The following is a 72,089-nucleotide window of genomic DNA, read 5'->3' on the forward strand; positions in this document are numbered from 1 at the left end:
AGTTGCACAATCTCATGGTCTAAGGAAATGATACTTGACATTTGGAAAAGCTCTAGCAAACGAACTACACGATCTTGTGCTATGCTTAGGATTGGGTCTTGTCCATCACATCATTCTCCTAATGATGTGATCCCGTTATCAATGACATCCAATGTCCATAGTCAGGAAACCATGACTATCTGTTGATCAACGAGCTAGTCAACTAGAGGCTCACTAGGGACATGTTGTGGTCTATGTATTCACACATGTATTACGGTTTCCAGTTAATACAATTATAGCATGAACAACAGACAATTATCATGAACAAGGAAATACAATAATAACCATTTTATTATTGCCTCTAGTGCATATTTCCAACAGTTATAATACTTGCTTGATACCTGAAATCCAAAGGTAATCAGAGTTGTGCTCTCATGAAATTATCATATTGGCTTGGTAGCCGAATTATCAAGGTAATCAGAGCTGTGCTCTTATGAATTTATCATATTAGCTTGGTAGCCGAATTACCAAGATAACCAGAGCTGTGCTCTTATGAAATTATCATATTGGCTTGGTAGCCGAATTACCAAGATAACCAGAGTTGTGCTCTTATGACATTACCATATTGGCTTGATAGCCGAATTACCAAGATCAAGTGGGTAGTAACGCTATGTTCTCTTTGGTGAATACACCTATGTTTGAACAGGAAGCCCCCAAGTGACATATTCGGTCAAGAGGGTAGTGACGCTATGATTCGAATAGGATCAGGAAGCCCCCAAGTGGCCATAATTGTGGCATTCCACTGGATCAAAAGGGTAGTAACGCTATGTTCTCTTTGGTGAATACACCTATGTTTGAACAGGAAGCCCCCAAGTGATCAATAAGATAAGCCAATAAGGCAGGATACCCATGTTTGAACTGCGCATCATAGCAGCAAGTTCTCTTTGGTAACCTTTAATTTTTCTTGAGAACTCGAACCTGCAAGAGATGGATTCTTTTTGAACCGGAGTTTTAAACCGGATATTGAGAGCTTCAAAGCTTTGCGAGAAAATGGATTTCCCTTGAACCGGATTTTAAACCGGAATTCTTCATTTTGAGCCGAAAATGCTCTGACGGCTGCTACCTCTTGAGCACTGCGTTGGTTTTCCCTTGAAGAGGAAAGGGTGATGCAGTAAAGTAGCGTAAGTATTTCCCTCAGTTTTTGAGAACCAAGGTATCAATCTAGTAGGAGACCACGCTCGAGTCCCACGCACCTACACAAACAAATAAGAACCTCGCAACCAACGCGATAAAGGGGTTGTCAATCCCTTCACGGTCACTTATGAGAGTGAGATCTGATAGATATGATAAGATAATATTTTTGGTATTTTTATGATAAAGAGAAATAAAGATGCAAAGTAAAATAAACGGCGACAGAAATAGCTTGTTGTCGGGAGATTAATATGATGGAAAATAGACCCGGGGGCCATAGGTTTCACTAGTGGCTTCTCTCAAGATAGCATGAGTATTACGGTGGGTAAACGAATTACTGTCAAGCAATTGATAGAATTGAGCATAGTTATGAGAATATCTAGGTATGATCATGTATATAGGCATCACGTCTGTGACAAGTAGACCGAAAAGATTCTGCATCTACTACTATTACTCCACATATCGACCGTTATCCAGCATGCATCTAGAGTATTAAGTTCATAAGAATAGAGTAATGCTTTAAGCAAGATGACATGATGTAGAGGGATAAACTCATGCAATATGATATAAACCTCATCTTTTTATCCTCGATGGAACAATACAATACGTGCCTTGCTGCCCCAGCTGTCACTGGGAAAGGACACCGCAAGATTGAACCCAAAGCTAAGCACTTCTCCCATTGCAAGAAAGATCAATCTAGTAGGCCAAACCAAACTGATAATTCGAAGAGACTTGCAAAGATAACCAATCATACATAAAAGAATTCAGAGGATATTCAAATATTGTTCATAGATAAACTTGATCATAAACCCACAATTCATCGGATCTCGACAAACACACCGCAAAAGAAGATTACATCGAATAGATCTCCACGAAGATCGAGGAGAACTTTGTATTGAGATCCAAAGAGAGAAAACAAGCCATCTAGCTAATAACTATGGACCCGAAGGTCTGTGGTAAACTACTCACACATCATCAGAGAGGCTATGGTGTTGACGTAGAAGCCCTCCGTGATCAATGCCCCCTCCGGCGGAGTGCCGAAAAAGGCCCCAAGATGGGATCTCACGGGTACAGAAGGTTGCGGCGGTGGAAATAGGGTTTTGGCTCTGTATATGATGTTTGCAGGGTATATGGGTATATATAGGAGGAAGAAGTACGTCGGTGGAGCAACGAGGGGCCCATGAGGGTGGAGGGCGCCCTGGTGGGGGTGGGCGCACCCCCCTACCTCGTGGCTTCCTCGTTTGTTGCTTGACGTCCACTCCAAGTCCTCTGGATCACGTTTCTTTCGAAAATCACGTTCCCGAAGGTTTCATTCTGTTTGGACTCCGTTTGATATTCTTTTCTGCGAAACACTGAAATAGGCAAAAAACAACAAATTGGGCTGGGCCTCCGGTTAATAGGTTAGTCCCAAAAATAATATAAAAGTGTATAATAAATCCCATTAATCATCCAAAACAGAATATAATATAGCATGGAACAGTCAAAATTATAGATACGTTGGAGACGTATCAACGGCCTTTAAATTTTCATCAATGTGGCAGTAGCCTCCGGGACCGGGTTATTTTCGATCCAATGACCCGGGCTTCTCACAATATTTGCTAAGTCATGTCATCTAAGCCCCCGAGTCTCAAGATGACTCGAGGAGTTGGCTTGAGATTCTTCATACTTGGCCGTGATATAGACCGACATATAGTTGAACAGCGGATTGCTAAAATATGTTGAATCTCGGCGGGTTATAATGACCCTGTCCATTGATCCATCCGGTGTAAGCAAGGGCCATAGCTTGATGGTCTCCTTTGTAATGATGAATTCTGCATAAGAACTGATACGTTAGGCCAGAAATTATCCACCACGGAGTTGATGATCACCACGGTGAAGCTGAAATTAATCATGGCCAAGTCGGCCGCGAGAGCAGACTGATGAGTCCGCCGCGGCATTGCAAACGGTGCAGACGGAAGAATCAATCACAAGCACGTAAGCCGCACGGATGGCGAGTCAACCGCGAGCATGGTCCCGGCTAGTTGATGTAAACCGGGTCACAGGGACAGCGACTTGCACACGTTCGTTCACCGGGTAGTATGGCACTGACGAAAGGCCGGTGCAAAAACATTGCCAGCACGCTCCATACCCATTGTATAACGCCTCATCTGAGGTGAACAATTGTCCTGCATAAAAAAGTATCGCAAGCCGGAGTATTTGTTCTTTGACAAAAACAAGAGGTGCTAATAAAGTAGACTTTTAGATGGATATCACCTGATTTTGTTCGGACGACTGATGATCCGTAAGTTGCACCTGTAGATAACTTTTTCAACCCAACTATTGAATAGTCATTTGATCCTTATATGCACGGTAAGGATATTTGTGTTTTATCTCCCCGAGGACTTTGCTAAATACTGGGGTTTTTTTCAACCGGCTCACACTCCAACCAGCCCCTTTTCCTTTATTTCTTTCCCCGCATAAGCACATGGCCACAACAGAGTTTTATCCATTTTCATACAGCAGGGTGCTGGAGCAATCAGAGAGCCAGTGCGCGGAGGCCAGTGGAGCGGAACTGCAAGGCAGGGCTGCGGCGGCGACTCGCAGTGGTAGCAGAGGCGGTTGGTCCAAGAGGCGATGGTGAGGCGATGGAGCAGCTGAGGCGGCTGGCGACTCGTGACCGCACCTACGCTCACAGCGGCAAAAGCAGGCCGGCCCAGGGTAAGGCCGAGGCGAAGCAAGGCCATGGCTGCGGCAGAAGCGAGCCGCTGACTCAATGGGAGGTCCAGATCCTAGCAACTTGAAGACCCGGCTGCGCATCTTAACGGCAGCGGCAACAGGTGCTCAAGGCGGACACGCCGCAGGAGCAGAGTTGAGGATGGCAGGCCATTTGAGGCAAGTACGTCGTGGCCGCAGAGTTGAGGCGGAAGGCAGCTTGGACAGCGGTTGAAGCGACTGGACGACACCAGCTCAAGGCGGAGGCGTACTGGCCATGGCCGAGGCGGCGACTCGAGAGTGGAGCGGAAAAATGGCTCGGACAGCAGCGGCTGCGGCTTGCCGCCCGGCAGAACAACTGAGGAGGAGGCGGCTCGGCGCGTCATCCACAACAGCGGCGAAGGTCGCAGGCGAGGCAGGCCGCGCGACGGTGGCGGCCGAAGAAGACCGCAAGGGCGGCTCGATCGTTGAAACCGAGCTCGTGTCAGATCTGTTTCCGGGTCGTGTGCTGTTTTTCCTTATTTTCACCTGTCCGAGTCCAACTTGCAGGCGGCAATGACGAGGTCTGACCAAGTCCTCCTCTTGTCGGTCTACCCCACGTACGTCCCCATCTCAAGTTGTTCCAAAAGAGTCTGGATATCACGTGGAGTAGCAATCAATTCTTGATCTCTCTGCTGGTCATGTAGTAGCACTACGGTGCTTCACGTATTAGTAGCTGATACTTCTCCAACGTATCTATAATTTTTGATTGTTCCATGCTATTATATTATCCATCTAGGATGTTTTATATGCATTTATATGCTATTTTACATGATTTTTGGGACTAACCTATTCACCTAGAGCCCAGTGCCAGTTTCTGTTTTTTTCCTTGTTTTTGAGTATCGCAGAAAAGGAAAACCAAACGGAGTCCAATTGACCTGAAATTTCATGGAGATCGTTTTTGGACCAGAAGAAGCCCACGGAGCACCGGAGATGGGCCAGAAGAGTCCCGAGGCACCCACGAGGGTGAGGGGCACGCCCTACCCCCTTGGGCGCTCCCCCTACCTCGTGGCCGCCTCGGAGACCCCCCCTGACTTGTTCCCGACGCCAAAACCTCTTATATATACAGAAACCCCCAGCACATAACCTAGATCGGGAGTTCCACTGCCGCAAGCCTCTGTAGCCACCGAAAACCAATCTAGACCCGTTCCGGCACCCTGCCGGAGGGGGGAATCCCTCTCCGGTGGCCATCTTCATCATCCTCGCGCTCTCCATGATGATGAGGGAGTAGTTCACCCTCGGGGCTGAGGGTATGTACCAGTAGCTATGTGTTTGATCTCCCTCTCTCTCTCTCTCGTGATCTTGAGGTGGTATGATCTTGATGTATCGTGAGCTTTGCTATTATAGTTGGATCTTATGATGTTTCTCCCCCTCTATTCTCTTGTAATGGATTGAGTTTTCCCTTTGAAGTTATCTTATCAGATTGAGTCTTTAAGGATTTGAGAACACTTGATGTATGTCTTGCATGTGCTTATCTATGGTGACAATGGGATATCACGTGATCTACTTGATGTATGTTTTGGTGATCAACTTGCGGGTTCCGTGACCTCGTGAACTTATGCATAGGGGTTGGCACACGTTTTCGTCTTGACTCTCTGGTAGAAACTTTGGGGCACTCTTTGAAGTACTTTGTGTTGGTTTGAATAGATGAATCTGAGATTGTGTGATGCATATCGTATAATCATACCCATGGATACTTGAGGTGAAATTGGAGTATCTAGGTGAAATTAGGGTTTTGGTTGATTTGTGTCTTAAGGTGTTATTCTAGTACGAACTCTATGATAGATGAAATGGAAAGAATAGCTTCATGTTATTTCACTACGGACTCTTGAATAGATCGATCAGAAAGGATAACTTTGAGGTGGTTTCGTACCCTACCATAATCTCTTCGTTTGTTCTCCGCTATTTGTAACTTTGGAGTGACTCTTTGTTGCATGTTGAGGGATAGTTATATGATCCAATTCTGTTATTATTCTTGAGAAAACTTGCCCTAGTGAAAGTATGAACCCTAGGCCTTGTTTCAACGCATTGCAATACCATTTTGTTCACTTTTATCATTAGTTACCTTGCTGATTTTATATTTTCAGATTACAAAAACCTTTATCTACCATCCATATTGCACTTGTATCACCATCTCTTCGCCGAAATAGTGCACCTATACAATTTACCATTGTATTGGGTGTGTTGGGGACACAAGAGACTCTTTGTTATTTGGTTGTAGGGTTGTTTGAGAGAGATCATGTTCATCCTATGCCTCCCACGGACTGATAAACCTTAGGTCATCCACTTGAGGGAAATTTGCTACTGTCCTACAAACCTCTGCACTTGGAGGCCCAACAACATCTACAAGAAGAAGGTTGTGTAGTAGACATCAAGCAGTTTCTGGCGCCGTTGCCGGGGAGGTGAGGCCTTGAAGGTATATCTTTAGATCTTGCAATTGAATCTTTTAGTTTCTTGTTTTATCACTAGTTTAGTTTATAAAAGAAAACTACAAAAAAATGGAGTTGAGGGTGCCTCATATGCTTCATCTTTTTAATATCTTTCATGAAAATAAGGATTCCGATAATTGAGCTCAATTGCTAGAGGAAGAATGCATTAGAATGTTTGGCACAAAATCTTTGAATGATGAGCATGATTGCAATGTTGTTAGTATGAACTCTTTGAATATCCATAGTACTAATGATGATTGCACTAGTCATGATGAAAATGTCTCTTATAAGCATGTCAATTTTTGTGGAGTGCATAGAGTTTGCAAGTACACACCAAATAGGGAAGATAGATTTTGCAAGAGGCATAAGTATTTAGAAACTAAATGGTTGCAAGAGAGGCTAGATGCTTGTGCTGAAAATTTAAAATTTCTTTGCCATCCTTGTGAACTTTGCAATGAACGGATCATTTAAATCCCCAATGAAAATTGTTTCATGATCGTATCGTGTCCAAAAATTGTGATGACTTGATTTCCCTTGCACATCATAATGAACTTAGTTTGCTTGTGGGTTACGAAGAAATGAAACGTATAACTAAGGATCTTCCAGAATTTGTCCTTGATAAAGTTCTTGATTTTGAACTAGAGGTAATTTATGTGTATTGTGCGATGAATTGCATTGAAAATCCTTATATTGCCAATTACATAAAGACAAGAAAACAAATAGAAGATGAAGAGAATACTAATGAAAGGGAAGAGATTTCCCAACATCCTCCTATTCTTTCTTATGATGAATCAGGTAACGAGGAGGAGCTTTCTATTCAACCAATCTCATTAATAAGGAGCTCCAAAAAGAGGGTTAAACCCACACATGATGTGAAGAAGAAAAAGAAAAGACGGAGAAGCAAAGGTAGAAAGGTATCCCTCCCAAATGATGTTGCTCCTATTACTCATTGTGATGATGATAATTGCTATACTATTGGTGTTATCCATACTATTAATGATGAGAGTGATTATGCTTATGATAGGAAAAGACCCAAGATTGGGGATGCTATGTTTGATGAGAATGACATGTTTGAGAATATATTTACTGCAATTAATGTTTGTCCCAAGCTTGGGGATGCTATGTTTAATGAAGAAGATATTTTTAGCCTCCCAAGTTTTGATGAGCAAATTTATTATGATGATAGCATGCCTCCTATTTATGATGATTATATTGATGAAAGTGGGTTTGGAAGAGTGTCAACTTTAGGAATTAATGATCCCACTATTTTGGAGTATATTGAATCTTATTGTGATAATTATAGAAGTGGACTTGGAGAGGTCATGACTTTATTTAGTGATGATTCCACTATTTCGGAAGAGGTTCCAATTGATTATGAGAATAAAGTTGCTATTTATGATGATTATTGTGATGACATGTATGCTATAAATATTAATGATAACCATGAAACTTGTCATCATGATTTTTAGTTTTCAATTGGATTATGCCTCACATGATAATTATTTTGTTGAGTTTTCTCCCACTATTATTCATGAGAAGGAATTTGCTTATGTGGGGAGTAATAAAAATTCTATGCTTGTAGATCATGAAAAGAATGCTTTATGTGATGGTTATATTGTTGAATTCATTCATGATGCTACTGAAAATTATTATGAGGGAGGAACATATGCTTGTAGGAATTGCAATAATATCAAGTTTCCTCTCTATGTGCTTAAAGTTTTGAAGTTACGCTTGTTTTGCCTTCCTATGCTAGTTGATTATTGTTCCCATAAGTTGCTCACAAAATCCCTATGCATAGGAAGTGGTTTAGACTTAAATGTGCTAGTCATATTATTCATGATGCTCACTTTATGTTTCAATTCTTATCTTTTATGTGAGCATCATTGAAATCATCATGCCTAGCTAGGGGCGTTAAACGTTAGCGCTTGTTGGGAGGCAACCCAATTTTATTTTTGTTCTTTGCCTTTTGCTCCAGTTTAGTAATAAATAATTAATATAGCCACTTTTTAGATGTCGTTTTATTGTTTTAATTAGTGTTTGTGCCAAGTAGAACCTTTGGGAACACTTGGGTGAAGTCTTTGTGATCTTGCTGTAAAAAACAGAAACTTTTGCGCTCACGAGATTAGCTGCCATTTTTTTCTGGAGAGTGATTTTAGGTTGATTCTTTTTGCAGATGATTAATAGATAAATTACTCAGGTCCACCAATTTATTTCAGAATTTTTGGAGTTACAGAAGTATTCGAATGATACAGATTACTACAGACTGTTCTGTTTTTGACAGATTCTGTTTTCTATGTGTTGTTTACTTATTTTGATGAATCTATGAGTAGTATCGGAGGGTATGAACCATAGAGAAGTTGGAATACAGTATATATTACACCAATATGAATTTATAATGAGTTCACAACAGTACCTAAGTGGTGATTTATTTTTCTTATACTAACGGAGCATACGAGTTTTCTGTTAAGTTTTGTGTTGTGAAGTTTTCAAGTTTTGGGTAAAGATTCGATGGACTATGGAATAAGGAGTGGCAAGAGCATAAGCTTGGGGATGCCCAAGGTACCCCAAGGTAATATTCAAGGACAACCAAGAGCCTAAGCTTGGGGATGTATATATTACACCAATATGAATTTAGAATGAGTTCACAACAGTACCTAAGTGGTGATTTATTTTCTTATACTAACGGAGCATACGAGTTTTCTGTTAAGTTTTGTGTTGTGAAGTTTTCAAGTTTTGGGTAAAGATTCGATGGACTATGGAATAAGGAGTGGCAAGAGCATAAGCTTGGGGATGCCCAAGGCACCCCAAGGTAATATTCAAGGACAACCAAGAGCCTAAGCTTGGGGATGCCCCGGATGGCATCCCCTCTTTCGTCTTCGTTCATCGGTAACTTTACTTGGAGCTATATTTTTATTCACCACATGATATGTGTTTTGCTTGGAGTGTCATTTTATTTTCTTTTTTTTTGCTTGATGTTTGAATAAAATACCAAGATCTGAAATTCTTAAATGTTAGAGAGTCTTCACATAGTTACATAATTATTCGACTACTCATTGATCTTCACTTATATCTTTCGGAGTAGTTTGTCGTTTTCTCTAGTGCTTCACTTATATCTTTTTAGAGCACGACGGTGGTTTTATTTTGAAGAAATATATGAACTCTCATGCTTTACTTATATTATTTTGAGAGTCCTAAACAGCATGGTAATTTTCTTTGGTTATGAAACTAGTCCTAATATGATGGGCATCCAAGATGGGTATAATAAAAACTTCCATATAGAGTGCATTGAATACTATGAGAAGTTTGATACTTGATAATTTTTTTTGAGATATAAAGATGGTGATATTAGAGTCATGCTAGTTGAGTAATTGTGAGATTGAGAAATACTTGTGTTGAGGTTTGCAAGTCCCGTAGCATGCACGTATGGTAAATGTTGTGTGACAAATTTGAAGCATGAGGTGTTTCTTTGATTGTCCTCCTTATGAGTGGCAGTCGGGGACGAGCGATGGTCTTTTCCTACCAATCTATCCCCCTAGGAGCATGCGCATAGTGCTTGGTTTTGATGACTTGTAGATTTTTGCAATAAGTATGTGAGTTCTTTATGACTAATGTTGAGTCCATGGATTATACGCACTCTCACCCTTCCATCATTGCTAGCCTCTTCGGTACCGTGCATTGCCCTTTCTCACCTCGAGAGTTGGTGCAAACTTCGCCGGTGCATCCAAACCTCATGATATGATATGCTCTATCACACATAAACCTCCTTATATCTTCCTCAAAACAGCCACCATACCTACCTATTATGGCATTTCCATAGCCATTCCGAGATATATTGCCATGCAACTTTCCACCATTCCGTTTATTATGACACGCTTCATCATTGTCATATTGCCTTGCATGATCATGTAGTTGACATCGTATTTGTGGCAAGGCCACCATGCATAATTTTTCATACATGTCACTCTTGTTTCATTGCCCATCCCGGTACACCGCCGGAGGCACTCATATAGAGTCATACTTTGTTCTAGTATCGAGTTGTAATCCTTGAGTTGTAAATAAATAGAAGTGTGATGATCATCATTATTAGAGCATTGTCCCGAAAAAAAAAGAAGAAGAAAAAAGAGAAAGGCCAAAAAAAGAAAGGCCAAATAAAAAAAAAGAAGAAAGGCCAAAAAGGTCAAATAAAAAAAGGAAGAAAAAAAGGGACAATGCTACTATCCTTTTTCCACACTTGTGCTTCAAAGTAGCACCATGATCTTCATGATAGAGAGTCTCTTATATTGTCACTTTCATATACTAGTGGGAATTTTTCATTATAGAACTTGGCTTGTATATTCCAACAATGGGCTTCCTCAAATGCCCTAGGTCTTCATGAGCAAGCAAGTTGGATGCACACCCACTTAGTTTCTTTTGTTGAGCTTTCATACATTTATAGCTCTAGTGCATCCATTGCATGGCATCCCCTACTCCTTGCATTGACATCAATTGATGGGCATCTCCCTAGCCCGTTGATTAGCCGCGTCAATGTGAGACTTTATCCTTTTTTGTCTTCTCCACACAACCCCCATCATCATATTCTATTCCACCCATAGTGCTATCTCCATGGCTCATGCTCATGTATTGCGTGAAAGTTGAAAAAAGTTTGAGAATACTAAAGTATGAAACAATTGCTTGGCTTATCATCGGGGTTGTGCATGATGGGAGCATTTTGTGTGACGAAAATGAAGCATGGCCAAACTATATAATTTTGTAGGGATGAGCTTTCTTTGGCCATGTTATTTTGATAAGACATAATTTCTTGGTTAGTATGCTTGAAGTATTATTATTTTTATGTCAATATTAAACTTTTGTCATGAATATTATGGATCTGAATATTCTTGCCACAATAAAGAAGATTACATTGCTAAATATGTTAGGTAGCATTCCAGATCAAAAATTATATTTTTTTTCATTTACCTACTCGAGGACGAATAGGAATTAAGCTTGGGGATGCTTGATACGTCTCCAACGTATCTATAATTTTTGATTGTTCCATGCTATTATATTATCCATCTAGGATGTTTTATATGCATTTATATGCTATTTTATATGATCTTTGGGACTAACCTATTAACCTAGAGCCCAGTGCCAGTTTATGTTTTTCCTTGTTTTTGAGTATCGCAGAAAAGGAAAACCAAACGGAGTCCAATTGACCTGAAATTTCACGGAGATCGTTTTTGGACCAGAAGAAGCCCACGGAGCACCGGAGATGGGCCAGAACAGTCCCGAGGCACCCACGAGGGTGAGGGGCGCGCCCCCTACCTCGTGGCCGCCTCGGAGACCCCCCTGACTTGTTCCCGACGCCAAAACCTCTTATATATACAGAAACCCCCAGAACATAACCTAGATCGGGAGTTCCGCCGCCGCAAGCCTTTGTAGCCACCGAAAACCAATCTAGACCCGTTCCGGCACCCTGACGAAGGGGGAATCCCTCTCCGGTGGCCATCTTCATCATCCCGGCGCTCTCCATGACGAGGAGGGAGTAGTTCACCCTCGGGGCTGAGGGTATGTACCAGTAGCTATGTGTTTTATCTCTCTCTCTCGTGTTCTTGAGGTGGTATGATCTTGATGTATCGCGAGCTTTGCTATTATAGTTGGATCTTATGATGTTTCTCCCCCTCTATTCTCTTGTAACGGATCGAGTTTTCCCTTTGAAGTTATCTTATCGGATTGAGTCTTTAAGGATTTGAGAACACTTGATGTATGTCTTGCATGTGCTTATTTGTGGTGACAATGGGATATCACGTGATCTACTTGATGTATGTTTTGGTGATCAACTTGCGGGTTCCGTGACATCGTGAACTTATGCATAGGGGTTGGCACACGTTTTCGTCTTGACTCTCCGATAGAAACTTTGGGGCACTCTTTGAAGTACTTTGTGTTGGTTTGAATAGATGAATCTGAGATTGTGTGATGCATATCGTATAATCATACACATGGATACTTGAGGTGACATTGGAGTATCTAGGTGACATTAGGGTTTTGGTTGATTTGTGTCTTAAGGTGTTATTCTGGTACGAACTCTATGATAGATCGAACGGAAAGAATAGCTTCATGTTATTTTACTACGGACTCTTGAATAGATCGATCAAAAAGGATAACTTTGAGGTGGTTTCGTACCCTACCATAATCTGTTCGTTTGCTCTCCGCTATTAGTAACTTTGGAGTGACTCTTTGTTGCATGTTGAGGGATAGTTATATGATCCAATTATGTTATTAATGTTGAGAAAACTTGCACTAGTGGAAGTATGAACCCTAGGCCTTGTTTCAACGCATTGCAATACCGTTTTCGTTCACTTTTATCATTAGTTACCTTGCTGTTTTATATTTTAAGATTACAAAAACCTTTATCTACCATCCATATTTCACTTGTATCACCATCTCTTCACCGAACTAGTGCACCTATACAATTTACCATTGTATTGGGTGTGTTGGGGACACAAGAGACTCTTTGTTATTTGGTTGCAGGGTTGTTTGAGAGAGACCATCTTCATCCTACGCCTCCCACGGATTGATAAACCTTAGGTCATCCACTTGAGGGAAATTTGCTACTGTCCTACAAACCTCTGCACTTGGAGGCCCAACAATGTCTACAAGAAGAAGTTCGTGTAGTAGACATCAGTAGCTGCCATCGGTGGACATGTCCATTGAACAAAAAGAGTAAAAAAACTGATTTGGATGCTTTAGCACTTGATTCTTCCCTTAAATAATTCCTTGATCTCTGTCTTGAATACTCCATGTGGGACAACTTCTGCGACGACTCCCCACGTGATGTCTTCACCTGGTTCAGCAGGTATGCCATGTTTCCAAGTGCCGACTTGGCGACATAGTTGATTAAATTCATGTTGGTCTCGGCGGATCGTCGGACGACGGACGGCAGAAAAACTACAAACCGAGGTTGTCACGCGCCGGATTACCCTGTACGCTTCTGTGCTGGCGCTTTTTCATCTAACATATCACGAGATTCTCGATCCCTGAAGAAGATCCCTCCAAGAACTCAACACCACCGTGCGCAGGGCCCACGGTGGGCGCCAACTGTCGTGGAAGTGTCACGACAGATGTCCTCATGGAAGGACTTAGTTGTGGAGCCATTGCGACGGGGTTAGCTTAAAGGGGTTAAACAGGACAAAGGACACGAGGAGTTTATACAGGTTCAGCCCCTTGCGGTGAAGGTAAAGGCCTAATCCAGTTTGAGGTGGTATTGCTAGGGTTTCGATGACCAGGAAGCGAATACGCTTTTCCTGGCTCTCGATTTGTTGTTTCTTGCCCTAAGCCGCTGCCGGTTCGTCCCCTTATATACATGGGTTGACGCCTTGCGGCCTACAGAGTCTTGGCCGGCTCATACAACATGTCCGGCTCGGGGACTTACCTTACATGCCTTACATTACAAGTCTACACATATATGGCAGTTTACACTTATGGGCCTTAAGCCGCCTTTAGGTTTGGGCCTTTTAACAAGCCTGTCTATGAACCGCCATCTTTAATATACTCTTGGGCTTCATTTAGATGAACTGCCATAGGGATGACCCAGCCCCTTCTGGGCGGGTCATATCTGATAGTCATATCCCCAACGACAACTGTTGTTGTCGATAAACCGCTTGGCCAATAGATTGAACCATCATAAATATCGCACGAGAGGGACCATAGAGCCAGCACCTCTTGCATGCGGCCCAAAATGATGTACGTTGGGAAGGGGTGATGTGTGTTTTCAAGATAGAGTAACGTACAATTTAGATGTGGTGCCTACCTCTCGATACAGACAACAACCATGAAGGCGAGGTATTTAAGGATGAGATACGCATGGTATGATGTAGGTCGAACCCAGCAATCCGAGCATGTGGGAGGGAATCCTAACAACGCACGAGCTCGAGCTTTGTTTGAGCGACATGTGACGGTGACCGGCCCTAACACGAACTAGGAGGAATCCATTCATGGCCAACACATACCCCTTGTTATCAGTCAAAGGGATGATATATATACACTCGGGGAGCCCACAGATATGCGTGTCATCACAAAAAACTGCACAAGGGAGACATGGTCGATCAGAAAACCCCGTATACCTACATGCGGCCCGAAAATATGTATGGGTACGGTGGTGTGTGATGTTTTTAAATCCCGAATGCACAACTTCGATGGGCCACCAACTACATTACAAAACGAACATCGTACCCGACTCCAAGTCTGGTTCAATACACACGATGTCAGTTTCCCAACTTCGAGGCGGCGGCGGGGGGGGGGGGGGGAGGGGTCGTCCCACGCATGCGCTCAAACTTTATTTGGTCTAGCATGGGACACATCTATATCTATACCCCTATATAGTGTGCGAATAACTTTGAAAGTTGGTCGTTGGATGAAGCCAATCCGACGGTACAGAGATGGCAAATCCGAGCACTACTGGTCGTTGGATATCATCTACATTCCACCAGATTCTGCCACATGTACAATCTAGAAGACTCCATGGTTGAACTTAAGCATAATGCACAAACCTCAAAACACAAGCACTTCTCCTTTGTTCTAGAATCCTCCATATTTTAATTGCCCAAACTTTTTTTTCCTAAATGAATTGTCACTTTTTGTTTTTACTTTATGCTTTACAATGCACAATTCCATGAATCTTAAAATAGATTTTTTTTATAAAACTAATTGATTTTGGATGAGATGAACTATAAGAATTAAACAAACATCTACATCATGCATATATGACTCAAAGCTTACATGCTATACTGTGGTATTTATTCATAATTTGGTTACCAAATCTCATGCGTGCAACACACGTGTACCTTACTAGTATCAACAGGAAACCATCATGGTCAAACCCTTCTTGTTGTTGGGTCAAAGGGATAGATTGTGTGGGCCCCCTAATTGTCGGTATAGGATAGTTATATACCTCGGGGAGCCCACAGATATGTGTCGCGTCTATAAGCTGCACAAGGGAGACATGCTCGATAAGAACACCCTACCCCCTATACCCTGCATGCGACCTGAAAAAGGTTTATATAATCGCCATGACAGGTCAAGTTAATAATTCTTTATTTTTTTAGAGCAAAAAATAATCTATAAAAACATAGTCTACAAATTAGCAAAACAAGGATTCCAAGGTTTATATAATTGCCATGATAGGTCACTATAGAGATATATTATATCTCTATAATGACCGTGTCATGGCATTTAAATGAACCTTGAGATATGCAACTTCCGACCGGGTCACCCATCCTTGGACTACTCCAGCCCAAGCACGCTTAACTTCTGTGTTCTATTCGACTAGGCTAGCCGATGGGAAGCCACCCCTTGCTGATAGGAATTGCCTCCTTGCCATTAAGGCGTTTCACGCTGATCACCCTATGGGATCTACTCCCTCCTATCACACACATTTGTGCTTTTAGAAACTGTGTGGGATATTTACATGGCCGGTGTGTCGCCGCTAGCCTTCAATGAGCACTGACACTGGTAGCGGGAAAACGATGGGAGAAGAGGCGGGAAACCGATGAGAGGAGCGGCGAGAAACGGTAGCCTATTTAGAAAAAGTAGTAGAGAAGGAAGCGTGAGCTAGCACGACGCATGCGCACAGTGCTTACCCATGTACTGCATGTGTTGTCGGAAGGGCTTAGGGTTGTCGTTCGATCTGGGAGCATCCAACGGTGCACACGTACGATCCGTGGGGTTTGGGTTCTGGCCAATCAGAACGCACGACTCAGATCGCGCGCACAACAGGGGGGGCATCAGCCATGGTTTGGTAGGTACATGGCTTTCGTGAGTGAACGTGTGCTATTTGAAAACATTTCATGAGAAGAATCTCAGTTTTTAAATCCCTGTAAATCCAAAACTCACCCGAAAATCGTGAAACCTGGCATGGTGTCACGACATGGCACATATATGTCGAGGAATTTTTTCGTCCATTTTGGCACAAGTTTTGTTACAAGCCTCTTACAAACTGGAGCTTCTCTCAAAGAAGCCTCATGGTTCCGATAGGGAAACGTGTCCCCCTTGTGGGCGAAACGTAATCACTGCCTCTTTTCGCCTTGTATTTTCTTCTATGGGCAACATGGAACGATAGGATATCCGTGCTAAAATTTGAACTTATTCAGGGTTTGTTTGTCCTTTTTATACACTAATTGAGTTTCCTAGGCATTTAATGTCCATAATTCAAATCTGAACTACAAATACATGCTCCAGTTCACCAAAATGGCTAGAAAAATTATACATGTGTCCTTGGGTGCATGTTTAGGTCCCATGCCGAGAATGGGAACGAATTACAACCATACCGACGTCCTGGCTCGTCCTCAAACATTTCGAATCTCGGTTTTTAAATCCCCATAAATCCAAAACTCACCAGAAAGTCATCAAAGGTGGCATGGTGTCACATCATGGCACACATATGTCATGGTAAAAACATTGCCAATTTGGGCCAAGCTTTATTACAAACCTCTTACAAACCGGAGCTTCTCTCAAAGAGGCCTCGTGGTTCCGATAGGGAAACGTGTTCCCCTTGTGGGCGAAACGTAATCACTGCCTCTTTTCGCCTTGTATTTTCTTCTACGGGCAACATGGAACGACAGGATATTCGTGCTGAAATTTAAACTTATTCATGGTTCGGTTGGCCTCTTTATACACTAATTGAGTTTCTTAGGCATTTAATGTCCATAATTTAAATCTGAACTACAAATACATGCTCGATGGATCCAAAATGGCTAGAAAAATTACACATGTGTCCTTGGGTGCATGTTTAGGTCCCATGCCAAGAATGGGAACGAATTACAACCGTACATTCGTCCTGGCTCGTCCTCAAATGTTTCAAATCTCGGTTTTTAAATCCCCATAAATCCAAAAGTCATCAAAGGTGGCATGGTGTCACGTCATGGCACACATATGTCGTGGTAAAAACATCGCCAATTTGGGCCAAGCTTTATTACAAACCTCTTACAAACCGGAGCTTCTCTCAAAGAAGCCTTGTGGTTCCGATAGGGAAACGTGTTCCCCTTGCGGGCGAAACATAATCACTGCCTCTTTTCGCCTTGTATTTTCTTCTACGGGCAACATGGAACGACATGATATCCGTGCTGAAATTTAAACTTATTCATGGTTCTTTTGGCCTCTTTATACACTAATTGAGTTTCTTAGGCATTTAATGTCCATAATTCAAATCTGAACTACAAATACATGCTCGATGGAGCCAAAATGGCTAGAAAAATTATACATGTGTCCTTGGGTGCATGTTTAGGTCTCATGCCAGGAATGGGAATGAATTGCAACCGTACCGGCGTCCTGGCTCGTCCTCAAAAATTTCGAATCTCGGTTCTTAAATCCCCATAAATCCAAAACTCACCAGAAAGTCATCAAAGGTGGCATGATGTCACGTCATGGCACATATATGTCGTGGTAAAAACATTTCCAATTTGGGCCAAGCTTTATTACAAACCTCTTACAAACCGGAGCCTGTCGCAAGAACCTTCGTGGTTTCGATAGGGAAACGTGTCCCCTTGTGGGCCAAATGATAATTGCTCCCTCTTCTAGCCTCGTATTTTCTTCTACACGCAACACAGAACAACGGGAGATTCGCGCTGAACTTTGAAATTATTCAGGGTTCGTTTGACCTTTTTATTCATTAATTGAGTTTTCTAGGCATGTAATGTCCAGAATTCAAATCCGAACTACAAATACATGCTCCAGTGCACCAAAATGGCTAGAAAAAACGTACATGTTTCCTTGAGGTGCATGTTTAGGTCCCATGGAACGAATGGGAATGAATTCAACCGTCTCGCTGTCCTGGCTTGTCCACAAACATTGCGAATCTCGATTTTTAAATCTCTGTAAATCCAAAACTCACCAGGAAATCATGAAACTTGGCATGGTGTCACTACATGGTACATATAATTGTCCAATTTGGGCGAAGCTATATTACAAGCCTCTAACAAACTAGAGCCTGTCGCAACCCTCGTGGTTCCGTTAGGGAAACATGCCCCTCTTGTGGGAGAAACGATAATCACTGCCTCTTCTCGCCTTAAACTTTGTTTTCTACAGACAACATAGAATAACAGGTGTGTCGTGCAGAAATTTGAAACTATTCATGGTTCGTTTGGCCATTGTATATATTAATTAAGTTTTCTAGGCATTTAATGTAGTGCATAATTCAAATTTGAACTACAAGCACATGCTCCGGTGAAGCAAAATGGGTGGGAAATTGTACATGTGTCATTGGGTGCATGTTTAGGTCCGATTTAAGGAATGGGAATGAATTACAAACTTCTCGTCGTCCTGAAACATTGAGAATCTTGGTTTTTAAATCCCAGTAAATCAAAAACTCACCCAGAAAATATGAAACTTGGCACGGTTTCATGACATGGCACATATATGTCGTGGTAAAAAAAATCATCCAGTTTGAGACAAGGTGCGCACATTAATTGCCAAGGAAGGCCTTTTTGAAACAAATAGCTGACACATTAATATCGCAAACGGTTGTATTATATGAACCGTGTCAAAATTTAACCATACTCGGTGGCGTGCGTGCAACTGTTTGATTAGATGGGACGAGTGTGAGAAGTCCGCCGTGCAGGCTCGACGGGACGTGCGTGAGCAGTCCACCGCGCAGGCTCGACGAGACGCGTGCATCCTGTCTACCTCGCAAGCTCGACGGGACACATGCAAGCAGCAAGGCCGCCCATGCTCACCGGGAAGCGAGCTCTTTGACCTCCATGCACCAGCCGCCGCCTGCCTCGCTCACAGCTTCTTCATTAATGGGTTAATTAAAGCACCTGGACGGAGGGTGTTTGCTTGTGATCCCATGGCAGCATTTGCTTTGTTCGTGTTTTCAACTCGTTTTCCAGCCTAATTTAAATTGCCACATAGGGCAACGGATAATATGACCACAAATAAAATGGCAACGGATAATACAACGACAAATTTACAATGGCGCAGATAATAATTGTCTTACATATTCTGGATAATTTAAAATGCCACATGCGGCAAAGCCCGGAAGACACAGGGGCAAGAGAAGATGGAAATCATAGACAACGATCTGGATCGCTACTGTCTCTACTCGTTGATGGATCGTCGGGTGACGATATCCTCCAGCTACTTCTTTAATTCCTCATAACTTTGCTTGAAAGCAGCCACGAATTCCTCCACCTCCTGCTTGTGCTTGATCAGGAGCTTCCTCAAGTCACCCATCAGTTCCTCGACGATCGCTGTCAGCGTCATCCCCGAGGCACTGCTCCGCTCATGCAACATCTTCCAGCCGGCGGCCTCCTCCTCCTTCTCGGTGAGCGCCTTGAGGAGCTTCGCATTGTCACCCATGAGTTGCTCAACGAGGTCAGTCGCCTTGTCAACCGAGGCATCGCTGATCTTGAGCAGCTTCATCAAGCCGTCGACCAACTCCTGCTGCTTAATGACGCCAGCGAGAATGTTGTCGTCGCCGGCCAAGGACTCCAGGAACGCCAGCTCATCGCAATGGCCAACGTCGCGAGTGCGCTTGTGAGAGCCCTCGCATGCCTGTGAGAGCTTGTTCGAGGGCTCCGCGGCGCGCCGGGACATCTCTGCTGCGGCTGCGGCTTCGCGGCAGGACCTCTCTAGTGCTTCCGCGGCCTTCGTCATTGCTGCCTGGTTATATGCCCACCCGAAACTCCTCCTACTAGTCATGGCGGAACAACTTGATAGGAAAGACCAGTTTTGTGGGTGATGAGGAGAGGAACTGTGAAGTAATTTTCGAGTGGGTAGTTTTTATAGCCCGGTGCTAAGTGTGAACACATATTAGTTTGATAGGTGTGAATAGATTTGCAATTACTTATTGCATTTTAATCTGCAATGTGACGAGAAACAAGGTCAAAATTTATTGATGGCAGAAGGTTGACCAAGTGGTTGCTCGCCGTTGAGGCGGCCGCGGCGCGCTCCGCTTTGGCGTCCCTGCGCGCGCTCTACTCGCCGTTGAGGCAAAGTTACAATGGCAACGGTTAATAATTCTTAATAATTGTCTTACATATTCAGGACAATTTAAAATGCCACATACAGCAAGGCCCAGAACACTCACGACCTACATATGCATACAATTATAATAAAATATAGGCTAAAAGGCTGAGCTGGCGGCCTTCCGACGACGGTCTTCTCGGACTCCATGATCAGCATAGCACCCTTGCGGCCATTCACTCCAAGTGTCCCGACCCGCCTCCGCCTACGGAGCTGCTGGCGCTGGGAGGCTCTTGGGGCTGTTAGGCCTCTTCTAGAAGAGCTTGGTAGCGTGCAATCGCGCGCATGATATCTTCGCGGAACCGCTCCATTTCCATGTCTCTGGCCTGGCAGCAAATCCCATCCACCACCTGCATCCTCAAGATATCACGTTGGTGATGTTCTACTTCGTTGGGGACGTCAACTCCGCCAAGGAAGCGCTCGAGCCTGGCCACCACATCATCGGGATCGAGGTTGACACGGTCACCGCGGGCAATGATGAAGTCGCGGGCTTCCTGTCTCTTGACTGAATCACAGAGGTCCTCTGCCATTCCTTGCGAGGCATCAGGCTCTCGATGAGCACTGGTGACGGCGGCTCTTCGGGTGGGTCGTCGATCATGCCGCCGAGCAGCTCTGGATCTTTTGCACGATGGATGACAAACTGCTCATCACACCTCCTCTGCAATATGTCGATTGTGCGTCCAAGGGCTGTCACGCCGATATCGCCGCCGATGGGCCATGGTGCCTGCACCGGTCGATGCAGCTCTTGCTCCCCGACCTGCTCCGGCTCGCTCTCCTCGCCAAAGATGTAACGCAGGTAGGCATCGACGTCGAAGCTTTGGTCGTTGCCTGGCATGCTTGGAATAACTAATGGTAGATGGGTGAGGACTAGATCTGCACAGAGTGTCGCGACGGTGCGTTGCCGCCTGGGTTATATGCAGCAAGACATTAGCTGGTGGCGGGATACCGATGAGAGAAAAGGTGTGGATTTTACAATTCGCCCATGTGGAGCGCGGGAAGACTAAGTGGAGCACACACACAACCCGAATACCCCATCCGGTGCCACGTGTTATTTATCACACAAGTGTTAACATAAGGAAATGTATGTGTAACTTACTAATCATCGCACAGAGTACCCGCAGACGCATCGTGTGCGATACTCCTAGCCACCGCAAGCAACTAGTTTGCATTTTTCAAAGTTTTTTGTACACACAGAATCTCACACGAACTAACTGTATTAACCGCCTGTGTTGTAATTTCTCATGGCAAACAGTTCATCCGAGTGGGTTGTTTGCTATGTATCACACACATCTTGTTAAGTTGAACCGTTTCTGTTGTATTCCCTAATCGAAAACAGTTCGTCCGAGTGCATCGTATGCCGTATATCACACACACCTTGATTTGGCTAACCGTTTCTGTTGCACTCCGTAATAGCAAACAATTCATCGGAGCGAACTGTATGCCGTATATCGCACACACATTGATATGGCTGCCCATTTATGTTGTTATGCCTCATCGCAAGTAGTTCGAATGGATTAATCGTGTGCCCTGCATCGCACACGCAACTAAAATCTGAATCGTGTTTGATGGCTCCGCCATCGCAAACGTTTTGCACCCTTTTTGACGGGTTTTTACATCCCCGTTTGCGATTAATGCATGGCACACAGTTTCGTCAAAGGGTCTCTAATCGTAGTGTCACGTTAGCAGCATCCTGTAGTAGTGATGTATGGCTTCAATGTAGCAATGCTCTCGCGACAAATTTGGATGATTGTCCAAAACCCAGACACGCTATGTGCTAAGCTGCTGAAAGCAAGATATTTCCCCGACACACATATCCTTGAAGCAATTCCAAAGGGTGGTATCTCTTATGCTTGGCGCAGCGTGCTGCATGGGCTAGAGCTATTCAAGGAGGGCTACATCTGGCGTATTGGGGATGGGGCGGATGTCAACATCTGGTCTGATCGGTGGATCCCGCGCCCGTGGTCTCGACGTGTTATCACTCCGAGGGGGCTCATCTCCTGGAGCGAGTTAGTGACTTGATAGACCCAGCAACGGGAACTTGGGATGAACGGCTGGTTAGAGAAACTTTTTGGGCAGATGATGCACGACATATCCTCCAAATTCCTCCGAGGGAAGGAGTCCAAGATTTCATAGCTTGGCAATATGATAAAAGGGTATGCATTCGGTCAGTAGTGCATATAAACTTCACGCGCATCTTACTAGTCGCCAGTAGAATGGGGGTATGGGTCAGAGTACAGTGCAGGCCAGCAATCTGGATAACACTAGTGATGATGCATGGAAAAGAATATGGAAACTGCCATGTCCAAAAAACATTCAGATGTTTCCCTGGAGAATGAAGCATGAGTCTCTCGCTCTACGGACCAACATCGAGCACAGAGGGATCCCTATATCTGACACTAAGTGTTTGTTTTGCGGACGGGTGGATGAGGACGGTGCACACCTCTTCATTAAGTGCAAGGTGGTCAAGCATGGCTGGAGGGAGCTGGCTTGTGAGAAGGAGAGGATGGACTTGGAAGGCATTACGTCGTGCATGCAATGTTTGATTATCTATGGGGGGCTGGACGAGAAGAGGCTTCTTGTATTCACTTTTTGGTGGCTATGGTGGTCTAATAGGAACAAACTAAGGGAGGGCGAGTTACCTCTTGAAGCAGCAGTTGTGGCATGGAAAGCAAGATGTTATGTGCTTGAATATCAAGAGATCTTCATGACCCCGCCCAAAGAGACTAATCCGGAGAGATGGAGGCCGCCGGATAGAGACATGATCAAGATTAACCTTGATGGGTCTTTTGTGCCTGGAGAAGACTTCACTGGCTAGGGTGTGGTCGCGAGAACTGTAGATGGCAATATTGTGGGAACCCGGATGGGAAGACAGTAGAATATTCGAGATGCATTTGCTGCGGAAACTTATGCTCTATCCCGTGCAGTTTCATTCGTTGACCCGGGCATCGTGAGGGTGATCCTAGAAACAGATTCACAACTTCTCATGGAGGCCATGGACCTGCGCAAATCTGACTCCTCGACGTATGCAACAGTTATTGAGGATACTAAGTACCAGCTAAAGATGTGGTTCTCGCATCATGTAATTCTAGTGTGTCGCCGCTCGACAAATTCTGTAACCCATGAACTAGCTAGTATGGGGCGAATGTGTGACCTGCACCACTGTATGCAGTGGGAGTCTGATGTTCCAGCCATTGTGGCTGTATGTGCTTGGCTGATGTTGAACATCACAGTTAAGTTATAAAGCTCATGCTTTCCTAAAAAAATCTAAAAAATAGAGAAGGGTAATTTTGTCCTAACTAGTGCATAATTATGTGCCTTGGTCACCGTGCTGAAAATAATACACCTTATATAAAGGAATGGAGCGAGTATAAAATAAGGCCAATATCTCAAGTATATATAGGTTAGGAGGGGAGGAGGGGGGCCACACAAGGGGAAAGCCCTCCCCCTTGCATCGGCCATGAGGAGGGGGAATCCCTCCCTAATTTGCCCATCCTCCCTCCTTCCGAATAGGAGAAGGGGCACCTCGCCCACTTGGGCCTTGGTGGCCCAAGTTGCCTTACCACTTGGCCTTTTTAGGCCCATTGCAATTAAATTAATTATAAAGGCCAACTTTTAATTACTAGAGCATATTATATATAATTTAACACCACCAGAAACATTTTCCACCTATATATTAATTTTCGGTAATACCTGGTATTGCCCGATAAACTCTGAAACCCTTCCGGTGACCCCGAAACGCTTCCGTTTCCTCTTGGAACTATTCCAAATATTAATGAAACATATCCAAAAATAAATCCTACTCTCGTCCTACTAACACTCAGCAGATCATGATTACCTTAAGCTTGTGACCCCGTAGGTTCGGTAAATCATAGACATGAACGAAACCCATTCGTTCAATGACAGATGGCGGAACCGTGGACGTCCATATCGATCCCTGTGATTACACGAATGACATTCAAGTGAACCTTTGGTTATCATGCGATGTTCCATTTGCTTCGCAATACTTTACAAAACCCGGTGTGCATCGGTATCCTCTTGAGTCATGCACATGCTCACTATACCGTTGATCCCGTTGCCGTTTTTGTTCTTCTTTCTCGCTAAAGTGTTCCGGCATCCCCATGACGTAGTCACCTATGTCTGGCCAGACGATGATGGATGCCGACACACCGAGAGGGCCCTAAGATTGGGTCGATTCAATATGACCGTTCTTCTAACATCATATTCTCAATGTTGTTTTAGGACTATCATTACACTTAACGATATCCTAATATTCAGAAAACATGATCACCAGTAACACTTGAGCCGGTCTTAGAGGCAAGACCAGGGACCTATGCTTTACTGTTCATCATTCCACACGTGCATATGAGTTTTCCACCGAATCACATATTCCAGTACCATAACAGTTATAACATGAAATATGAACTTTTAATTATGAAATGGAAATATAATAATACAATATTATTGCCGCTAGGGCATATTTCCAACATGCACTACTTCCTCGGGGTCAAGGTGATGCGTCGTACGGATGGCTTTTTCCTTCACCACCAAAAGTATGCTCCTGAGCTTCTTAATCGTACTGGAATGCTTAATAGAAAACCCGCACCCACGTCCGCCGACACGAAGGCTAAGCTCATTGCCACTGATGGGTCCCCCGCTCCGGATGCTTCATTTTATCGGTGTATCGTTGGTGCTCTTCAGTACCTTACTCTTACACGCCTGGAGCTGCAGTATGTTGTTCATCAGGTGTGTCTTCATATGCATGCTCCACGAGATGCTCACTGGACTTCGATGAAGCGGATTCTTCGGTATATCTGTGACACCATGGATCTCGGCATCATGCTACATGCCTCCACCGCCATCGACATCACCGCCTAATCCACGCTGACTGGTCGGCTGCCCTGATACACGATGTTCCACTTCGGGATATTGTGTCTTCCTTGGTCCATCACTTATTTCGTGGTCGTCCAAGCAGCAGCCAACAGTCTCTCGCTCCAATGATGAGGTTGAGTATCGTGTAGTGGCTAATGTTGTCGCTGGGTGTTCCCGGCTCCGCTAGCTCCTCCTTGAGCTTTCGTGTCATGTCGACAAGGCCACGGTGGTGTACTGCGATAACGTTTCCGCCGTCTACCTCTCCGCCAACCCGGTCGATCATCGTCGTACCAAGCACATCGAGCTTGATATTCATTTTGTTCGGGAACAGGTGGCTCTCGGTCATATACGTGTTCTATACGTACCACCTCCCAACAAGTTGCAGACATCATGACCAAGGGCTTGCCTACGACGTCATTCGAGGACTTCGATCCAATCTTTGCGTCAACAATGGCCCACTTCGACTGCATGCGCGCGCGGGGGGGGGGGGGGGGGGTGTCTTGTGCCACATGCCTTCCTCCTTTGCATCTATAGTAGAGGATATGACTACCCCTTGTACTACATATGCATGTGCATATGCATCTAATGAATATTGAGAGTTGCATCCTAATTGTCTGCATTTGATTGCCAAAAGTTCATTGGAGGAAAACGCCGCAAAAGGCAGTGCAAAAAAAAGAGAAAGAAGAAGACCGTGTCGGCACCACTTTAAACCCAAGTCCCGCCATCAATCATGCACGCTGTGGGAATCCATCGGCGGGATCTCCAAGATGACGCCTCCAAAAGGAAAAACGATGTTGAGGACACTGTGGTCACCCGATTTGGCATAGCATGATTTTAGATTTTCATTCGGACATTTCATGGCATGAGGTACAGAGAGCAAATAAACTTCACAACGGTAACTCCAAGGAGGAAGACGCCATCCCTGAACGCTGTATGTTGTGATGGCACCCGAAAAAAGCAGTGCTGCAGCGAGTGAAAAGATGAGGATGAATGGTCACTGAATGAAAGCTGAAGGCTGGAAAAGGCAGAACGTAAGAACAAGAAAAGGCAGAACGTAGGAAGAAGAAAGGAGTATCTTCTTTCCCAAAGCTCACAGTGTCAACCTATAAAACCTCAAAAAACCTTGGCACTAACTAGAGGAGCAGCTTCCCACCCAAACAACGGCCAACGGAATCATCCCATCAATTCCATCCACCCGCCGCCCGCGCCCGCGCCTGGAGCGGCGGGCCGCGGCCACCCACCCGCCCGCCGTCTCACGCCACCGCGGAAGCCGGCACTCACCTCGCGCCCGCCCCCACGTGTCCCTCCCTGCCGCCCGAGGGCCCCGCCTGTCACCCACCTCCGCCCCTGGTGGGCAGGCGAAAGCGACGCGTGAAGGGAGCGCTGCGCACGGCCCCCTACCACCCCCCGATGGGTGCCCCTCCCCATCGATAGCCGCGCCGCTGTCTGCTGCCCCCGCCCTGCGTCCCCGTTCCCCATTCGCACCCCTCCCCACTGCCCGCATCTATTCCACCGCCGCCGCCGCCGCCCCGCTCCGCTCGGTTCCGGCTCTCCCTCCGCGCTGCTGTGCTCTGTGGGGCGCCGGGCCGCGTGATCCGCCGCTGCCTCCGTCGATTCGGCTCCAGTTTCGGGGCGCTGCGGCGACCCCCCGAGGTGAAGCCGCTCCCGGTACTGCGGTTCAGCGCCTAATTGGGTGGGTCTACGGGATTTTTTGTCAAGAATTTTGCTGTGTAGTGGTTTGACTGTCGGACGGGGTGCGGGGTTAGGGCGGAGATTCGGATTTGTGTTTGGGTGCCGGTTTGGGCGTTTTGGGGTGCGAGGTTTGTTAGCAGCTGGTGAGCTTGTGTAAGAAACGGTAATGCTTCTGTTTGTCACATATGATTCATAGCTGGTTCTAGCTGCCTGTGCGCTGTTTCTACACCACTGTCCGGCAGAGAGTAGCAGCAGGGAAAATCCGGATACGCGTTGGCAATGGGCATACGAGGCGAACCATCTGGAGTGTAAACTATAGTATTTGCTAGTCGTGGCCGAATTTTAGCACTATGTCACATCGTGTGTTTGACTGCTTATGCTAGACTCGTTAAGTGGATTTAAAAGCAATATATCACAGGGAATTTGTGGTAGATTTTCAAGCGATGTACCACAGAGATCGGTAACACAATCCAGTTGTATATTAATGACTGAAGCAAAGAAGTAGTGTGAGGTTCCTAGTGGGATTTGGCTATGTATTTCATGCCTAGGTTATACGTGAAGTTATTTTGAGTATCAGTTCATTATTAGCAACTAGTCCTGACAAGCGACAACAATGCTATGTTCTGGTTATCCTTGTTTTCTGCCGTTTGCTTTCTTAAAGGGGTCATGCTTGGAAAATGTTCTGCTTTGTTTCTTTGTTGCATATCATTAATTTCGCTTTGTCATGTTCTATACATGAATTCCTTCTTTTTGGGATACATTGGCACAAAGCAAAAGGAACATTCAGCGAACAATAATTCAAATGCTGTCATTTATCTGTTAATATGGGACTGATCATCAGCTAATGCTTTGTATTTGTATGAGAACACTATACAAGTAATCTCTGAGTAAATCCATGCACCTCAAGTCCTCGGTTGTTCTAGTACTTGTCTCTTGAGCTACTTTTAATCTCGCTTTAGATTAGTATTGTAATGCATACAATACTACATGACTACACAGGGAGCTTAGTATATTCAATTAGTGGTTGTCTACTTTTATATTTTGAGTTACTAATAAAGAAATGCATTCTTCTGTTGCTAGCAGCATGTGACGTCCTCCAACGATGAAGGAGAGGAGCTCTTTATGTGATAGTGCAGCAGATGGAAATTGGGTTTCAAAATTCAAAAGAAAGCGAAGCAAGTTAACAGCTAGCTCGTCAAATGAGCATGAGGCTACATCACCAACATCGGACTCTATAATGAACAATGGTTCCATAAAAAAGAGGTCCAAGCATGACACTAGCATTTCTACATCAGCCAAGAAGATAAGAGGACACGATGGGGTGAATTCCTTCTCTTTTTATCAGTTTATTACTTGTCAGTTATCTTGTGGATATTGTCTGTGATTTACTCTCCATCCATCCATATTTGTAAGACCTATTTTGACCAGGTTCGTAGATTAAAAAAGCTCTATGATTGAGGAAGTCGCCAACACGAATGCTTATCAGTAGTTTAACATGGTCTCTCTTACCTCCTCTTTTCACATGAGAGGTAAGAGTATATAATAGATCTGAGCCGTTGATTTCATTAGGTAGTGGGTCTGAGTAACTCTTACCTTCTTACCTCCCATGGGAAAAGAGGATGTAAGAGGGACCATGTTAAAATTTGCCAATGCCTATACCATTCTAATAGTTCTCTGGAAATGCGAGACAATACTTTGTGTGCTTAGGCCTCCTTTGGTTCATAGGGTAGGAAAATCGTAGGAATAGGAAAGTTATAGGAAATGAGATGACATGTATCTCAAATCCTATGAGTAGGAATAGGAAAGGAGATGCCCTTTGATTCACATCATAGGATTTTTTCCATTGAGTCTAGGCTAATGTTTATTTTCCTATGAAATGTGGAGGATAGGAAGAATTCCTCCATAGGAATAGGATTCCATTCCTACAAACCAAAGGGCTCTAAAGGATTTTTTTCCTATAGAAATCCTATCCTATGAAATTCCTACAAGATTCCTCTAAACCAAAGGAGGCCTAAGTATGCATGCATTAACTATGGATGCATGCCTTCCAACTTTTGTGAATATCACAAAACAAATAAGCATATAAAAATTGATCAATGGAAGTACTTCATTTGTTGCTCTTCCATGAATAAATGCTAAACGATGATTTAATCACATTTTCTGTTTAACCATGGGCGTAACACCTTTCCTCATCGGCCACATATTGTATAGCTTTGATGAAACGACTAGATGGTAACAGTTCTGGAAATCTCTCATCACACAAATACTTCAAGTGATGCTTTTCAGTAGGAGCTTACATGTTCTATTAACATGTGAACTCTCTGATGCTCGCAACAGTTCGTCATATCTGTCAGTGTGTGCTCATTGGTTAGGGGAAACCTATGAACTGTTTTGGTGTCGTCGCGTTCAGGATGCAAACTAAAATTGAGTGACAGATCTTATTAAGGGCCCGTTCGGACTCCCTCCGCTCTGCGGCTCCGTGCCTGAGCGGAGTGGCGATCCAGTTATAAATCGGGGAGCTGGTAAAAGGGCGCTCCGCCCGCTCCGCTCCGCGGAGAGCCGCCGAACAGGCGCTAAATCATCATGAGACATTCTAAGCAACTATATCTGCCAAAAGTAAAATCAATACTACGTTTTAACTGAGCATTTACATCTTCTCCAGTTATTCACTTGTCAATTACAAATTATTACCACTTTAAGGCTTCATGTACTGTTATTTTTCTTTGCAATACTTTTGTATGTCACCTCTATTGCTGTTCAACTTATCTTATACACACATTCTCTTTGTTTCTTCAGTATTTCTATGAGTGTGTAGAATGTGACCTTGGTGGCAATTTGTTGTGTTGCGATAGCTGTCCACGGACATACCACTTGGAATGTCTTAACCCCCCCCTTAAGGTTTGAAGCGTTTCTACTGTTTGATTGCACATCTCTCTTTTTTTGGTGTACTTTTCTGTCTTAATCTCTTTGCACCGTTACATTTCAAATATAGCGTGCACCGCCTGGGAACTGGCAATGCCCAAGATGTCGTACGAAACAAGTTAGCTTGAAGTTGTTAGGAAATGCGGATGCTGACACTTCCAAACGTGAAAGAACAAGGAGAATGCGTACAAGCACCATAGCAGATAGCCCATCTCCCCATAACAAAGTCTCTCTGAATACCCGGAGTCCCATACAAGAGAAAAGTGAATCAAACGAACAAGTAAAACTATCATGCCCTGGTGCATTGAAGGAAGGTGATCTCAGTGTGAAGGACAATGAAGTTCAGAAAAAGAAGCCATTGATAGTACATTTGAAGAGGCGCTCGACCAAAGAATTATCTGCAATTACGAAGCCCTTGAAGTCAGGATTCATTGGCCAGTCTTCAGAAGAGAAACGGGAGAAACATGGAGGTGCTTTGAAAATGAAGAAACATCTGCGCTCCATGGACTTGTCTCCAAAGAAATATAAAACCAAGAGGCAGCATAGTCACAAAGACTCTAAGCGATCTGAAACAAAAAGGCTCAGATATTTGGCAACTGATGTTGGCAGTGATTCGTCAATGGGGGCATCTACATCTCCTGAGCACTGCGAATCACCACCAAAAAGGAGATCTCTGGATGGCAGAACACCTACATCTAGTGCCAAGAAAGGGAAAAAGAAAGTGAAATTTGTTGATAAACAACATTCAGAGGTATTCAAACACGCTATGTTTTATTCTATTCCCTCCGTTCGGAATTACTTGTCACAAAAATGGATAAAAGTGGATGTATCTACAACTAAAATACATCTAGATACATTCATTTCTTGGACGAGTAATTCCGAACGGAGGGAGTAATATTCAAAACCATAGACATTTTCTATACAGTTTACCTTACCAGAAATGGCGCTGAGCCATTTTCTGGTTGATGTACCTACTTGAACTTATTTAGTATGTTAGATGTTCAGTTAAGAATATTTTTTCATTTACTTTCTACCTCTGCCATGTCATTTTTCTACCTTTTCATTCTCTGCACTTCTGCAGCTTCCTTTGCTTTTGTTAGCACTCTTTCTGTTATAATCTTCATAAGCTCATTTTGTTTCTATTACAACCATACTTTATGAACACACTAAATAGTATTTCAGCAAACTTGCCACAGTTATTCTTGTTTGAACGGATTAATAATTTTTCAATAATACATCTTACCATGGTTTCTGATTTAACCTGGGAGATACATGGTAGCTTTGGTAAAATCTTATGGTTCATCTTGTCAGTTTTGATATTAGTGGTATTTGTAATCCCCTAACACTAAACTGGCTTGATTATTATTTTCTACTTCTATTTTTGGGTCTAATTTTGTCTATGCATTTTCGGATCATTTGTCTTTGGTTGCTACCATGACCAGCCTTCACTGCTTTTCTAATGTTTGTCTAGTTTGATGATTCATTCTTATCTTAAATATTTTTCCTTGAACATATCTATTCAGAATGCCGTTAATATATCTGGTAAAATGGTGCAGGTGCTACCTGTGGCGGGGGATATGATAATAACTCCTCAGGAGGATCTGCAGGTTCGGTCTGGAAAATACCTACACCATCAATTACCTGTGTTGCATCTTCATCCATTCATTTTTTTTTGCCTTTTTTCTACGTTCTCTGATTTATTGCAAACATTGATTTGCTTAGGTTGACCGCATCCTAGGCTGTCGGCTTCAGACAAGCCAAATCATTTCGCAGCCCCATGCTTTATCAGAGCAGATTGAATTAACTAATTTGCAGCTGGAAGGTGGGGTTCCTTCTAGTTCTTCCAGTGTGCCAACACAGCCGTTAAGAAACGATACTGACACCACTCCAGAGGATGTATGCGCTGATGAATCAGCACATGATCCCTGTGAAGATCATTTGGATGGTGGTGAAATGCAAAAGGAGAATAATGGAAAATACCATGAAAAGGAGTCAGTGAACCCAGAGGAAGCCACAAAGACACTGTCAGATTGTTGCACCGACCAAATCATCACAGTAAAGGATGCTGGAGTAGTAGGAGAGAACATACCTTCAGTAAATGGTGACTTTGAGGCAGTATCTGATGTTCCAGTTGAAGGAACATCGGAAAAGGGTGATATCAAACTTTCAGTTTCCGAAGTTGATGCAACTGTGCAGACCAAACAAGAGTTGACACCTGAAAGTAAAGTCCATGGAAACATAAACGAAATTGCAGGAAATGGCCATGATGATACTGCATATGAATTTTTGGTCAAATGGGCTGGAAAATCAAACATCCATAATAGCTGGATTTCTGAATCTGAACTAAGAACATTAGCAAAACGGAAACTAGAAAATTACAAAGCAAAGTATGGAATGGGTTTGATAAACATTTGCAAGGACCAATGGTGCCAACCACAACGCGTTATTTCTCTGCGTGTTTCCTTAGATGAAGTAGAAGAGGCTTTAATCAAATGGTGTGGCCTTCCTTATGATGAATGCACCTGGGAAAGATTAGATGAACCTATCATGCTGAAGTATGTCCATTTGGTTACTCAGTTCAAAAACTTTGAATGCCAAGCTTTGGACAGGGATGTGAGAGGTAACCGTGCAAATGCAAGAAACCGCCAAGAGCTGACTGTGTTGATTGAGCAGCCAAAAGAACTTAAGGGGGGCATGCTCTTCCCACATCAACTGGAAGCATTGAACTGGCTGCGTAAATGTTGGTGCAAGTCAAAAAATGTTATCCTTGCTGATGAGATGGGTCTTGGGAAGACGGTGTCAGCTTGTGCTTTTCTGTCGTCCTTGTGCTGTGAATTCAAGATTAACTTGCCTTGTCTTGTCTTGGTTCCTCTTTCTACTATGCCTAACTGGATGGCTGAATTTGCATCTTGGGCGCCTCATTTAAATGTTGTGGAGTATCATGGTTCTGCACGGGCAAGATCTACAATTCGTCAATATGAGTGGCATGAAGGCGATGCAACCCAGATAGGTAAAAGCAAAAAGTCTCACAAGTTCAATGTCTTGCTTACCACTTATGAGATGGTGCTTGTTGATGCTACATATCTTCGTTCTGTGCCATGGGAAGTTCTTATAGTTGATGAAGGGCATCGTCTAAAGAACTCTAGCAGTAAACTCTTCAATTTGCTCAATACATTTTCATTTCAGCACAGGGTTTTGTTGACTGGAACCCCATTACAGAACAACATTGGTGAAATGTATAATTTGTTGAACTTCCTACAGCCTGCTTCTTTCCCTTCTCTAGCATCATTTGAGGAGAAGTTTAATGAACTTGCAACAGCAGAGAAAGTGGAGGAGCTGAAGAAACTGGTAGCACCACATATGCTTCGAAGGCTGAAAAAAGATGCAATGAAAAATATCCCCCCGAAGACAGAGCGAATGGTGCCTGTCGAACTGACATCAATCCAGGCTGAATACTACCGTGCTATGCTTACAAAGAACTACCAAGTACTGCGTAATACCGGAAAAGGTGGTGCTCATCAGTCATTGCTCAATATAGTAATGCAGCTTCGGAAAGTTTGCAACCATCCATATCTTATTCCTGGAACTGAACCCGAATCAGGTTCACCAGAGTTTTTGCATGAAATGAGAATAAAGGCCTCAGCAAAGTTAGCTTTGTTGCATTCTATGCTCAAAGTGTTACACAGTGATGGGCATCGTGTTCTTATTTTTTCTCAGATGACTAAACTTCTTGACATCCTCGAAGATTATCTGACTCTGGAATTTGGTCATAAAGCATTTGAAAGAGTAGATGGTTCGGTGTCTGTGGCTGAGCGCCAGGCAGCTATTACTCGTTTCAATCAGGACAAGACCCGTTTTGTATTTTTGTTATCTACACGGTCATGTGGTCTTGGGATCAATTTGGCAACTGCAGACACTGTTATCATATATGATTCTGATTTCAATCCGCATGCTGATATACAGGCGATGAATAGGGCACACAGGATTGGGCAGTCAAACAGACTTTTAGTGTACAGGCTTGTAGTGCGTGCTAGTGTTGAGGAGCGTATCTTGCAACTTGCCAAGAAGAAATTGATGCTTGATCAACTTTTTGTTAACAAATCAGAATCACAGAAGGAAGTGGAAGATATCATTCGCTGGGGAACTGAGGAGCTCTTCAGGAATAACGATGAGGTGAATGGTAAAGATAATGATGAAGCTTCTGGTGCTAAACATGATGTATCTGATATTGAGGTTAAGCATAGGAGGAAAACTGGTGGCCTAGGTGATGTTTATGAGGATAAATGTATTGGCAGTTCTACCAAGCTTATTTGGGATGAAAATGCTATTATGAGGCTTCTTGATAGATCTAGCCTTCCAACAACTGTAGCTGAAAGCACCGATGGGGATTTGGACAATGATGATATGCTTGGCACTGTAAAGGTAATTTAATAGTGTGTGTTTTTCTTCAAATAATGAATATTAAATGTTTATGCAGTGATTCATTGGTAGGTTATGGAAATGAGTGTGTCGTCTTGTACATGTCTCACCAAGCTATAGTACTACTTAATAGGGATAGAACACTTGGTTTGGAAATTCCTAACCAGAGTCATCTGACTAGAATTTATTGTCATTATCTGCTTATAGATGGATTCATGCGCCAATTTTGAGTTCAGTCTTTTTGTTCTTGGACTACATTACTGTTACTTTTCTTGTTTCTTTTGGATGGTGGTTACTAATGTTATTGCGATGTACTCCCTCTGTCTCAAAATGTAAAACGTTTTTTGACAGTGTGAAAAAACGTCTTACATTTTGAGACGGTAATAGATTTTACCTTGTGCAATTGAGAACTTATCTCCGGGATCTCAATTAATAGTTTCTTTTACTTTCATTCGTGAAGCAGTCAATCGATTGGAATGATGATATAAATGATGATCCCGGTGCTGCTGAGGACATTCCAAATATTGACAACGATGGTTGTGAACAGGCATCCGAAACAAAACATGATGCAGCTAATCCTGTGGAAGAAAATGAATGGGATAAACTTTTACGTCTCAGGTGCTTTACAATACCATGTATAAGTACTTGTTATTTTACCAGGCTATCTATTGCCTTGATGATATTTTTCTTCATATTTTCTTGTTTTACTTAATAACTTTAACAAATCAGAAACAGAAAGACACACTAAATGGAGAATAAATACTCAAATTCTAGAATGTATCCAATTGGAGAAGTTAGGAAGCGGTACGTAGCACCTTAAGAAACCTTAGGTCAGACAGGGCTAGATAGTCATGGTGTACTAATTGCAAGAATCACTTGTTTTCTTAGTGCTCTCTCTCTCTGTCTCTGTGTGGGCATGATGGTCGGTTACTAAATGCATATTTGTGTTTCAGATGGGAGCAATATCAAATCGAAGAGGAGGCATCCCTTGGTCGAGGCAAGCGCTTAAGGAAAGCTGTTTCTTACAGGGAAACCTTTGCAGCAATTGCCAATGAAGCATTAAGTGAGGTACTTTTGTCCCTGCGCGAACATTTCTGTCTTGCTGGATGTTCTGTTTTGGTAGTAAGTAACGAGATCTGTCCTCCTAGCAAGTAGGCAAGGAGTATATCTTCATTTTGACCACCTTGATCCATTGATTGTGGCATATAACGTTATGGCAACACTGAGTTTTTTGCAAAAGTCAGGGGATGGCAGTGAAGACAGTTTTCCCTGAAAGCAACGTTTGACTAGCATGTGTTAAGCATACAGCTACCGCTTCCTTCTGAGCCAGGATCAAACTTAGATTTTGACTATGGCTGAGCCAAACTGTGGTAGAACGAGCCTACTACCAAACATTGGTTGTGTCTCCCCTAACCACTCTTAAATATTTTGCGTGACATTGCGATGCTATTGCTGCAAAATTTGAACTTGGAAGTGAAAACTGAACCACAGGCCCCATGCGATTCAATTTTGCCCATGTCGTCATGATTTTTTATTTGAACCTTAACATTACTTGGAGCATGCTTCCTCAGTCGGCTGTACCCCTACGGACTACATGGAATCAGTCAAGGCCGTCCTTAGCACGATCCCGATTCACCAGCTCCGGCGCCCCCAAGAAGACCATCAAGGCGCCCGAGAAGATCCAGCGAGGCTTCCTGTGGGCCGGCCGCGCGGAGGCAAATGGCGGGCACTGCCATGTTAACTGGCAATGAGTCGCTAGTCCGCTCTCGCTCAGCGGCTCGGCGTGCGCGATCTTGCCCGGACCAGCCTCGCGCTCCGCACACGATGGCTATGGTTCAGCCGCACAGACAACACTAGAGCGTGGGCTGGCCTCGACTTGCAGTTCACCGTCGAGGAGCGTGCATTTTTCTTTGCGTCCACCACCATGCAAATTGGGAATAGCATGGAGGCCCTCTTTTGGGAAGACCGATGGATCGACGGGCGATCCGTTCGCGAGACCGCGCCGCTCCTATATGCATGCATTCCCAAGCGCCGCCACAAACTCAGGACCGTCGCCGATGGGCGCGGGACATACACGACACGGTTGGCATCCATGAGATCGGGCAATACTTGTAGCTCTGGCACACAATCAGCCGCACGACGCTCTCTGCCGAGCCGGACCGCCACTCCTAGAAGTGGAGTCCTCGTGGCGTCTACTCCGCCAAATCGGTCTACATCGCCACTTTCGGTGGCTCCACGGGCTGCGCTGCATGGAAGCTCACCTGAAAGAACTGGGCGCCTCCGCGCGTCCGATTCTTCCATTGGCTCGTCCGCCTCGACCGGTGTTGGACGGCAGACCGCCTCGCCCGCCGCGGCCTGCAGCACCCCGCGCGATGCCTCCTCTGCGACCAGGCCTCGAGACCATGCACCACCTCATCCTCGCCTGGCCCTTCGCCCGACAGCTCTCCTGCTCTCGGCTCCACTGGCTCCGGCTCTCCTGCGTCTCGCCCGACTGGTGGCAAACGGCGCAGCAGTTCACTCCAAAACCTATGCGCAAGGGCATCGCCTCCGCGACCCTCCTCGTCCCATGGATGATTTGGATACACCGTAACGATTGCGTCTTCAACCGGGGACGGCCCTCGGCGAATGACCTGCTTACGAAGATCAAGGATGAGGCCGCCCTCTTGGCCAGAGCAGGCGCTCTAGGGCTTCGCGCCATCGTACCACAAACATGGGATGTTCATTGATGTGCTCATGAGCATTGTAACTGCCTCCTACGAGGAATGTAATCCAAACTCTCTTTTCTTTCCAAAGCAATGAAAGGCAAGCTCTGTTGCGTTTTCTCGAAAAAAAACTACATGGAATCCCTAAACACAACCCCCCCTGCCCCCTCTCTTGTGTGTTGAAAATATACTTAGACTGGGTACTCCGAGGATGCTTGGGAACATTTTCGACCCAAAACATCTCCAACAGAAGCCCATCCTAAACTCATTACGAAATTGCAAATCCTGGAAATGTGGTTGCACCCTAAGAGCTTCTCCAACGGTAGCCCCCATTTTCTGAGGCTTCAAAATTTGACATCACTCCCATTTGTGAGCACCCATTTTCTTTCGCCTTTACATTGACGTACAGGACCCACATGTCAGTTGGCCGGTTTTTCTTCTTTTCCTTCATCTTCACTTCCCATGGGTCAGCGCCCTGATGTGGCAGGGCGCGGGATGTAGGGGTGGGGTGGAGATGGCCGGAGGGGAGGAGCGACACAGAGGCGGAGGCGGGCTGACGAGAATGAGGGCGGAGATGGCGAGCTCGGCGGCATAACACCTCGGGAATGGTTCGATCCAGTTTGTTTGTGTGTGTTGGGGGGGGGGGGGGGGTGAGGAATCGGCAGCTGGAGGGGAGGCGGTGGAGCTTGATGGCGTGGGAGGAGGAAGGCGTGTGCGTGGGCGGGAGATGAAACTTCCTCCTGCTCTCTGTTGATGGGAATTGGGGCTGGGCTGGTGGCCAATAAATGGGGTCCTCCCCTTTTGGGGGACCCAGCTGGACCTTGTTTTTAGCCCCCAATCCCCCAAAAAATTGTTTATGGACTCTGCTGGAGATGCTCTAAGCACCGGCACTCCTTCGCTAGCACCCCAAATTGCTGGCTCCATGACCACGTCCCCACTCAGCCTTTCCCTGCAAGCCACTCCCTTGCAACTGCGCCTCTCCAAAACTTAAGTTTTGAAATGCAGGGAATATCTGGTGTGAACAAGTATGATCTAATTATAAAAAAACAAGTATGATCTAATTCCGTCGAATATTACCTCAATTTTGTGGCTCCTAGCTATACGCCTACGACAGATGCGGGAGTAGCTAATAGTTGGCTGCACTGTGATTTTCATTCGCTATTTGCCATGCACTCTTAGATTTTATATGCAGCTAGACAATGCTTTGCTGATACTGCTATGCAGGATTCTGACGATGGGGATGAACCCAAGCGAGAATACACTGCAGCTGGACTGGCTTTGAAGGAAAAATAGTATGCCCTCCCCTTCTCTCCCACCCCCTCTGGGGATCCATGTAATTGCTTTTGCATGCACAGTTTTTCTTCAGGCATTGATTTACTTCTGGTTGCAACAGTGGAAAGCTCCGAGCTAGACAGAAGGAAAGGATTGCTCAGCGGCACACAATCAAGAGCTATGCTGATGATAAACTTGAAGATTTCATAAAACTATATGACTCTAGTGTTAATGAATATGGTGTAAACCCTTTGAGAGTTGTAGAAGATCCTGACTCTGTGCAGCCATCTGGGGCTAAACGTTTCAGTGATTCAACTGCAGAAATGAGGCATTCCTCGAAGAAAGCAAAGAGATATCCTGAAATCTCTCGAGAGCTTCATGCCAAACTTGCTGCGAGTGCTACTTCGTCGAAGCACCACTCAAAGGCAACTGATGTCTTAAATCAAGGGACTCCACATCACCTCTTACCTGTCCTTGGCCTTTGTGCTCCGAATGCTGATCAGGTAAACTCGTACAAGAATTCAAATTGTGGGCCAAACATGAAAGAGCAAAAACCAGCTAGTGGTGAAGTATTCAACAAGCCACTGTCACCTTCTGCTGCCGAGTATTCTAGTGAATTCAAAAATCAGGGCCAATTGGATCCCAGCAAGACTATGTTTCCTGGTTCATCCGAAGCTTTGCGAAGGCTGAGTAACATCATTCCAGATAGCTATTTCCCCTTCAATCCTGTATGTGCTCTTCTCAAATTTGCACTGCTCCTTTTTACATTCCGCAGGATTATTTTATTTAGTCGCGTTATTATCACTGTCCATGTTGTTCTCCTGTCAGAAGACAAAAGTTAATGTTTCCACATTATTTATGTTAGGACGGCATGTTGCTTGCACCCTAAGATTTCTTTTTGTACCTATAGTCAACAACAACAATAGTTATTCTTGATCAGAGCATGCTGTTTTCTGTTAAGTATAAGGAATAACATGGTTCTTCTGTGCAGATTCCTCCTATATCTGGGAAGGGGCTTTGTGACCCTGTTGAAAATCCTTTACCTTCTATTGCTTCATTTCAAGGGAAGATGGGTCTTCCGAACTTTGGTCTGGAAGACAATATTCCACTCAGTCATATGAAGTCAGTACCAGATCTATTTCCCAACTTCCCACTGGGCACTAATAAGGAGTATGCTCGTAATTCTATCCCAGAATTGCCAAACAGTTCATTTTTACCGAACTTCATGGCAGATATTGCTGGAAGTTCAAAAAAGGCGAGGTCAAAATTCATGGCAGATATGTCTGCCCTTCTTCCTGGGCTAGGTATTAGCCCAGTTCAACCAATCCATTCAGCCATGCCTGAAAATCACAAGAAGGTATTGGACAATATAATGATGCGTGCTCAGTATGCCACAAATAAATTCATGAAAAAGAGGTCAAAACCTGATTATTGGTCGGAAGATGAACTTGATGCTTTGTGGATTGGAGTTCGTAGGCATGGAAGGGGTAACTGGGATGCCATGCTTAGAGATCCAAAGTTGAAATTTTTGAACCACCGCACTAGTGAACAGCTAGCATTGAGATGGATTTTGGAGGAGCAGAAAATTATGGAGGAACCAATGCCTACAGCCACCAGAAGTTCCAACTCCACATTTCCTGGTTTATCTGATGCCATGATGTCTCGGGCACTAAGTGGAAGCAACTTCTCTAAACTTAAGATGGAGCCTCCTAAGTTGCAGTCCCACCTAACTGATATTCAATTAGGTTGCAGTGATATACCATCTAGATTTCCTCATATTGAGCCTTCGAGTTACATGAGTGAGGGTGGCCCATCACTGGCACCATGGAAGGATTTCAAGAATAAAACAGGTTATGGTGGGGATTTTCCTGGAAGCACATCTGACAAGTGGGAGAAAGCTGATGTTGGACTGGTCCCACCATATATGCCAAATCCTTTTATGATGGAAAGTATTGGTTCACTACCCATAAACATACCAAACAGTAGTTCGATCCAGCAGAATGAATTTGCATCAAGTTCTCATGAGAACATTCTTCTTCATAGTGTCACAGATGGGCAGGCCGACTTGTTTCACGAGATGCAGCGGCGTGTGAGGTTAGGTAAACAGCCCATTGAAATGAATCTGTATCACACAAAGCACTCAAGTCCTCTACTTGAAAACGCTGGCATATTTGGAAGTTCCAGATCAAACAAGCTACCGCATTGGCTGCAGGAGGCCGTGCGCGCTCCATCTAAGCCAATTGAATGTGAACTACCAGCAACTGTTTTAGCAATTGCAGAGTCTGTGTGCCTACTTCTTGGAGAACAAAAACCAGCAATACCTCCATTCCCATTCCAAGGACCTCGCCTTTCTCGCCCAAAGGACCCGAGAAATACTCCAAAGAAGAGAAGAGTACATAAGGTTCAGCAAGCAGAGCATCCCAAAATTGGATCTGGGCAAGGTGATCAAATATCTGCTCCAGCACCAAAATTAATGGAAGCTCCACCTACTTCTGCAATTGATCAGACTAATGATGCCCCTTCACTAAACTTGAACTCTCCATCATCTTCTTCCGCTGGCAGTCAGAGGCAAGACGTGATACCTCCTGCTTTTGAAGAAACACGCAATACAATGGAAGTTTCAGAAGCTGTTGCTGCTGCTTGCACGGCCAGGTCAGAGGCTCCTGAAACTGGTTGTCAGAGAGATGAATTCTTTGGGTTAGATGGCATTACCAGTGGGTCTTGTAGATCACCAACGGGGAATGCTCCTGACGCTGGTGCTCCAAGGAGGGGATTGTCGGGACCTGCAGAGTTCTCTTTGCTGACAGTAGTTGATGCAACTGGATTAAGTACCACACGGGCAGTAGGACCTGTATCAAGTGATGATCAGGAGCCAGAACAAGAAAATCTATTAGACAGTGACAAGCACATTGGCGACACGGAGAAGCTGTTGGAGAAACCTACACCACCTGACGAGAGTAGGGATTCAGGTGCATCACAGTCAGTTTCAGCTCAGATAGTTGATGAATATAAAGTCGACATGGTCGCAGATGAGCGTTAGACTTCAGAGCTCAAGATTTCGTTTTCGTCCGTTTAGCGCTGGGATTTTCCCTTTCCCAATGTTTCCAGTGTGAGGGTGCGCTGTGTTTGTATGCTTAGTTCAGATGGAGTAAAAACTCCAGGGACTAGTAGTTTAGCACTAGTCTGTCCGGAGCAACTCACGAGATCCTCTCTATATACGTGAAATGTATATTTGCTAACCTGGTGTAGACTGCGGACAAGTATATTCATTTATTTATGCGTGTATGGTTAAGATAGTCCTACCACCCAGGTTACAATGACATCCTTTTCATTTTCTTTTTAGAAGTACTGAGTCACGGTTGGTAGCCCCCTTGATCAACGGGCTGACCCAGCAGTCAGCTTACTCTCTGGTAGTTTTATCATGTGTTAGTTGCTTCTGAGTTCCCGTCATACATTATGTTTAGTGGCTAGTATGATTGTTCTGTTTAGATTGCTGATGCTGATGCGACTTTACCTTGGTTAGCATCACCATTCTGTTTGGTTTGTGATGACCGGTCCCCATTCCCCACAAATGTTTATTTATGCGAGTATGAGATCATCTGTAAACGTGTGCATTTACGCGGGCTTGCTGATAGGATTTGAGCTTACGCCTTAATGGCTTTCTCGTTTGCATACGGTTGCTTTCGTTGAGTTTTAGCCAAAAATCTCCCTTCAACTGGCAACTAGTCCATCGTGTGCTCAAGGCTCTACAACTCAGAATTTATGATTTTTTTCTTCACTACTACAGCGCACTCGCACATAGCATGTGGACATCTACAACTCAGAATTATGATTTTTTTCTTCACACTCGCACATAGCATGTGGACATAAAATAGATACTGCTGAGAGCATCTCCAGCCGTTGTGCCCTCCAGGAGGCATTTTTTCAGCCTCCTGGGGTTGCCCCGGCGAAACTTATGCATTGGGGGTGAAAAGTTTTCCAGCTGCCCCCCCCACCCAGCCGACACATGTGGAGAGAGAAAGAGAGAGAGAAGAGATTCCTTTTTGCACGCACATGGGTGGGCCTAACAGAAAAAGTGAGGAGAGATAGAGAGAGGAGATAGGCTGACAGGTGGGGTTTGGGCATGCAAAAAGTAGCGCCGGCGGCCCCAAGTGCCCCCCCGGGGGCTGGGTTTGGCATGGGGTCACTAGGGTTGTTTTTGCCCAAATCCAGCGCTAAACGACGTCTTGGGGGCATGGCTGGGCGTTTTTTGTATCGCCGGTGCTAAAAAAAGTGCTTGGGAGGGCGTCCTGTGGGCGCGGCTGGAGATGCTCTGAGGACCATGGCTCCTCCACGCCGGCACGAGGAGTGCCATGTTAGCGTCCGTGTTGAGATGCGGACGCCGTTGTGCTGTGACAGAACTGAAGACCATGGCTATAGGACGCCCACGCAAAGCTGTCATCATTGCCGCGTGCGAGGACAAAGCCATGTTTTTTTAACCAAACCCGTAGAACAATCGTTCTACGGTATTTATTAGCAAAACAGTTATATTTACAAGATGAAACAACAAATTACACTATCCAATTCCAGTTTTGGGGAACTCCATGAATGAACTAAGTTAAAGCTTGATCAATCCAATCAGTGAGCTGATCTTTGAATTTATTTTTGATCCAGATCTGAGCAAACATCTCCATTCTGTTACTGAGGCTGAGCGTGCTTGGAAAAGCTTCCCATTTCTTTGCATCCAGATGTGCCAACATCCCATGGTAATGATCTCGAAGGCAATGGGCCTTGGCAAGGTTTCCTTAAGCAAATTTCTTTGCCCCTGTTTCTATTGAGAACAATTGAATCCCAACATTGTAAAGCAAAGTCACAGTCCCAAAACAGATGTAGAGCTGTTTCTTCCACATAATTCCGGCAGAGTTCACAGTTATATGATGGCAGGTGAAAGGTCTTGCGATGCAGAAGGTTTCTGGTGTTTACTCTGTCATGTAACATGAGCCAAAGAAAGATTTTGTATCTGGGCATGGAAGCATTTTTCCAAAGCCGTTTGAAGATAGGATCTGCTGGCGGCCCATTCATCAGGCACTTGTACATCTTGAGTGAGGAGAATTTAAAGTCTCCCCAAGGATATTTCCATCTGTCTCGATTACTTGAAAGTGGAATGTCTTGGGTGATGTTCTGCAGTTCTTGTAGTTGCTGGAAAGCTTGAGTCGATAGTGGCATATGAAAAACCTGGAGAGTGTCTGGATTTTGAATGAACTCCTGAATGGTCATAGTATCCTGGAGGACAAAGGAGAAGAGTTCTGGGTATTTGTTTTTGAGGATTCCATGTCACCAGTCGTCTTGCCAGATCAAAATAGAGTTGCCTTTGACCCACTATGCCTTTGGTTAAAAGTTTGAAATCAGGTATCATTCTAGCCACATTTTCCACCAGAAAGAACCTACTATTCTGTTAGAAATAAAACCATCAGAGTAGTAAGACTCCCAAATGAGCTTAACCCAAGAGAGATTGTCCTCATGGAAGAATTTATGAATGTGTTTCATCAGCATGCATTTGTTGTGGGTAGCCAAATTTAGAACTCCAAGTCCTCCTTGATCTTTTGGGAGACAAACTTTGTCCCAAGCAATGAGAGCAGGTCCTCTGTCTTCTCCACCATATTTTCTCCAAAAGCACAGTCTCAAGTATTTGTTGATCTGTTCCAAAATCCCAGCTGGCAACATTAGGGTGCTCATGAAAAAAGTGGGCAGGCTGGTGAACACTGATTTTAGCAGTGTAAGCTTGTCCCCATATGACAGAAATGTGGAGCATCCAGTCAACCTTCTATCAAGTCTTTGAATCAAAGGAGCAAAATCTACAGTTTGGGTTTGATCAAACTGAGAGGTAGACCAAGGTAGGTGAAAGGAAGGCTGCCAACAGAACACCCCAAAATGTTGGCCAGTGAATTCATCATTGTTGGGGAACATAGTATTTCAAAAATTTCCTACGATCACGCAAGATCTATCTAGGAGAAGTATAGCAACGAGACGGGAGAGTGTGTCCATGTACCCTCGTAGACCGAAAGCGGAAGCGTTTAGTAACGCGGTTGATGTAGTCGAACGTCTTCGCGATCCAAGTACCGAACGTACGGCACCTCCACGATGAGCACACATTCAGCTCGGTGACGTCCCTCGAACTCTTGATCCAGTTGAGGCCGAGGGAGAGTCCCGTCAGCACGACGGCATGTTGACGGTGATGATGAAGTTACCTATGCAGGGCTTCGCCTAAGCACTATGACGATATGACCGAGGTGTGTAACTGTGGAGGGGGGCACCGCACACGGCTAAGACAAATCTTGTTTGTCTTTGGGGTGCCCCCTTGCCCATGTATATAAAGGAGGGGGGGGGGGAGAAGAGGAGGCCGACCTAGGAGGGGCGCGCCTATAGGGGGAGTCCAACTAGGATTCCCAATCCTAGTTGGAGTCCCCTTCCTTTTCCAAGAGGGGAGAGAGGGAAGGAGTAGGAGAGGGAGAAGGAAAGAGAGGGGGGCGCCGCCCCCTCCCTAGTACAATTCGGACTTGCCATGGGGGCGGCGGCCACCCCTTGAGGCCCCTTTCTCCTTTCCCGTATGGCCCATTAAGGCCCACTACTTCCCCTTGCGAACTCCCGTAACTCTCCATTACTCCGAAAAATACCCGAACTGTTGGGGATCGTAGCAGAATTTTAAAATTTCCTACGCATCACCAAGATCCATCTATGGAGTATACTAGCAACGAGGGGAAAGGAGTGCATCTACATACCCTTGTAGATCGCGAGCGGAAGCATTCAAGTGAACGGGGTTGATGGAGTCGTACTCGCCGTGATCCAAATCACCGATGACCGAGTGCCGAACGGACGGCACCTCCGCGTTCAACACACGTACGGAGCAGCGACGTCTCCTCCTTCTTGATCCAGCAAGGGGGAAGGAGAGGTTGAAGGAGATCCAGCAGCACGACGGCATGGTGGTGGAAGTAGCGGGGATCTCGGCAGGGCTTCGCCAAGCTTCTGCGAGAGGGAGAGGTGTTGCAGGGGGAGAGGGAGGCGCCAGGGGCTGTGGTCTTGCTGCCCTCCCTCCCCCCACTATATATAGGGACCCCTGGGGGGGGGTGCCGGCCCTGGGAGATCAGATCTCCAAGGGGGGGCGGCGGCCAAGGGGGAAGGGGGGGGTGGCTTCCCCCCCAAGCCAAGTGGGGCGCCCCCACCCCTAGGGTTTCCAACTCTAGGCGCAGGGGGAGGCCCAAGGGGGGGCGCCCCAGCCCACTAAGGGCTGGTTCCCTTCCCACTTCAGCCCATGGGGCCCTCCGGGATAGGTGGCCCCACCCGGTGGACCCCCGGGACCCTTCCGGTGGTCCCGGTACAATACCGATAACCCCCGAAACTATCCCGGTGACCGAAACTGGACTTCCCATATATAATTCTTCACCTCCGGACCATTCCGGAACTCCTCGTGACGTCCGGGATCTCATCCGGGACTCCGAACAACTTTCGGGTTTCCGCATACTAATATCTCTACAACCCTAGCGTCACCGAACCTTAAGTGTGTAGACCCTACGGGTTCGGGAGACATGCAGACATGACCGAGACGCCTCTCCGGTCAATAACCAACAGCGGGATCTGGATACCCATGTTGGCTCCCACATGTTCCACGATGATCTCATCGGATGAACCACAATGTCGAGGATTCAATCAATCCTGTATACAATTCCCTTTGTCAATCGGTACGTTACTTGCCCGAGATTCGATCGTCGGTATCCCAACACCTTGTTCAATCTCGTTACCGGCAAGTCACTTTACTCGTACCGTAATGCATGATCCCGTGGCTAACTCCTTAGTCACATTGAGCTCATTATGATGATGCATTACCGAGTGGGCCCAGAGATACCTCTCCGTCATACGGAGTGACAAATCCTAGTCTCGATCCGTGTCAACCCAATAGACACTTTCAGAGATACCCGTAGTGTACCTTTATAGTCACCCAGTTACGTTGTGACGTTTGGTACACCCAAAGCACTCCTACGGTATCCGGGAGTTACACGATCTCATGGTCTAAGGAAAAGATACTTGACATTGGAAAAGCTCTAGCAAACGAACTACACGATCTTTTGTGCTATGCTTAGGATTGGGTCTTGTCCATCACATCATTCTCCTAATGATGTGATCCCGTTATCAATGACATCCAATGTCCATAGTCAGGAAACCATGACTATCTGTTGATCAACGAGCTAGTCAACTAGAGGCTTACTAGGGACACGTTGTGGTCTATGTATTCACACATGTATTACGATTTTCGGATAACACAATTATAGCATGAACAATAGAAAATTATCATGAACAAAGAAATATAATAATAACCATTTATTATTGCCTCTAGGGCATATTTCCAACAGTCTCCCACTTGCACTAGAGTCAATAATCTAGTTACATTGTGATGAATCGAACACCCATAGCGTCCTGGTGTTGATCATGTTTTGCTCTAGGGAGAGGTTTAGTCAACGGATCTGCTACATTCAGGTCCGTATGTACTTTACAAATATCTATGTCTCCATTTTGAACACTTTCAAGAATGGAGTTGAAGCGACGCTTGATATGCCTGGTCTTCCTGTGAAACCTGGGCTCCTTGGCAAGGGCAATAGCTCCAGTGTTGTCACAGAAGAGAGTCATCGGGCCCGACGCATTGGGAATCACCCCTAGGTCGGTAATGAACTCCTTCATCCAGATTGCTTCTTGCGCTGCCTCTGAGGCTGCCATGTACTCCGCTTCACATGTAGATCCCGCCACGACGCTTTGCTTGCAACTGCATCAGCTTACTGCCCCTCCATTCAAAATATACACGTATCCGGTTTGTGACTTCGAGTCATCCAGATCTGTGTCGAAGCTAGCGTCGACGTAACCCTTTACGACGAGCTCTTCGTCACCTCCATAAACGAGAAACATATCCTTAGTCCTCTTCAGGTACTTCAGGATATTCTTGACCGCTGTCCAGTGTTCCATGCCAGGATTACTTTGATACCTTCCTACCAAACTTACGGCAATGTTTACATCAGGTCTGGTACACAACATGGCATACATAATAGACCCTATGGCCGAGGCATAGGGGATGACACTAATCTTTTCTCTATCTTCTGCCGTGGTCGGGCATTGAGCCGTGCTCAATTGCACACCTTGCAATACAGGCAAGAACCCCTTCTTGGACTGATCCATATTGAACTTCTTCAATATCTTGTCAAGGTATGTACTCTGTGAAAGACCAATGTGGCGTCTTGATCTATCTCTATAAATCTTGATGCCTAATATATAAGCAGCTTTTCCAAGGTCCTTCATTGAAAAACACTTATTCAAATAGGCCTTTATACTTTCCAAGAATTCTATATCATTTCCCATCAATAGTATGTCATCCACATATAATAAGAGAAATGCTACAGAGCTCCCACTCACTTTCTTGTAAACACAGGCTTCTCCATAAGTCTGTGTAAACCCAAACGCTTTGATCATCTCATCAAAACGAATGTTCCAACTCCGAGATGCTTGCACCAGCCCATAGATAGAGCGCTGGAGCTTGCATACTTTGTCAGCATTCTTAGGATCGACAAAACCTTCCGGCTGCATCATATACAATTCTTCCTTAAGAAAACCGTTAAGGAATGCCGTTTTGACGTCCATTTGCCATATCTCATAATCATAGAATGCGGCAATTGCTAACATGATTCAGACGGACTTCAGCTTCGCTACGGGTGAGAAAGTCTCATCGTAGTCAACCTCTTGAACTTGTCGATAACCCTTAGCGACAAGTCGAGCCTTATAGATGGTCACATTACCATCCGCATCTGTCTTCTTCTTAAAGATCCATTTATTTTCTATGGCTCGCCGATCATCGGGCAAGTCAGTCAAAGTCCATACTTCGTTTTCACATGGATCCTATCTCGGATTTCATGGCTTCTAGCCATTTGTCGGAATCCGGGCCCGCCATCGCTTCTTCATAGTTCGAAGGTTCACCGTTGTCTAACAACATGATTTCCAGGACAGGGTTGCCGTACCACTCTGGTGCGGAACGTGTCCTTGTGGACCTTCGAAGTTCAGCAGTAACTTGATCCGAAGCTTCATGATCATCATCATTAACTTCCTCCCCAGTCGGTGTAGGCACCACATGAACATCTTCCCGCGCTGCGCTACTTTCCGGTTCGGAAGGGGTGACTATCACCTCATCAAGTTCGACTTTCCTCCCACTTAATTCTTTCGAGAGAAACTCTTTCTCCAGAAAGGACCCATTCTTGGCAACAAAGATCTTGCCTTCGGATCTGAGGTAGAAGGTATACCCAATAGTTTCCTTAGGGTATCCTATGAAGACGCATTTTTCCGACTTGGGTTCGAGCTTTTCAGGTTGAAGTTTCTTGACATAAGCATCGCATCCCCAAACTTTTAGAAACGACAGCTTAGGTTTCTTCCCAAACCATAATTCATACGGTGTCGTCTCAACGGATTTCGACGCAGCCCTATTTAAAGTGAATGCGGCAGTCTCTAAAGCATAGCCCCAAAATGAGAGCGGTAGATCGGTAAGAGACATCATAGGTCGCACCATATCCAATAGAGTGCGATTACGACATTCGGACACACCGTTTCGCTGAGGTGTTCCAGGCGGCGTGAGTTGTGAAACGATTCCACATTTCTTTAAGTGCGTACCAAATTCGTGACTTAAATATTCTCCACCACGATCTGATCGTAAGAACTTTATTTTCCCGTCACGTTGATTCTCAACCTCACTCTGAAATTCCTTGAACTTTTCGAAGGTTTCAGACTTGTGTTTCATCAGGTAGACATACCCATATCTACTTAAGTCATCAGTGAGAGTGAGAACATAACGATATCCTTCGCGAGCCTCAACACTCATTGGACCGCACACATCGGTATGTATGATTTCCAATAAGTTGGTTGCTTGCTCCATTGTTCTGGAGAACGGAGTCTTGGTCATTTTACCCATGAGGCATGGTTCGCACGTGTCAAATGATTCGTAATCAAGAGACTCCAAAAGTCCATCTGCATGGAGCTTTTTCATGCGTTTGACACCAATGTGACCAAGGCGGCAGTGCCACAAGTATGTGGGACTATCATTATCAACTTTACATCTTTTGGTATTCACACTATGAATATGTGTAACATCACGTTCGAGATTCATCAAGAATAAACCATTGACCAGCGGGGCATGACCATAAAACATATCTCTCATATAAATAGAACAACCATTATTCTCGGATTTAAATGAGTAGCCATCTCGAATTAAACGAGATCCAGATACAATGTTCATGCTCAAAGCTGGCACTAAATAACAATTATTGAGGTTTAAAACTAATCCCGTAGGTAAATGCAGAGGTAGCGTGCCGACGGCGATCACATCGACCTTGGAACCATTCCCGACGCGCATCGTCACCTCGTCCTTTGCCAGTCTCCGCTTATTCCGCAGTTCCTATTTTGAGTTACAAATATGAGCAACCACACCGGTATCAAATACCCAGGAGCTACTACGAGTACTGGTAAGGTACACATCAATTACATGTATATCACATATACCTTTGGTGTTGCCGGCCTTCTTGTCCGCTAAGTATTTGGAACAGTTCCGCTTCCAGTGACCACTTCCCTTGCAATAAAAGCACTCAGTCTCAGGCTTGGGTCCATTCTTCGACTTCTTCCCGGCAACTGGCTTACCGGGCGCGGCAACTCCCTTTCCGTCCTTCTTGAAGTTCTTCTTACCCTTGCCTTTCTTGAACTTAGTGGTTTTATTCACCATCAACACTTGATGTTCCTTTCTGATCTCCACCTCCGCTGATTTCAGCATTGAATATACCTCAGGAATGGTCTTTTCCATCCCCTGCATATTGAAGTTCATCACAAAGCTCTTGTAGCTTGGTGGAAGCGACTGAAGGATTCTGTCAATGACCGCGTCATCCAGGAGATTAACTCCCAGCTGAGACAAGTGGTTGTGTAACCCAGACATTCTGAGTATGTGCTCACTAACAGAATTATTTTCCTCCATTTTACAACTGAAGAATTTGTCGGAGACTTCATATCTCTCGACCCGGGCATGAGCTTGGAAAACCATTTTCAGCTCTTCGAACATCTCATATGCTCCATGCTTCTCAAAACGCTTTTGGAGCCCCGGTTCTAAGCTGTAAAGCATGCCGCACTGAACGAGGGAGTAATCATCAGCACGTGATTGCCAAGCGTTCATAACGTCTTGGTTCTCTGGGATGGGTGCTTCACCTAGCGGTGCTTCTAGGACATAATCTTTCTTGGCAGCTATGAGGATGATCCTCAGGTTCCGGACCCAGTCCGTATAGTTGCTGCCATCATCTTTCAGCTTGGTTTTCTCTAGGAACGCGTTGAAGTTGAGGACAACGTGGGCCATTTGATCTACAAGACATATTGTAAAGATTTTAGACTAAGTTCATGATAATTAAGTTCATCTAATCAAATTATTCAATGAACTCCCACTCAGATAGACATCCCTCTAGTCATCTAAGTGAAACATGATCCGAGTTAACTAGGCCGTGTCCGATCATCACGTGAGACGGACTAGTCAAGATCGGTGAACATCTCCATGTGGATCGTATCTTCTATACGACTCATGCTCGACCTTTCGGTCCTCCGTGTTCCGAGGCCATGTCTGTACATGCTAGGCTCGTCAAGTCAACCTAAGTGTATTGCGTGTGTTCCGAGGCCATGTCTGTACATGCTAGGCTCGTCAACACCCGTTGTATGCGAACGTTAGAATCTATCACACCCGATCATCACGTGGTGCTTCGAAACAACGAACCTTCGCAACGGTGCACAGTTAGGGGGAACACTTTCTTGAAATTATTATAAGGGATCATCTTACTTACTACCGTCGTTCTAAGCAAATAAGATGCAAAACATGATAAACATCACATGCAATCAAATAGTGACATGATATGGCCAATATCATTTTGCTCCTTTGATCTCCATCTTCGGGGCACCATGATCATCTTCGTCACCGGCATGACACCATGATCTCCATCATCATGATCTCCATCATTGTGTCTTCATGAAGTTGTCACGCCAACGATTACTTCTACTTCTATGGCTAACGCGTTTAGCAATAAAGTAAAGTAATTTATATGGCGTTATTCAATGACACGCAGGTCATACAAAAAATAAAGACAACTCCTATGGCTCCTGCCGGTTGTCATACTCATCGACATGCAAGTCGTGATTCCTATTACAAGAATATGATCAATCTCATACATCACATATATCATTCATCACATCTTCTGGCCATATCACATCACAAGGCACATGCTGCAAAAACAAGTTAGACGTCCTCTAATTGTTGTTGCAAGTTTTTTTACGTGGCTTGCATAGGTTTCTAGCAAGAACGTTTCTTACCTACGTAAAACCACAACGTGATATGCCAATTTCTATTTACCCTTCATAAGGACCCTTTTCATCGAATCCGTTCCGACTAAAGTGGGAGAGACAGACACCCGCTAGCCACCTTATGCAACTAGTGCATGTCAGTCGGTGGAACCTGTCTCACGTAAGCGTACGTGTAAGGTCGGTCCGGGCCGCTTCATCCCACAATACCGCCGAAACAAGATAAGACTAGTAGCGGCAAGAAGAATTGGCAACATCTACGCCCACAACTGCTTTGTGTTCTACTCGTGCATAGTAACTACGCATAGGCCTGGCTCATGATGCCACTGTTGGGGATCGTAGCAGAATTTTAAAATTTCCTACGCATCACCAAGATCCATCTATGGAGTATACTAGCAACGAGGGGAAAGGAGTGCATCTACATACCCTTGTAGATCGTGAGCGGAAGCGTTCAAGTGAACGGGGTTGATGGAGTCGTACTCGCCGTGATCCAAATCACCGATGACCGAGTGCCGAACGGACGGCACCTCCGCGTTCAACACACGTACGGAGCAGCGATGTCTCCTCCTTCTTGATCCAGCAAGGGGGAAGGAGAGGTTGAAGGAGATCCAGCAGCACGACGGCGTGGTGGTGGAAGTAGCGGGGATCTCGGCAGGGCTTCGCCAAGCTTCCGCGAGAGGGAGAGGTGTTGCAGGGGGAGAGGGAGGCGCCAGGGGCTGTGGTCTTGCTGCCCTCCCTCCCCCCACTATATATAGGGACCCCTGGGGGGGCGCCGGCCCTGGGAGATCAGATCTCCAAGGGGGGGCGGCGGCCAAGGGGGAAGGGGGGGTGGCTTCCCCCCAAGCCAAGTGGGGCGCCCCCCACCCCTAGGGTTTCCAACCCTAGGCGCAGGGGGAGGCCCAAGGGGGGGCGCCCCAGCCCACTAAGGGCTGGTTCCCTTCCCACTTCAGCCCATGGGGCCCTCCGGGATAGGTGGCCCCACCCGGTGGACCCCCGGGACCCTTCCGGTGGTCCCGGTACAATACCGATAACCCCCGAAACTATCCCGGTGACCGAAACTGGACTTCCCATATATAATTCTTCACCTCCGGACCATTCCGGAACTCCTCGTGACGTCCGGGATCTCATCCGGGACTCCGAACAACTTTCGGGTTTCCGCATACTAATATCTCTACAACCCTAGCGTCACCGAACCTTAAGTGTGTACACCCTACGGGTTTGGGAGACATGCAGACATGACCGAGACGCCTCTCCGGTCAATAACCAACAGCGGGATCTGGATACCCATGTTGGCTCCCACATGTTCCATGATGATCTCATCGGATGAACCATGATGTCGAGGATTCAATCAATCCCGTATACAATTCCCTTTGTCAATCGGTACGTTACTTGCCCGAGATTCGATCGTCGGTATCCCAACACCTTGTTCAATCTCGTTACCGGCAAGTCACTTTACTCGTACCGTAATGCATGATCCCGTGGCTAACTCCTTAGTCACATTGAGCTCATTATGATGATGCATTACCGAGTGGGCCCAGAGATACCTCTCCGTCATACGGAGTGACAAATCCCAGTCTCGATCCGTGTCAACCCAACAGACACTTTCAGAGATACCCGTAGTGTACCTTTATAGTCACCCAGTTACGTTGTGACGTTTGGTACACCCAAAGCACTCCTACGGTATCTGGGAGTTACACGATCTCATGGTCTAAGGAAAAGATACTTGACATTGGAAAAGCTCTAGCAAACGAACTACACGATCTTTTGTGCTATGCTTAGGATTGGGTCTTGTCCATCACATCATTCTCCTAATGATGTGATCCCGTTATCAATGACATCCAATGTCCATAGTCAGGAAACCATGACTATCTGTTGATCAACGAGCTAGTCAACTAGAGGCTTACTAGGGACACGTTGTGGTCTATGTATTCACACATGTATTACGATTTCCGGATAACACAATTATAGCATGAACAATAGACAATTATCATGAAAAAAGAAATATAATAATAACCATTTATTATTGCCTCTAGGGCATATTTCCAACACGAACCACTTAGAACCTTTCCGATGTCCGAATATAGCCTTCCAATATATCGATCTTTATGTCTCGACCATTTCAAGACTCCTCGTCATGTCCGTGATCCCATCCGGGACTCCGAAAAAACTTCGGTCATCAAATCACATAACTCATAATACAAATCGTCGTCGAACGTTAAGCGTGCGGACCCTACGGGTTCGAGAACTATGTAGACATGACCGAGACACATCTACGGTCAATAACCAATAGCGGAACCTGGATGCTCATATTGGCTCCTACATATTCTACGAAGATCTTTATCGGTCAAATCGCATAACAACATTCGTTGTTCCCTTTGTCATCGCTATGTTACTTGCCCGAGATTCAATCGTCGGTATCATCATACCTAGTTCAATTTTGTTACTGGCAAGTCTCTTTACTCGTTCCGTAATGCATCATCCCGCAACTAACTCATTAGTCACATTGCTTGCAAGGCTTATAGTGATGTGCATTACCGAGAGGGCCGACAGATACCTTTCCGACAATCGGAGTGACAAATCCTAATCTCGATCTATGCCAACTCAACAAACACCATCGGAGACACCTGTAGAGCATCTTTATAATCACCCAGTTACGTTGTGACGTTTGATAGCACACAAGGTGTTCCTCCGGTATTCGGGAGTTGCATAATCTCATAGTCAGAGGAACATGTATAAGTCATGATGAAAGCAATAGCAATAAACTAAACTATCATTATGCTAAGCTAACAGATGGGTCTTGTCCATCACATCATTCTCTAATGACGTGATCCCGTTCATCAAATGACAACACATGTCTATGGCTAGGAAACTTAACCATCTTTGATTAACGAGCTAGTCTAGTAGAGGCATACTAGGGACACTTTGTTTGTCTATGTATTCACACATGTACTAAGTTTCCGGTTAATACAATTCTAGCATGAATAATAAACATTTATCATGATATAAGGAAATATAAATAACAACTTTATTATTGCCTCTAGGGCATATTTCCTTCAGTCTCCCACTTGCACTAGAGTCAATAATCTAGTTCACATCGCCATGTGATTTAACACCAATAGTTCACATCACCATGTGATTAGTTCACATCGCCATGTGACTAATACCCAAAGGGTTTTACTAGAGTCAATAATCTAGTTCACATCTCTATGTGATTAACACCCAAAGAGTACTAAGGTGTGATCATGTTTTTCTTGTGAGAGAAGCTTAGTCAATGGGTCTGTCACATTCAGAGCTATATGTATTTGGCAAATTTCTATGTCTACAATGCTCTGCACGGAGCTACTCTAGCTAATTGCTCCCACTTTCAATATGTATCCAGACTGAGACTTAGAGTCATCCGGATCAGTGTCAAAGCTTGCATCGGCGTAACTCTTTACGACGAACTCTTTATCACCTCCATAACCGAGAAATATCTCCTTATTCCACTAAGGATAATTTTGACCGCTGTCCAGTGATCCACTCCTGGATCACTATTGTACTCTCTTGCCAAACTCATGGTGAGGTTCACAATAGGTCTGGTACACAACATAGCATACTTCATAGAACCTATGACTGAGGCATAGGGAATGATTTTTCATTCTCTTTCTATTTTATGCAGTGGTCGGGCATTGAGTCTGACTCAACTTCACACCTTGCAATACAGGCAAGAACTCCTTCTTCGACTGTTCCATTTTGAACTACTTCAAAATCTTGTCAAGGTATGTACTCATTGAAAAAAAACTTATCAAGCGTCTTGTTCTATCTCTATAGATCTTGATGCTCAATATGTAAGCAGCTTCATCGAGGTATTTCTTTGAAAAACTCCTTTCAAACACCCCTTTATGCTTTTGTAGGATCGAAAGTATGTCTAGAGGGGGGGGGGTGATTAGACTGCTTGAGCAAATAAAAATCTAGCCTTTTCCCAATTTTAGTTCTTGGCAGATTTTAGCAACTTTGCACAAGTCAAGCAAACAACCTACACATGCAATTCTAAGAGTATAGCAGCGGAATGTAAAACAATTGCATATGAAGGCAAAGGGAGGAGTTTGAGAGAGCAAACGCAATGTTGACACAGAGATTTTTTATCCGTGGTTCCGATAGGTGGTGCTATCGTACATCCACGTTGATGGAGACTTCAACCCACGAAGGGTAGCGGTTGCGCGAGTCCACGGAGGGCTCCACCCACGAAGGGTCCATGAATAAGCAACCTTGTCTATCCCACCATGGCCGTCGCCCACGAAGGACTTGCCTCACTCGGGTAGATCTTCACGAAGTAGGCGATCTACTTGCCCTTACAAACTCCTTGGTTCAACTCCACAATCTTGACAGAGGCTCCCAAGTGACACCTAGCCAATCTAGGAGACACCACTCTCCAAGAGGTAACAAATGGTGTGTTGATGATGAACTCCTTGCTCTTGTGCTTCAAATGATAGTCTCCCCAACACTCAACTCTCTCTCACAGGATTTGGATTTGGTGGAAAGAAGATTTGAGTGGAAAGCAACTTGGGGAAGGCTAGAGATCAAGATTTATGTGGTTGGAATGGAATATCTTGACCTCAACACAAGTGTAGGTGGTTCTCTCTCAGAAAATGTATGTTGGAAGTGTAGGCATGTTCTGATGGCTCTCTTCACGAATGAAGAGTGGGTGGAGGGGTATATATATAGCCTCCACACAAAATCTAACCGTTACACACAAATCACCAAACTCGGTGGGACGGAATCATGAAACTCGGTCGGACCGATTTAGTTCAAAATGTGAACGTTAGGGATTTCGGTGGGACCGACATGTCAACTCGGTGGGACCGATTTCCTTAGGGTTAGGGCATAACGTAATCTCGGTGAGACCGATTACACAAACTCGGTGAGACCGATTTTGGTAATAGACTAACAGAGAGTTGGTCAGGCAAACTCGGTGGGACCGATTCGCTCATTTCGGTTGGACCGAAACGTTACGAAAGGGAAACAGAGAGTTTGCATTGCAATCTCGGTGGGACCGATTGCTCATCTCAGTTTGACCGAAATGTTACGAAGGGAAACAGAGTGATTACAATCCCATCTCAGTGAGACCGAGATCCCTATCGGTGAGACCGAAAAGACTAGGGTTTCTGGCAGTGGCTATGTCAACTGAACTCGGTGGCACCGGTTAGAAAGATTCGGTGGGGCCGAGTTTGACTTTTGGTTTGGGACATATGTGGATGTGAGAAAGTAGTTGAGGGTTTTGGAGCATATCACTAAGCACTTTGAGCAAGAAACTCATTAAGCAACACCTCACCCCCTCTTGATAGCATTGGCTTTTCCTATGGACTCAATGTGATCTTGGATCACTAAAATGAAAATGTAGAGTCTTGTGCTTTGAGCTTGAGCCAATCTTTTGTCCTTAGCACTTTGAGGGGTCCACTTTCTTATCCGTGCCATGCCAATCATTGAGCTTTCCGGAAATATTTATCTCGAAATGACATTAGCTCAATGAGCTATATGTTGTTAGGAATTACCAAAACCACCCAGGGATAGTTGCACTTTCAGCTTTCCAGAAAAATTCTACATTATTTTCGATCAACAATATGTCATTCACATATACTTATCAGAAATGCTGTAGTGCTCCCACTCACTTTCTTGTAAATACAGGCTTCTCAAGAAGTCTGTATAAAACCATATGCTTTGATCACACTATCAAAGCGTATATTCCAACTGCGAGATGCTTGCACTAGTCCATAGATGGATCGCTGGAGCTTGCACACTTTGTTAGCACCTTTAGGATTGACAAAACCTTCTTGTTGCATCATATACAACTCTTCTTTAAGAAATACATTAAGGAATGTAGTTTTGACATCCATTTGCCAGATTTCATAAAATGTGGCAATTGCTAACATGATTCGGACAGACTTAAGCATTGCTACGAGTGAGAAAATCTCATCGTAGTCAACACCTTGAACTTGTCAAAAACCTTATGCGACAATTCGAGCTTTGTAGATAGTAACACTACTATCAACGTCCATCTTCCTCTTGAAGATCAATTTATTCTCAATGGCTTGCCGATCATCACGCAAGTCAGCCAAAGTCCACACTTTGTTCTCATACATGGATCCCATCTCAGATTTTATGGCCTCAAGCCATTTCGCGGAATCTGGGCTCATCATTGCTTCCTCATAGTTCGTAGGTTCGTTATGGTTAAGTAACATGACCTCCAGAACAGGATTACCGTACCACTCTGGTGCGGATCCTACTCTGGTTGACCTACGAGGTTCGGTAGTAACTTGATCAGAAGTTTCATGATCATCATCATTAGCTTCCTCACTAATTGGTGTAGGAATCACAGGAACTAATTTCTGTGATGAACTACTTTCCAATAAGGGAGTAGGTACAGTTACCTCATCAAGTTCTACTTTCCTCCCACTCACTTCTTTCGAGAGAAACTCCTTCTCTAGAAAGGATCCATTCTTAGCAACGAAAATCTTGCCTTCAGATCTGTGATAGAAGGTGTACCCAACAGTTTCCTTTGGGTATCCTATGAAGACACATTTCTACGATTTGGGTTCGAGCTTATCAGGTTGAAGCTTTTTCACATAAGCATCACAACCCCAAACTTTAAGAAACGACAACGTAGGTTTCTTGCTAAACCATAGTTCATATGGTGTCGTCTCAACGGATTTAGATGGTGCCCTATTTAACGTGAATGCAGCTCTCTCTAATGCATAACCCCAAAACAATAGTGGTAAATCGGTAAGAGACATCATAGATCGCACCATATCTAATAAAGTAGGGTTACGATGTTCGGACACACCATTACGCTGTGGTGTTCCAGGTGGCGTGAGTTGTGAAACTATTCCACATTGTTTCAAATGAAGGCCAAACTCGTAACTCAAATATTCGCCTCCGCGATCAGATCATAGAAACTTTATTTTCTTGTTACGATGATCCTCAGCTTCACTCTGAAATTCTTTGAACTTTTCGAATGTTTCAGACTTGTGTTTCATTAAGTAGATATACCCATATCTGCTCAAATCATCTGTGAAGGTCAGAAAATAACAATACCCGCCGCGAGCCTCAACACTCATCGGACCGCATACATCGGTATGTATTATTTCCAATAAGTCAGTGGATCGCTCCATTGTTCCGGAGAACATAGTCTTAGTCATCTTGCCCATGAGGCATGGTTCGCAAGCATCAAGTGATTTATAATCAAGTGATTCCAAAAGCCCACCAGCATGTAGTTTCTTCATGCGCTTTACACCAATATGACCTAAACGGTAGTGCCACAAATAAGTTGCACTATCATTATTAACCTTGCATCTTTTGGCTTCAATATTATGAATATGTGTATCACTACAATCGAGATTCAATAAACCATTCACCTTGGGTGTATGACCACAGAAGATTTTATTCATGTAAACAGAATAACAATTATTCTTTGACTTAAATGAATAACCGTATTGCAATAAACATGATCCAATCATATTATGCTCAACGCAAACACCAAATAACATTTATTTTAGGTTCAACACTAATCCCGAAGGTAAAGGGAGTGTGCGATGGTGATCTTATCAATCTTGGAATCACTTCCAACACACATCGTCACCTTGCCCTCAACTAGTCTCTGTTCATTTTATAACTCCTGTTTCAAGTTACTAATCATAGCAACTAAACCAGTATCAAATACCCAGGGGCTACTATGAATACTAGTAAAGTACACATCAATAACATGTATATCATATATACTTTTGTTCACTTTGCCATCCTTCTTATCCGCCAAGTATTTGGGGCAGTTCCGCTTCCAGTGACCATTTCCTTTGCAGTAGAAGCACTCAGTTTCAGGCTTGGGTCTAGCTTTGGGCTTCTTCATGGGATTGGCAACTTTCTTGTCATTCTTCTTGAAGTTCCCTTTCTTTCCCTTGCCCTTTTACTTGAAACTAGTGGTCTTGTCAACCATCAACATTTAATGCTTTTCTTGATTTCTACCTTCATCAATTTCAGCATCACGAAGAGCTCGGGAATCGTTTTCGTCATCCCTTGCATATTATAGTTCATCATGAAGTTCCAGTAACTTGGTGATAGTGACTAGAGAACTCTGTCAATCACTATTTTATCTGGAAGATGAACTCCCACTTGATTCAAGCGATTGTAGTACTCAGACAATCTGAGCACATGCTCACTGGTTGAGCTATTCTCCTCCATCTTGTAGGAAAAGTACTTGTCAGAGGTCTCATGCATACCTCTCGACTCGGGCATGAGTCTGAAATACCAATTTCAGCTCTTGGAACATCTTATATGCTCCGTGGTGTTCAAAACGTTTTTTAAGTCCTGGTTCTAAGCTGTAAAGCATGGCGCACTAAACTATCATGTAGTTATCATACCGAGCTTGCCAAACGTTCATAACGTCTGTTATCTGCTCCTGCAATAGGTCCGTCATTTAGCGGTGCATCAAGGACATAATTCTTCTGTGTAGCAATGAGGATAATCCTCAGATCACGGACCTAGTCTGCATCATTGCTACTATCATCTTTCAACATAGTTTTTCTCTAGGAACATATCAAAAATAAACGGGAGCTACATTGCGAGCTATTGATCTACAACATAGTTATGCAAATACTATCAGGACGAAGTTCATGATAAATTAAAGTTCAATTAATCATATTACTTAAGAACTCTCACTTAGATAGACATCCCTCTAATCATCTAAGTGATCACGTGATCCATATCAACTAAACCATGTCCGATCATCACGTGAGATGGAGTAGTTTTCAATGGTGAACATCACTATGTTGATCATATCTACTATATGATTCACGCTCGACCTTTCGGTCTCAGTGTTCCGAGGCCATATCTGCATATGCTAGGCTCGTCAAGTTTAACCCGAGTATTCTGCGTGTGCAAAACTGGCTTGCACCCGTTGTATGTGAACGTAGAGCTTATCACGCCCAATCATCACGTGGTGTCTCGGCATGACGAACTGTAGCAATGGTGCATACTTAGGGAGAACACTTATACCTTGAAATTTACTGAGAGATCATCTTATAATGCTACCGTCGTACTAAGCAAAATAAGATGCATAAAGGATAAACATCACATGCAATCAATATAAGTGATATGATATGGCCATCATCATCTTGTGCCTTTGATCTCCATCTCCAAAGCACCGTCCTGATCACCATCGTCACCGGCTTGACACCTTGATCTCCATCGAAGCATCGTTGTCATCTCACCAACTATTGCTTCTACGAATATCGCTACCGCTTAGTGATAAAGTAAAGCAATTACATGGCGAATGCATTTCATACAATAAAGCGAGAACCATATGGCTCCTGCCAGTTGCCGATAACTGTTACAAAACATGATCATCTCATACAACAATTTATATATCATCACGTCTTGACCATATCACATCACAGCAAGCCCTGCAAAAACAAGTTAGACGTCCTCTACTTTGTTGTTGCAAGTTTTACGTGGCTACTACGGGCTTAGCAAGAACCGTTCTTACCAACGCATCAAAACCACAATGATTTTTCGTCAAGTGTGCTGTTTTAACCTTCTACAAGGACCGGGCGTAGTCAGACTCGATTCAACTAAAGCTAGAGAAACAGACACCCACTAGCCATCTGTGTGCGAAGCACGGCGGTAGAACCAGCCTCATGAACGTGGTCATGTAATGTCGGTCTGGGTCGCTTCATCCAACAATACCACCGAATCAAAGTATGACATGCTGGTAAGCAGTATGACTATTATCGCCCACAACTCTTTGTGTTCTACTCGTGCATATAACATCTACGCATAGACCTGGCTCGGATGCCACTGTTGGGGAACGTAGTATTTCAAAAATTTCATACGATCACGCAAGATCTATCTAGGAGAAGCATAGAAACAAGACGGGAGAGTGTGTCCACGTCGAAAGCGGAAGCGTTTAGTAACGCGATTGATGTAGTCGAACGTCTTCGCGATCCAACCGATCCAAGTACCGAACATACGGCACCTCCGCGATCAGCACACGTTCAGCTCGGTGACGTCCCTCGAACTCTTGATCCAGTTGAGGCCGAGGGAGAGTTCCGTCAGCACGACGGCGTGGTGACGGTAATGATGAAGTTACCTGCGCAGGGCTTCGCCTAAGCACTACGATGATATGACCGAGGTGTGTAACTGTGGAGGGGGGCACCGCACACGGCTAAGACAAATCTTGTGTGTCTTTGGGGTGCCCCCTTGCCCACGTATATAAAGGAGGGGGGAAGAGGAGGCCGGCCTAGAAGGGGCGCGCCTATAGGGGGAGTCCAACTAGGATTCCCAATCCTAGTTGGAGTCCCCTTCCTTTTCCAAGAGGGGAGAGAGGGAAGGAGTAGGAGAGGGAGAAGGAAAGAGAGGGGGGCACCTCCCCCTCCCTAGTCCAATTCGGACTTGCCATGGCGGGGCACGCGGCCACCCCTTGAGGCCCCTTTCTCCTTTCCCATATGGCCCATTAAGGCCCACTACTTCCCCCGGCGAATTCCCGTAACTCTCAAGTACTCCGAAAAATACCCAAACCACTCAGAACCTTTCCGATGTCCGAATATAGCCTTCCAATATATCGATCTTTACGTCTCGACCATTTAGAGACTCCTCGTCATGTCCGTGATCTCATCCAGGACTCCGAACAAACTTCGGTCATCAAATCACATAACTCATAATACAAATCGTCATCGAACGTTAAGCGTGCGGACCCTACGGGTTCGAGAACTATGTAGACATGACCGAGACACATCTCCGGTCAATAACCAATAGCGGAACCTGGATGCTCATATTGGCTCCTACATATTCTACGAAGATCTTTATCGGTCAAGCCGCATAACAACATACGTTGTTCCCTTTGTCATCGGTATGTTACTTGACCGAGATTCGATCGTGGTATCATCATACCTAGTTCAATCTCGTTACTGGCAAGTCTCTTTACTCGTTCCGTAATGCATCATGCCGCAACTAACTCATTAGTCACATTGCTTGCAAGGCTTATAGTGATGTGCATTACCGAGAGGGCCTAGAGATACCTCTACGACAATCAGAGTGACAAATCCTAATCTCGATCTATGCCAAATCAACAAACACCATCGGAGACACCTATAGAGCATCTTTATAATCACCCAGTTACATTGTGACGTTTGATAGCACACAAGGTGTTCCTCCGGTATTCGGGAGTTGCATAATCTCATAGTCAGAGGAACATGTATAAGTCATGATGAAAGCAATAACAATAAACTAAACGATCATTATGCTAAGCTAACGGATGGGTCTTGTCCATCACATCATTCTCTAATGATGTGATCCCGTTCATCAAATGACAACACATGTCTATGGCTAGGAAACTTAACCATCTTTGATTAACGAGCTAGTCTAGTAGAGGCATACTAGGGACACTCTGTTTGTCTATGTATTCACACATGAACTAAGTTTTCGGTTAGTACAATTCTAGCATGAATAATAAACATTTATCATGATATAAGGAAATATAAATAACAACTTTATTATTGCCTCTAGGGCATATTTCCTTCAATCATATCTTGGTAAGTGTTGATGGGTATCATAATGGATTTCTCATAGTTTATTCTTAGAAGTGCATCTGAAGGTTCTTGAGTTGTTGCACCTGGGTTGGACAAGCAGGCATAATCAGAACAGCATCATCAACATATTGGATTACAGGGAAAATTGGAGCAGGGATGATTCTGTAGTGGTGCTTTGATAAGATCTGCCTGCATGGCCTCATTGAGTATTGACTGCAAAGTATCAGCTGCCAGAACAAACAACAATGGATAAAGAGGATCTCCATGTCTTACACCTCTCTTACAAAGGAACTGCTTTCTAGGGACACCATTCAATAGCACAGAAGAATACCCAGATTTGAAAATCATATTCATCCACATGAGCCATTTTCTCCAAAGCCTCTAGCTTTTAAGATCTCAAGAATGGTGCCATGATCGCTTAAGTCAAAAGCTTTTTCAAAGTCAAGCTTTAGAATGCCAAGTTCCTTCCTTGATGAATGTCATTGATGAATAAATTCATATGCCCAAGCTAAACAGTCTTGGATTGATCTTGATTTGATGAAGCCATACTGATTAGTGTGTACCAGTTTGAGGATAACATTTTTAAGTCTGTTTGCCAAGAGTTTGGTTATGATCTTAATGGAACAGTTGAGTAAAGAGATAGGTCTATAATCATTAGCTGACACTGGATTATCTTTCTTTGGAATAAGAGTGATGTAGGAGTTGTTGATGCTTTGCAGGTTGATTGACCCCTTGGAGAAATCATTAATGAGAGCAAAAAAATCAGGAGCAATGATATCCAAACAATGCTTGATGAAATTTGTGTTGAAACCATCTGTTCCTGGTGACTTATCAGTAGGAAGTTCTTTGATGACAGTCTCAATTTCTTCTTTAGAAAAAGGTTCCTCTAGCACTGACAAGTCTTGATTTGATTTTAGTAGATCTCCGAAATTTAGCAAATTATGAGTGGGAACAGAAGTACTCAGCCTTTGTTTGAAAGCAGTCTAGAGGATGTTAGCCTTATCAGTGTGAGCTTTGAAGCTATTACCAAACTCATCCTGCAAACAATCTATATGGTTTACTCTGTATTTGATTGTTGCTTTGGCTTTAAATTTTTTTGAATTAGCTTCCCCAAATTTGACCCATCTGATAGTGGCCCCCTGCTCCCAATATAGTTTCTGCCAATGTAAAAGCTTCAAAAGGTTTTCTTTAAGAAAAATCCTGCCATTCCATTCAGCATCAGATAGAGGTCTGAATTCTTCCAAGGAGTCAAAAAATAGAATAACCTCATTGGTGGCCTAGATGGAGTTGGTGAGATTAGAAATAGATTTAGCCCAAATCTTCAAGCCTTTTCTTAGCCTTTTGAATTTAGCATTGATTCTTTTGGCACTGTCAGAAATCTGCAAATCTTGTTCCCAATTTTGCTTCACAAAATCCTTGAAGCCATCAATCTGCAACCAGGAATTTTCAAATATGAAAATGGAAGCTTTGCGGATATGAGTTCCAATCTAGATCATACAAGGGATGTGATCAAAAACTGGTTTGGCTAGAGGAAGTGCAAGAGTGTTAGGGTACTGCACAGTCCAAGACTCTGATGTAAACACCCAGTCAAGCTTCTCTAGCAAAGGTGCAACCTCCATATTGCTCCAAGTGTAGCTCCTTCCTTTAACTGGTATTTCTACTAAAGCCAGAGAGCTGATTGCCTCATTAAAACTAAGCATTTCTGAGAAGTTCCCTCCTTTGTTTCTGTTGCTTGGGTACCTGATATAATTAAAATCTCCCATAATGATCCAATTAGTGTCCTCAGGCATTTGAATGTTCTTGAACCAGTTTAGAAATACAGCCCTCTCAGGCCCTTGGCAGGGTCCATAGATGTTGGTGAGAATCTATGAGTCACCAGTTAATTTAGACATAAATCTGATGGAGAGAGAAAAACCATTCTGAAAAATCTTTTCACCAGAGAAAACTGAGTCATTTCAAGCAATTAGAAGACCTCCAGAAGCCCCTACAGAAGTCAGAAATTCTAACTTGTTGATGTTCCTGGGGCAGAAGTTTTTAGTGTATCTGTCATCAAAAGTTTCCCTCTTTGTCTCTTGCAGACAAATAATGTCACTATTAGATTCAACAATTTTATTTCTCAAAGCCAGCCACTTGTTTGAGTCATTAATGCCCTTGATATTCCAGTTGAGGATGTTCCAGTTTCTATTCATGGACAGAGTGTGGTACTGTTAAAGCTAGAACTGGTGAAAAGGGTCCTCTGTACAACAGAGTGTCCATCTGTAGAGCAAAAAAGGTTCCATCTTGGAGCAGTGTAGCACTGGCAGATTCTCCCAACATAACACACAAAGAGCATACCCAAGGAATAAAACACAAAGTTGCGCAGCAATGCTGTAATAAACCATAGATCCATTACAATAGACTGACAAAAGGCCATGTTCAACTTAAAGAACAACCAGAAGAACTGTTAGTTCAGATTACAACAAAAGATCTTCCACATGATAAACTAAGATATAAGGACTTGAAGTTGCAGTCTCTACTGCTGCTCCTTCTCTTTGTCTTTCTGCTGAGCTCCCTTGGCTCCTCCTTTGCTGCCCTTCTTCTTCTTTGGCTGCAGCAGCATATCCTCTGAGCAATCCTTTTCAGCAGCCTTGCAAAAGGACATAGACAGATTCTTTACATTTTTAGAGGTAATGATAGGAGGACTGGAGGAACATGGGAAACAATTCTTATTCTGACATGTTTTCCTCTTAAACCCATTATTGAGCTATTGGAGTCTAAAGCTTCTCCTTACCTCAGTCTCAACCACATGAGCTTTAGATTTCCTTTTCCTCTGAGCGTGAATTGCTGCTGTGCTGGCAGAGCAAAAAATTTCTTCAACAAGGCTCCCTTTAGCTGGAGGAGTAGAGGGGTTTGGGGCAGAGGAAGCTTCTTCTTCTACTTCAATGTGCTGGCAGGTGCCTGTGCGGTTGGGCATTTATCAGGAAGCAAAAAAGATATGGTGTTACTAGAGGATCCATCTATGATATAGCTCCACAGTTTAGAACACAACAGAGCCTTGGCCCAATGGAAATTGTCAGGTGATAGTAAAGCCAAAGTGATGAAATTGGACCATTCTGTAGGTACCTGTATTGCCTTAGCTGAGCCTTCTTTGGGAGCAAAGTGCTTGTGCCACAAGTCCAGACCTTCTTTGGCCAAAGATTCATCTTCATCTCTTTTCTCAAACGCCCCTTCTAGAAATTATTTTAGTCTTGGATCAGCTTGATCTGGAAGTTGCATAGTAGCAATAAAAGTATTATGCCTGAATATTGGTAAAGGAAAACCAGGAGGTGCTTCAAGGCTAGTACCTTCAGAACCAGAAACTTTTGTTGCAGGTAGCTGAGCCAAACTAGGGGGAGGAACTGCAGGCAAAATCACTTGTTGGGCTGAGTTTTCAATTTGATCAGAAACTGGCAAAGGAACAGGTGCCTCATCTTGATTGGTGGAAGTGAAATTCAGCTGATCAGAAGGAGAGGTAACTATTGTCCCAATAGTACTGTTAACAGAATTCACTTGGATTTCCTGAAGAACAGGGTCCTGCCTGTCAAGCTGCAGACTATCATGCAGAGCTGGTACTTGTGGACGCTGATCATGCATCAAATTCTGTATAATAGGATCTTGAAGAAGTGACAGCTGCAATTGAGGCACATTATCAACAACAACTTGCAGGGGGCCTTCCTCTGGCTCCACTTGGGCATCAGGGGTATCTTGCACTTGAAGTGGGAGTTCAGACTGTGGAAGTTGAGCTGGTAGATTAAGATCAAACCCTCCCATAACTTGCAGAGAAGGGACATGCAAAGGAGCAAGCAGTTCTTCCAACTCATGAGGATTGATGTTACCTCCACCAACAGACTATGTTGAACCAGCAGAACCTGGAAGACTCGGAGAAAGAGTGATGTCACTAACACCTTCTTCATTATGTTGATCATTGTGCATGTCAAGAGGGCCCATGAGGTCATTGAGCTCCAAAAAATCCCCTACATGAATCTCCAAATCAACATTGTGCTGTTCTGGCATGGCCCAGTGGCCCCAACCTTCTTCCTCTGCTGCCTGCTCCTGATTAACATTTTGCATGCTGGTTTTCCTGCTCATTATTTGCCTGTTGTATGAGATGGAAAGCAACTGGCCCCACAACATGATTGTTGTGGTTTGGGTGATGAAATTGCTCCTGTGGCCGTGGATGAGGATTCCCATCAGCAGGCATTGGGTCCTCCTCTGGTGGCCCCTCCAAAGGAATGTCCTAAAAAATGATAACAGGACATGTCCAGGACTGACCTCTGAAACTATTTGTACCTGAGATAAGGATACTGACAGGGATATCTCTGAGAGCATACACACTGACTTTTAACAGCAACAACATCATCTATAGATTTTGATCTATCCCACGACATTAATCTCCCAAAACTGGCAGTGGCATTAAATATGAGAACAAATTTTAAATAACCGGGTAAAATGGTTTGGTTTTTCTTCTGGTTTTGATCGGTTCAGTTTTTTTGGGGCTGAACTTTTCTTAGTTTGGTTTGGTTTTGGGTACGTAGAAAAACTAATTCGGGTACAGTTGGTTATGGGCTTAATAAGTTTGGTCTAACACGGGTGTAAACTATAGGTCCAACCGGTTCCTCGCCCTGGAGCAAGCCCAATCACGCATTCCCTCTCTCCCTCGGTCCCTCCATCCTCCAGGCCTCCGCCGCCGCCGGCCGCCAAGGCACTAACCACCTCCTTGGAGGCAGAGCCTCGGAGCCAGCGCCGCCTTGCCGACGCAAGCGGCCCGTCACCACGCACGGGGCGCTCTTCCTCGCGCTCTCCCTTGCGGGCCTGGCCGGTTCCCTCGACTGCACATCCTGTCTCCTCACCAACCACGATGCCGGCCACCTGCTCCGTCGTCTCCGGCAGAGGTTACTCCACCTAGCTGCAGCACTCGTGCGCTTGGCGGCTAGGGTTCGTCTCCAGCCCCTCCCTCCCCCATCAACGAGAGGAGCATCCGGTGCCTCCGCCCTCGAGTTCGTCGACGGCGCCGTCCTCCAGCAGCAGCCGCCGCAGGTACAGAGCCATCAATCCATCTTCCCCCTCGCCCCCATTTTTTTCCTCGATCCAACCCATCGATCCATTAGACACTGTATATTTTTGGCGCTGGTAGAAATCAGACCCGCAAAGAATTACCTCCGGTAGTAGCAGTTGTTGTGGTGTTCGGGGTATGTGCAGTAGTAGAAACAAGTGACCCATCTATGCAAATAATCTTCAGACTAAAAGTAAATGTATATGAGCATTGGATGATACAATGTCTGAATCTTGCATGATACAGTGTCTGAATCTTGCATGGAAAGATGCAGCAGTACTGCCCCCTTTTTTTGAACCATGTTAATTGTGGCTATATGCATCTATGATGCAGATGTTCAGGGGTAATAAAACTTCCATTTTTCTAACAGTTTTTAAAATTTGTTTAGGCCTCTTATTAGGGGAAACCTGTTTGATTAAAATTATTAACAACAGTTTTTGAAATTGGCTAGAGATGACTTGCCATATTGTGAATGAGAACTCGGTGTCAATGTAAAGATATATCATGGTTACAAGTTCTAATTTTTTTTGTCTTTTCAGATCAAGGTACAGACTACTACCGCCATGAGAACTCGGTGACATCCATCATCGGTAGATGGCGTAACACAATCCCGGCTTGGAATCAATTATCACCCTTAATTCAGCTCCGTTTGTTATTACCTCTGGACTTCAAGTGTTGCTTGTGCAGAATATGTAAGCTGTCAAGTGTAATATTTGTGCTTCAGAATCTGTGTTTTGTACTAGTACATGTTATGAAGCTGTGAAGTGTTCATCAATTTAAGTATTGGTAGTGCAGAATATGTAAGTTGTTATTAAGCTGGTGCTATGTTTTTAGCTGTCCAAGTGCAGGATCGTTCTTGTATTGAGCTGTACATGTATGGGCGGGGAACTGATATAGAACCATAGGCTAAAACCATAGTTCCTAGAATGGGTTAGTTTGGTTTTGAGGAATTTGTCATGTGGTTTAGTTTGGGTTGGGTGCCAATGCCAATTAAGTGGTGTTAGTTTGGTTCAGTTTCCAAAACGTCATCACGTGGGTTTGGTTCAGGTTTGGTTTGGTTACCCACCCATTCTCAGATTTAACTGGCATTAGAGAGTTCAGTAAAGTTCCTCAGATCTGCTGGAAAGCCTACCAACAACAACCAGACCTCTCTATTAAGAGAAAAAGCTCTTCCAATTCAATCCTTCATTGTGCTTTTGGAAAAACAGATGGATATCATCATAAAGATGCAGATTAGAAGGTTGAAAATCGGAGGCCGAAGCGTTAATTGCTCCCCCATATCTACAATTAGCTTGAATATGGCCAAGCCGCTTGCAGCCCTTGCAATGGATACGGCTCGTGCAACTGGGCCGAAGATGGCCTGAGTCAAGGCACCGGACGCAGAAAGGCCCCTAATTAGTATGGGCTACAGGAGAGTTACAGTATGGAAGAGGCCCAGAATTTTGAAAACCCGTCGATCCCGCCCTTCCGAGGGCAAGATTATTGGGGGAAGTTAATACGGAGTTTAAGGCAGGCAAAGATTGCGTCAGGCGCTCCGAAACCGAAGCTGCATGTGGATTACCTGATCTGATCGCAGGAACTGGAGCAGAGAAAACTCTAGGAGATTGAACGACATCCGCATATGATCTATGCTCCTTCGAATGATTAACCAAGGACCATTCATGCTCCAACTCTTGTTGATAGAGCTGGAATTCCTTTCTGTAATCAGGACCTCCATTACCCCAAAGGAGGAAACCCATATTGAAAAGACCCGAAGAAACATTGCCACCCTTGATGATAGCAAACCCGACCTCCTTAGAGGAAACACTAAACTTGAAAGACCAATTCTGGAGGCAGCTGACTTTGAAACGAGAAGCATGCCCTCCAAAGCAAGATTGAAGCATAAGACTCACTGAATCTGCATTGATCCGAAGCTTAGATCTTGTGAATTCAGCCAGCAAGATAAATTCCTTGAGTTTTCCACCTTCAAAGTGATTAATGGGGACCCCAAGTTCCTTCCAGATAAAAGCTTCAAAGGCGAGACCCTTTTCGAACTTGAGATCAGAGAGAGCCATGGACGAGCGCTTGAGTTAGATCGAAGAGGAGGAGTGGCAAGGATGAGCGGCGTCTTGGCTGGAGAATCTAGCAAGGGCGGCACACAGGGGGGGGGGGGGTGGCCGCCGCGGCTAGGAGGGGCGGTTAGGAGGAGCCACAGACGTCCGCTTAGGTTGCTCTGGTTGGAGACCAGTCACACAAAGCCGTGTGTTATCCGCTGCTCATGATCGCGCCGTACCAGGCCGCTTCTTCGGCGAAGAACATCTTCCAGTTCTTGTGCATGCTCAATTCGGTCGATTCGTACATGAATAGATGAATGCGCCCTTTTAAGACGGTCCCTCTTACCTCACGGGAGGTAAGAGTACCTAGTTGATATGAACCGTTTATTTTATGAAAAATGATAAGTACCTGATGTCGGGTATGAGCACATGGCAAATCGAATGTTCTCGATGGAAATTCTAGTGACGCATGGATAGCAAGTTAGTTGACACACGACAATTTTTTGTCAAAATAAAGGGAAACGTTTCCCTACGACCAACCGGCGCAATGCTTGGCCGGCCCATCGCGCGCCATATGATGCGGAGAGATCATGCGTCTCGCAACGCCCAACCTCCTATACCTTATCCACATGCGAGGTCCCTCTTCTCCCCGAGCGACCTCCTTCTCCCCTTCTCTCTATCTCTTGTCGGTGGAGGGCGACCACCGCCTGCTGCCGGCCGGATGCCCACTAATGCTGCGAGCATCTCCTCCCACCGGTGCTACTACGAGCATCTCGTCTCCCAGCTCCAAGCTACTCATTGCCGCTATGGAGAGATGACATCACACACGCTCCCCCGCTGCAGGGATGCTGCATGGATCGGTCGGTGGTGCCGCATCACCGGGGAGGCCTGCGAGTTGGGTGCTGCAAGCGGAGACGCCGGTGGCACGGGCCTACTGCGGGAGGGCGAGGGCGAGACATTATTTTTGCTGTAATCTGGAGACATGCCCAGTGCTACTACCTACGACCAGAAAAGCTTCAACCGACAACGAAAATAAGCTTCAACCGGCAATGAAAAAAAGTTTCAACCCATATACGACAGAAGCTATGGACGACCACGAAAAGTTGCAACCAGTGATGAAAAAAGCTTCATCTGGCAACGAAAAAAGCTTTATCTGAAAAAAGTTTCAACCGTAGAGACCAAAGACATGGACGACAATGATAAGTTGCAACCAGCTCTTACAAAAGTTGCAACCGGCATTGAAAAACGCTTCAAACTTCATGTCTTAGCTGTGACCCGCGACGACGATGACGACATTTTGCTGCAACCATAGTCGGTTTTTGCTACAACCGATGATGGAATTTGCTACAAACCATTGTCATGGCTGCAATTGTGCTACAAATGCACCGACGAGCACGACGAGGTCGATGGGGGTGGGATTTCCGAATCACAGACGACGAGATCTGGTGTGCAGGAGACGATCGGTGCGGTCTCGCAATCAGGACATGGGGAGAGTTGCGGCCAACAGACAACATGCCGAGGGGGAGCTAAATGGCGGCCGTGGCGAGATACAACCTCGGGGCACGGTACAACGCTGTTCACACGGGGATACGTGAGGCGAGCCACCGACAGGCACATCCGAAAGGGGCAGGAGTTGGTGGCTCAAAGTCGCTCTCGCTATCTCTCTCTCTCTCGCTCTCTCATTCTCTCCCTCTCTCCCTGTGTGCATTTGGATGAAGGAAACGGATGAATTGGTGTGGAAGCAAGATAGAGATCAGACGGCTCACACGAAGCACATCTGACGGCTACGTGCCGACCGGCCAGTGCCTAGCACTCGTTAAAAATAAACCGCACGAAGTTGCTACGCTTGG

The 72,089-nt window shown here is 44.7% G+C and overlaps 1 protein-coding gene and 1 long non-coding RNA gene across 6 annotated transcripts; both read left to right on the plus strand.

Annotated features, from left to right (window-relative positions):
* Nucleotides 1–26,328: 26,328 nt before the first annotated feature.
* Nucleotides 26,329–41,500, plus strand: LOC109778096 (protein CHROMATIN REMODELING 4). Of its 5 annotated transcripts, none has more exons than XM_020336644.4 (11): nt 26,329–26,886; nt 27,969–28,206; nt 29,682–29,783; nt 29,878–30,558; nt 31,364–31,414; nt 31,530–34,229; nt 34,687–34,844; nt 35,180–35,294; nt 38,153–38,220; nt 38,322–38,928; nt 39,192–41,500. In XM_020336644.4, the coding sequence occupies exons 2-11, from the start codon at nt 27,988–27,990 to the stop codon at nt 41,238–41,240; spliced, it is 6,750 nt and encodes a 2,249-aa protein (XP_020192233.1). In that variant the 5' UTR covers nt 26,329–26,886; nt 27,969–27,987; the 3' UTR covers nt 41,241–41,500. The 5 variants fall into 5 exon arrangements, with proteins under 5 accessions (XP_020192233.1, XP_020192236.1, XP_020192234.1 ...); XM_020336647.4 differs by having other exon boundaries at nt 34,690–34,844; XM_020336645.4 differs by having other exon boundaries at nt 26,413–26,861.
* A 26,277-nt stretch (nt 41,501–67,777) lies between these two features.
* On the plus strand, nt 67,778–69,017 carry LOC109778089 (uncharacterized). Its single transcript, XR_002236511.4, has 2 exons — nt 67,778–68,190; nt 68,746–69,017. It is a non-coding gene; the product is annotated as an uncharacterized lncRNA (long non-coding RNA).
* The last annotated feature ends 3,072 nt before the right edge of the window (nt 69,018–72,089 follow it).

This window comes from Aegilops tauschii, chromosome 2 (genome assembly GCF_002575655.3).
Source record: "Aegilops tauschii subsp. strangulata cultivar AL8/78 chromosome 2, Aet v6.0, whole genome shotgun sequence".
Taxonomy (NCBI): Eukaryota; Viridiplantae; Streptophyta; class Magnoliopsida; order Poales; family Poaceae; genus Aegilops; species Aegilops tauschii.

Coding starts and splice junctions, on each gene's coding strand:
- LOC109778096 (XM_020336644.4), top strand. CDS start 27,988: ATGAAGGAGAGGAGCTCTTTATGTGATAGTGCAGCAGATGGAAATTGG. Junction 38,221..38,321: donor CTGGCTTTGAAGGAAAAATA/GTATGCCCTCCC, acceptor TGGTTGCAACAG/TGGAAAGCTCCGAGCTAGAC. Junction 38,929..39,191: donor GCTATTTCCCCTTCAATCCT/GTATGTGCTCTT, acceptor TCTTCTGTGCAG/ATTCCTCCTATATCTGGGAA.